Source organism: Panthera tigris, chromosome F2 (genome assembly GCF_018350195.1).
Source record: "Panthera tigris isolate Pti1 chromosome F2, P.tigris_Pti1_mat1.1, whole genome shotgun sequence".
NCBI classification, from domain to species: Eukaryota; Metazoa; Chordata; class Mammalia; order Carnivora; family Felidae; genus Panthera; species Panthera tigris.
In genome coordinates this window covers 41590581-41662669 of record NC_056676.1, presented here as the reverse complement: position 1 = coordinate 41662669, position 72089 = coordinate 41590581, and the positions used below count along the sequence as shown (strand labels likewise).

The window sequence follows — 72089 nt, the reverse complement described above, 5'->3', positions numbered from 1 at the left end:
GACAGTTTCCTCCACTCACCTCTACCATAGGGTCTGGCATTGTAGCCACAGAGCTCCCTTGCTCTGTCCTGTCAAAGCCATAATCTCCTCCACCTTGTCCCGATCACAGACACTCTTATCCTGAACTCCCTCCCACATCTACTTGCAATGACACATCTACATCACTCTCACTGTGACTTGGGAGGAAAAGAAAGGAGCAGAGAGACACCTGGGTTTTCTGCCACTGAAACTGGAAAACAGTCCTTTAGAAAAAGATGTCAAGGTCCAGTGGGACTTATTTTTCCATCAAAACACTGTAAAATGAGTAGAGGTTTCACATGACGCGCATGTCTTGGTATGTGTTTGTTGTTTTTAGAATAGCAGGCTGCATATCTGAAGCGATACATGCATATATGATGTAGGCGTTACCATGGCAAATGCCATGCATTTTTTTGGTTGAATACAAGGGTAAATAAGGGCACAAATACTGCATTTTCTGTTGCTATGGAGATGCAACAATTTGGGCCCTCGTCATTGTGGAAACTTTTTAAGTTTTTGGGTTCACTCCCTGCTGTGAATATTCCTATCAGAAAGTCTCCAGTCCCTGCTGCTGCTCTAATTATGCTTAACCCAACCAGCATTCTTGGCTTGTCTTTTCAGATGGGATACGGCTTGATCTGTGAGGGAGAAGATTCATTATCTGGTTTTCCTTTATTCCCAGATGTGAAATCTATATTTTTAATATTAGAAGTATTAATATTAAAAGCATATTTTAAAATCAAGATTCTGTAGTCTACCTGGCTACAAAAAACTCTTCAAAGTCTTAAAGAGTTTTTGATCTATTTTTTTGATCTAGACAAGGAATGGGTCTAATACCATTTGAACTCTTATTGAACAAAGTGTTTTAATTCCTAACCCTAATATGTCAGCATAGAAAATGAGTGTTTTTAACCTTTACATGGTCTTAACATCTCCATCACAGCCATTGATTTACAAGTTTCTACCATCTAAGCTTGATCTATGATGTAGTTTCTGCTAAATTTATGTCTTCAAGGAACAAAAACCTAGATTTAGAGACTTAGAGTATTTATTCGAAGATAAGCTGGTTTATTGCTTACCAACGAATCAATATATTTAACAATCATTACAACAGTTAATGAGCACTTACTATGTGCCAGCCATCATACAAAGCATTGGAAATTCAAAAGGGATTAAGATCCAGTCTCTGCCTCCAAGTTGGCCTCACTGATAAAACACCAATGTGTTTGTGTTAGGCTGAAGTTGAATTAAATTCTAAATTAAATTCCTCAAAACCTAAGATTATGAGCTTATTTGTTTCTATACTAAAGTTTAAGACAAATAGTAACATTAAAAATTTAGAGTTTGTTTTCTCAAATTATCTCAAATACATATAATCAAGTCTCAATTATAACAGCAGCATTCAAAATTAATTGGAAAAGTTTCTAAGCTCCTTTGCAGCCATAGTGTCAGTGGGCCCTTGTCAGCTCTGGGTTGTCACTTGGTCAACTGGCTGTTGACATGGTCATTCTGGTCATAAAGTAAGAACACATACACCTAATCTGTTCTTCTATGACCCTCGAAGATCCCATCCTAACACAAGCAAGGTTTTCCACTTCCTGCCTATCTACCAGAAACTTCCCTCATGCCAACTGCCTCCTTTCCCCAAGCTATAGCTTTTGGTAAAAGCTCTACGGTCTGAGTTGGCCACATGTGGATCTTGATATGGACTGAAACGCTTTTGAAATTTATAAAACCCTTTTGTCTCATTAAAAAAAAAACAAACCTGGTTTTGTCTTGCTTGGACTCAAATCTGATTTAAAACCCAAACCTAATCAATAACCACTTAATTTTAGGCTTTCCCTTAAGCAATGACATCATTAATTCAACAGGTAAGGAAGCTATGGAACATTTAGGATCCAGAATCATTGAGAAATTCTTTGCTTCATTACCTTAAGCCCATTCTCACTGATCAGTATTTCTGTTTCCCTCACCCTATCTCACCCCTGGACCCAATATAGACTGAGAAATTTAGGGCACTGTCCAACAGAGAGAATATAAAAAAGGTTTATATTTGATCCAACCAGAAAATTGAAAAATGGATTTAATTTCCAATTGTATGTGTTTTCAGAATTTTACAATTTGTTTTTAATCACAAATGGGTGGAATGGATCATCATCTTTTTGGTGTTAGGATATTTGAAGAATTAATTTGACCCTTTCCCATCTAAACCCTTGGCACATATTCAAATGTTCCATACTTTTACTTCTGCTTTTCTCTAAGAGGGTAGATAGTACTTATCAGGTATGCATCTGGGTAGACAATAAAGGGTCAGGATCCAGAACAAAACCATCTGCTGAGGGAGGCAGCCGGGGACAAACCCTGAAGAAAAGTCTAGGCCCACAGGAAGAACACAACACATACTCAAAGATAAAGAGAACAACAGGTAGTAGCCTAAGCAGGTGGTGACCATCACGGAGTGGGACAGGACAGTCTAAATAAAACAACTGAGGTGTCCCCACAGACTGAGGAAGTACAACACTGGAAAATCCAGGAACAGGTAAAAATAAATTAAGCAGGTAGGCTGACCAAAGAGTCCATCAAAAAGTAATCGAAATTCACCATTAAATTTGAAGCCTTGGCAATCATCAAAAAAACAAGAGGACAGCAAATGTTGGTGGAGGATATGGAGGAAAAAAGAACTCGTGTGTGCCATTGTTGAGAATGTAAATTGGTGCAGCCACTATGAAAAACAGTATGGAGGCTCCTCAAAAAGTTAAACTTTTTAGAACTACCAATAATCCAGCAATTCTATTTCTGAATATTTATCCAAAAGAAATGAAAACAAATCTCAAAGAAAAGAAAGATCTCCCATACTCACTGCAACATTATTCACAATAGCCAACATACAGAAAGAAAGTGTCCATCAATTGACATATACATATGAAATGGAATATTATTCAACCATAATTGCCACTTGTGACAACACAGATAGAGACTCAGGGCATTATGCTAAGTGAAATAAGACAGAGAAAGCAAAACATTGTAGGATATCACTTATATATGGCCTTTAAAATATCCAAACTCCTAGAAACAGAATAGAACAGTGGTTATCAGGGGCTGGAGTTGGGGAAAATGAAATGATGTTGGTCAAAACCTTCCAGATATAAGATGAATAAGCTCTGGAGATCTAATGTACAGCATGGTAATTATGGTTAATAATGCGGTATTATGTCCTTGAACGTTCACCTGTGTGGTTATCTTCCTACGATGCCACTTTCAATCTATAATTTCCCTGATCAAGCACCTTTAATGCCTCTAGCAGAGGCTGACAACTAGAAGCCTCTGCGCTAAATCCAGCCCCAGATGGCTTTTGTTCAGCTCACAGTGTTTTTTGAAAACTTTATCTTAAAATGTTGTATCTAAATCAAGATTCGCATGTATGTGTATATGTGTATGTGTGTGTGTGTGTGTGCGCGCGCGCGCGCACACACACACACACACACACACACACACACACACACACCCCTCTGGTTTCACTTAGAAATTCAGAATGTCTGGCAACTCTGCACCTGTGTTACCCCCTGGCAATAATCAGCTGATGCTGAGCAGTCCTGGATGCCTGTCCCTGGCATCTGCTCTCTACTATCCACAATGTCCCCACCAGCACCTTTGTTCCTCTCCTGGCCTTTCACCCACTGTGGTTCCCACTGGCACTGAGCAGTTTTTAGAATTTGTTAATCCTTGGCCTATAGGATGAATTCTAAACTCCTAGCATTCGAGATTCTCCTCAGTTTGGTCATGCCATAACACTACTGTCCAACGTCTGAACTCTCCTTTCAAAAACTTCGTATATCCCTTAAAATGATCTTCTTCCCCTTCTCCCTTCATTAAAAAACATTACTGACTGCTGTCACATGCTAAAGAGTAAGCAAGACCCACACAGAACCTGCCTTCAGGAAGCTGCTATTCCAGTGTCTGTTGTTTTGTAAACACAGGGGAAAAAATTCCCTTTAGGATAGTGGACATCAACACTGACTGCCCTCTGGAATCTGGAAGGCTTTAAGAAAAACTGATATTCAGCCCGTCTTATTGGAGGCTGATTCTGTCCAGTAGGGTAGACTGGCATTTTAACCACAGGATGCAATAGAGAGTGCCCACTACTAGGAGGCTGGCAGGAGAGAGAAAAGTAGCTCACTCCAAGGGAACTAACCCAGTCTAGAGGTTTTCTGAAGAGAGTCACATCTAATACAAGGTAGAACAAAGTGGGTGAGGAGGGAGTGCTCCAGACAAGAGCCACAGATATAGCAAGGCCAAGAGGTGAGCAAAAAACCCGAAAGGAGTTGGGCTTGGATACAATGGGCAGTGAGAATGGTCTCTGTGGACCAAGGAGTATGCAAGCTAGAGCTGGAGAAGGAAGTAGGCACGATCACACAGACTTTATCCCAACGGCACTTGGAAGCATTTGAAGAATTTTACAAAAGGGAGTGGCATGCTCAGTTCTGTGGTTTAGAAAGAGCATCATGACTGCTTAAGGAGAATAGATTGGAGGAGACAATGAGAGAAGATGGAAGACATGTTTAAAAGACTATTATGAGGCCAGACACAAAAGGTCACATATGTGTGATTCCATTGATATGAAATATGCGGACTAGGTGAATCCTTAGAGACAGAACACAGATTCCTGGTTGCCAGGGTTGGGGAATGAAGGGGAGGGTGTTGCTTAATGGGGACAGGGTTTCCTCTGGGGTGATGAAATGTTCTGGAACTAGACAGAGGTGATGATCGCACACACTATGGATCACACAATAGCAAATGAGCCATTTTATGTTTTATGAACATTTTAGAGTAATTTTGTGTCTATTCTAAAAAGAGGATTATGGACTCCAGGCAAGAAACGTTAGGAAGAAGAGATGTCATGACATGAACTCCAGCCTCGCCCATGCCATTCCCTTCACCCTCTGGATGCCCTTTCCTCTCCTTCCCACCTCCCTTGACTGACTGACTCATCCTCCAGCTCCATTTCACTGGCTACCACCTGAGACCTACCCAGCTGGAGTTCATCATTTTCTCCTCAGAACTGGAGGCCATGCCTCTCCTCACACACTCCCTACCGCCTCTTTATCATTTCTTCATGTCTGTGTTCCTCATTTCCTCAATGTAAGATAAGCTCATGAATAATAGCATCATTTACTGAATACAGGATGAGAAGGTCGATGCTGAGATCACTATGTGGCTTTTCAACAAGGACAAGATGCAGGCTTTCTGCCACCTGGATATGAGATTGCAATAGAAATTATATATATAATTATACAATCTACTCATATATAGAATTTCCATTATAATTCACAAATTCTGGGGACCTAGTAGAGAATATCATAAAAATATTTTTAATTTTTATTTATTTTTGAGAGAGAGACAGAGAACGAGTGGGGGAGGGGCACAGAGAGAGAGAGGGAGACACAGAATCCGAAGCAGGCACCAGGCTCCGAGCCATCAGCACAGAGCCTGACACGGCGTTTGATCTCACTGTTTGTGAACTGGGCCAAAGTCAGACACTTAACCGACTGAGCCACCCTGGCACCCCGAAATATTTCAAAGTGATACACAGTTTTCACATCCTGTTAAAGGACATAAGGGGCATCCACAGAAGCAGAATTACAGTTTTTCCAAATGATCTGTGAGTCTAAATTTCCCTGCTTCTCACTGAAGGAGGTTTACTCCATAATGAGCTGACTCCAGTATAACTACGCTGTATCATCTAGCTCCTCCATGGCTGCTCAGAAAGCTGGAGTCCATTCCCATGGAATGGCACATTATCCCAGTCCAAAAGTAGACACGCACCTAGTGTAGATAGGGCTGGGGTGCTGGGCATGAGGGAGAGTCCGCCTAGGCATGGAGCTCAGACTCCTGCCACTCAAGGTGCTGGGCAAAGTCTCTGGCAACACCTGCACAGAACAAAAAGCAGGCAGCACCTTCAGGAAGGAGGGGACAATGAGGAGGCAGCCAGCTTTGCAGCTGGTACAGTGACTCAGATCAAACAATGTGCTCCGAAGAGCTCTGCAATGTAACTGGCATCAATTTATTCATTCAGCATAAAGTCACTGAAAACATACCACGAACCAGGCACTGTGCTGGGAAAACAATGGGTATCAATAAAGACAGTCACTCCTGATGTTCTTAATAGGGGATACAGAGCAGTCAATGGGAAACTATACTCAAGACAGTACACAGGGAAAGAAAATAGCAGAGACTATAAGCTTGAGTTCATGAGTCTCGCTGCCCAAGTTCACATCCTAGCCCTGAGCAACTGTCTGAATTACTTAATCTAGTGATGGCCCCCAAAAAGATATGCCCACATTCTAAATCATGAAACCTGTGAATATGACCTTATTTTGATAAAGAGTCTTTACAGATGTAATTAAGTTAAGATACTGAGACAAGGTCATCCTGGGTTGTGTAAGTGAGCCCTAACTCCAATGACAAGTGCTTTTATTAGAGACAAAAGCCATAGACACAAAGGACAAAGAAGGAGCAAAGACTGGAATGATTTAGTCAAGAAACACCTGGAACCTCCAGCAGCTTCAAGAGGGCGGAAAGGCTCCTCTGGAACCTTCCCTCACCTTGATTTTGGACTTCTAGCCTCCAGAACTATAAGAGAATAAATTTCTGTTGTTCTAAGCCACTAAGCCTATTGTAATTTGTCATGGCATCCGAAGGAAACTAATACCCTAAGCCTCTCTAATCTTCAGTTTTCTCAACCCTAAAATATGGGGAAAAAATAGTACACATCTAACTGGGTGATTAAAATGAGATAAGGCACAGAAAGCCCTTGGCATAGCACTTGCTGTGTGGAAAGGTACTCAATAAGCATTAATAGGATTACCAGGGTGGTTCAGTTGTTAAGCATCTGACTTTAGCTCAGGTCATGATATCCTAGTTCCTGAGTTCCAGTCCCACGTTGGGTGAGCTCATGCCCTGTTTCTTCCTCCCCCTCTCTCTCCCTTCCCCCCCTCCCTCCCTGTCTCCCCTCTCCCCTCCCCCACCCTCTCCCCTCCCCCACCCTCTCCCCTCCCCCACCCTCTCCCCTCTCTCCCCTCCTCCCCTCTCTTTCTCCCCTCCCTTGTTCCCTCTCACACTGGCACCCTGCTGGCTCTGACTTGCTCATGCTCTCTCTTGCACTCTCTCACTCTCTAGCTCTTTCTTTCTCTCTCTCTCTCTCTCTCCCCCCCTTATGGGATTCTCTCTGCTCCTCACTCACTTACACTTTCTCTCAAAAAAAAAAAAATATATGATAAATAATAGGATTACCATTACTTGTAGTAACGTAGAAGTAGTATACATACAAGTCTAACCCAGGTTTGTGGGGAGCCTCCTGAGGAACTGGCATCTAACTGAGACATAATGGATGAGAAGAAGGGATTAGCTGAACAAGGAAAATGGGAGAGGATTTAGAGGGGGCGGGGGATGGAAACAGAGATGTGGGGGTGGAGTTTCAAAAGTTTCATGAACATCAAAAGTTCATGTTCTGAACAACATGTTCAGAGGCTAGGAGGTAAGAGGGACCAGGAAACATCTGAGAAATTGAAAGCAGTTCCTACAAATATTAAGTGGCATACAGAAAAAGCTTCATTTCTATGATGTGCCAGCATCATTTTAAGTTAGTGTGAGAATAGGGAGGCTTGGTGTTATTTTACATTTACTCCCAATCTGATGTCCTGTCAAATATTCACAAACAGATCTTCTCCATCTCTAACCTGGGTACAGGGACAAGGGTTTTCAGAAAGCACAATTAACCTATTTTCCTTTCACTCTTGTGCTATAAATCTCACACTCACAACTATCCTAACTCTTTTCCCCTAAACCCTTTTGTACTTAGGCACATATCCTTCTGGCACATAGCCAACAAATAAGTATTTGCATTTTGTTGGGGATATAGGGATTCTTCACATGCCAAGTCCATGGGGACTTCCAGATGATGTGCCTGTCACAGACCAATTTGCTCTCAATCCATTCCCAACCTTTCCCCTCCTCTGCTCTCTGCATTCCTTAGGCTTCCCTGTCCTCTGGCTTCCTGTCCGACCAATGGAAGGTGCCTCCTTAAGTCTAAATTTCCAAGAAATAATACAATGATCTTGCAGAGCTGCAGTAACTATTAAATGAAAAAAAACATATGTTAGGTGCCTATGGCAACAACTATTGCTTTTCACTCATTATACACTTTCTCTTTCCTTCAGTATAATAGCATTCATGGCTGGGCACATGATCATGCAGAGTAAAACCTAGATTTTCAACTTCCCTTGCAGCTAGATGTAGTCATGGCCTAAGTTCTGAAATGTGAAAAAGAAAAAAAAAAAAAAAAGTGTGTGATCTCTGGGCTTGCCCTCTTTTCCCACTTTCTCCTTTGCTCTGGCTGGCGTGTGATGTGATGGTGACCACCTTGGAATGTATGAGCAGGGACAACACCCAGGGGATAGCACAGCAACAAGATCAAAGAAACTTGGGACCTTGAATGACTGCAGAGCAGAGCCAAAAAGCCAGCCAGACTTCCACAACGACAGAAATAAACTTCTGTGCTCTTTAAGCCACTGTTACTTTGGAACCTGGTTGCACAACTTAACCTATGTCTCATCTAATTTAGCACCCAAGAAAAAGTGTCTGGTACACAGTAGGCACTTAAGGAGGAAGTTATTGGCATTGCAACAAGGTACCTGTGGAGACCAACTTCGCTTGTTTGAAAGCTGAAAAAATAACTCCCTTCTCAAAGTAACAGTTTCTGCCTTCTGGATGCAACCCAGAACTTGGCTTTGAAGTAGTCTATCCCTTTGTTCTCAGGGAAGTAACATGGTTGAGCCCTTTTAATTACACAGTAAGGAAGTTGTCTTAAAATTAGCTAGGGAATTTTTGAGAGAAATGAATTTCCTGCAATTAGGCGAATGGGTATTTGAGAAAATTAATTTGGGATATTAAAAGAAAGCATACTCTTATTAGTAGGACACAGACTAATAAGGCTGGAGATTTACTGGTTACACTAGTTACTACTGATCTTTCATCATGGCCAGCCCTGGACCGAGTAGATCAGCAAACATCTTAAGCAGTATTTGGATATAATGCCTCTAAAAATTTTCTTTTAATGGTCCTTTTATACAAAGTCCAAAACTCTTATACAAGCTTCTCTGCCTTCCCCCAAGTCAACCTCCCCAGAGTAGCAGTTCTATGCCAAGAAAGCTTCTTCCTGTCACTTCTTACCCTTCTTGCAATACACACAAAATATCCCCCACAAACAACTGTGTTGTCTGTTCTCACTGTTCCCTTTTTTCAAGAATCCACATTTACCCACACTCTCCAATTTTTTCTCCTTCATTTATATCCTAACCTCTTTCACCATTGATCTCCTCACACACACTAGTTTTTCTCCAATTGCTATCCATAATGGTCATTGTAGCTCAGTTACAATCTTTCAACAGTCACTATTTTATACTGACCCAGTACAGCCATTCAGTGGTGGCCCAGAGTTTGAGTCACTAAGCTTAACTAGAAATCTGATAACCCTGTTTCATTTTTTTATTCTCAAAGAAACTGGCCCCTACTGAGGATCTCCTCTAGGCCAGGAGTTGTACTAACAGCTTCATAGCATAGGATACGGCACCAGTTACTAGATGGTGTTTTCCGCCTGATCATTAATTGTAATTGTTAGAAGCAGCAGTATTAGAATGAAAAGAATAGCCATGTTTACCCCAAAATTCCCATTTGTGGGCGGGCTGGGGGGGGGAGGTTGGGAAAATTCATTTTGATCTTTCTTTCCTCCCCTCCCCCCTTCACTTCCTTCTCCTCCTCCTCCTCTTCCAGTTTGCCACAGCCATGCCCAACCCCACCACAGCCACCACCATTACTGCCCTGGTCATTATTTTCGGAGAATTAAGCCGAGCTCTGGAACCCCGGGCTCTGCACCTAGAGCTGTCTTGCAGGCACCAGTCTGCAGTGTGTGGGATTGGGAGCAGGGGAAGGACTCAAGGAGCCATGAAGCCCTTTATACCCACTCTGCCCATCAGCTCCCCCATTCCATGGAAATGCCTCTTCCCACCGTAGGCATGGAGGCTGCTCTTCTCTGGCTCCTTTTCCCTGCCAGCACTTTCTCTCCTGGTGCTGTCACCCAATTTTCTATTTGTAAGAAAACAAGGAGAAGCTATAAGGGCAAGAGGCTGCATGCAGAGCACTGTTCCAGCTGAACCCCCTAAGACAAATCCCTCTGGAAGAAAAGTGTGGGGCAGTATGTGTGGGGAATGGAAAATCTACAGGATCTATAGGCATTATAGCTATTTATTTGGGGAAAAGACAAGATTCTCAATTCTGCCCCCACCCCACCCTTGTCTTCTCCCATCAAGGTTCCCTCCCCAATGCATTAGAAAGGGATTATTTCAAGGAGGTTTCAAGGTTTTTGGCTGCTGCTTTCTTTAAGAGGAGGACTGTCCCCATTGCCACCTGTCTCTCCCTAAACAAGAGGCTCTGGCAAAGCAAGAGCAGACCCCCAGGAGGCTGACAGCTCCAGAGTTCCGGGACTTTGCTCTAAGCACTAATGCTTTCAAGGGCACATTCCACTCCAGTTTATTTGTATTTGGAAAATGTGGCTGCATCAGTTCACCACCCCTGCAAAAGAAAACACCTATAAAAGGAGAATCTGGCCTTCAAGAGGACAGTGAAGGTGAGATTCAACTTGCACAGGGCATTAACGGAAGAATCACAATCAGCAGGAAGCGGACCAGAAATAAAAATGGATTCCCACCTCCTACTCACCCAAGTTAAACTTGAAAGGAGATGGAAGTAGCCACAGCTGGGCTGGCACAGCTCTGCCCTGGCACTGCCCTTGGCACTGGCATCTACCCGGTTCGCTCTGAGTCTTGCTCAGGGTTTGGCTGGTCAGGAGGTGCCCCTGCAACCACCATAAAATAACACACGAAATTATGTTTTCAGTTCCCATAATGTGTACTTTGACCCTGACTCCTCTGCTGGGAAAGAAAGATAAAATTAGAGTACTGAATGGAACTTTAGAGATTATCAAGATGAGCAGTTTTTCCGTGCTTCCATTCCTGCATCTAGGATGGGAAGAAGAGGTGGGTGACTTTTCTGAGGTAGGGGACCAGCCTCCTTGATCCCATCAGTGCTCTTCAGCCTTCCATGAGGTTGCTTAGCATTGTGGCACTTTCCTTTCATGACTCTGTATGATAAATTTCCCCCCAAAAGGCCACAATATTTTGTACCTCCTCCCATCAATCCCACATCCAGAAGAACCCATTTCTCCACTCCCTGAACCTGAGGTTGGTCATGTCACTTGCCTTAGCCATTTGGGACATTAGCAAATATGATACAAGAAAAGGCTTGAAACATGCTCATGCTGTGACACTTGCTCTCTCTTGCTACACTCAGAACCTTGAGATTATGTGAACGTGTCCCAACTAGCCTGCTGGAGAACCACCAATGTACCCCAGCCATGAGGCCATCCTAGACCATTCAGCCCCAGGCAAGCTTCCTGCTGACCTGCGGGCGTGTGAGTGAGCCCAGGCAAGACCAGAAGAACTATCTGTCACTCAACAGAACAGTGAGCGAACAGTATCAGTTATTAATTCAAATTTTATTAAGTCCTTTCATCAAGATAAAAAGCTTCTACACAGCAAAGGAAACAATCAATACAACTAAAAGGCAGCCTATGGAATGGGAGAAGATATTTGCAAACAACACATCTGATAAAGGGTTAGTATCCAAAATCTAGAAACAACTTCTCAAACTCAACATCCAAAAAACAAGTAACCCAGTTAAGAAATGGGCAGAAGACATATACACTTTTCCAAAGAAGACATCCAGATGGCTAACAGACACATGAGAAGACACTGAACATTGCTCATCATCAGGGAAATACAAATCAAAACCACGATGAGATACCCCACCTCATACCTGTCAGAATGGCTAAAATCAACAACACAAGAAACAACAGGTGTTGGCAAAGATGCAGAGAGAGGGGAACCCTCTTGCCTTGTTGGTAGGAATGCAAACTGGTACAGCCACTCTGAAAAACAGTATGGAGAGTCCTCAAGAGACTAAAAATAGAACTACCCTATGATCCAGCAATTGAACTATTAGGTGTTTACCCAAAGGATACAAAAATACAGATTCAAACAGGTACATGGACCCCATTGTTTATAGCATTATTGACAATTGCCAAACTATGGAGAGAGCCCAAATGTTCATTGACTGATGAATGGATAAAGAAGTGTGTGTGTGTGTGTGTGTGTGTGTGTGTGTGTGTGTACACATGTGTGTGCGTACACACACGTTATGTTTTCAGTATACACACATACACACACACACACAATGGAATATTACACAGCCATCAAAAAGAATAAAATCTTGCCATTTGCAATGATGCAGCTGGAGCTAGAATGTATTATGCTAAATGAAGTAAGTCAACCAGAAAAAGACAAATACCATATGATTTCACATATATGTGGAATTTAAGAAACAGAACAGATGAACCTATGGAAAGGGGGATGGAGAGAAGAGGGAAACAAACCACAAGAGACTCAATGATAGGGAACAAACAGAGGTTTGATGGAGGAAGGGGGTGGGGGATGGGTTAGATGGGTGATGGGTATTAAGGAGGGCATTTGTGATGAGCACTGAGTGTTGTGTGTAAGTGACGAATGAATCACTGAAGTCTACTCCTGACACCAATATTTCACTGTATGTTAACTAAAATTTAAATAAATTTTTAAAAAGTGTTATTAAGTCCTTACTTTTGGGGTGGTTTGTTCAACAGCATAAGCTAACTGATACACTTGATTATGTCAGAAGCAGATTTGCTTTCCACCTAAAATACACACACACACACACACAATTTGCTCTGGAATGCTCACCATAGAGTTCTTTCCACTATAAGCCACTTACAATGTATCAATGTCTTAGGTTGAATTTGTTCACTGAACACTTGCACAATTGTTAGATTATCTTGGTTTATTAGGGTAAGCTAAATGCTGAATACCCAAAATGCAAAGCCTCAATCCCAAAAGAATTAATTTTTCATTCACAGAACAATCTAGAGTGGTTCCAGGCTGAAGGAAGGAGGTCTGTTCCATGTAGGTATTCATGGACCAAAGCTGACAGAAGCTCTGTCATCTTCACCATGTTTCCAAGGTCATCCTGGGCATTGCCATTCCAGTTGTGCAGAACAGAGAAAGAACAGAGGAACAAACATGGAAGGTTATGGCCAGCCCAAATGGGTCTATACCATATTCACACACATTCCACTGGCATGAATTCAGTTACATAAATACATATAACTGTTAGTGAGACTGGGGATAGAAGGAAAGAATGGACTCTTGGTGGACAGCAGCAGTCTCTACCATACTTGTGTGGCATGTAGAGTTTAGAAATTATGACCTCAGAGTTAGGAATCCAAGAAAGAACCAGGGATTCTGCATTGATGGAGTTCACAAGAAAGAAGAGACAGAAAACCAGGCAGATTCATTATGGACAGAAGAATCACAGTAACTCCTACTCTGTCTTTTCCCAGGTGGAGGCGGGGCCAGGTAGGAGTAGTAAGACTCTGTTCTAAACATTAAATAGCTCAAGAGGGAGGTTGGAAAGCAACCTCTGACGATCTGATTGGTTTTCAGAAAAGGCCACTAATGTCAAGGCTGACTGTCAACAGGGCTTCCATTCCAGCTGGGATCCTGTCTCTGAACAGAGGCAAGGAAGTACTCTGAGCACTTATAAAGTAGGTTTGAGCCAGACTTCATTCCTCTTTGCCCATTTACTCATGTTAAATATGTTTGGAAAGAGGAAACAGGCCCATAAAAGTGTCATAACCCAGATCTCTTCCAATAGAGAGGATATTTTCTAATATGGAGGGCCACTACTCACAGAAAAATAATCAGTGACATAAGTTATATAAGCCTTCCTCGTAATTAGGGGTGTTGCAAGAAAGACAGTCAAATGTTCTATTTGATTCTTAGATTAAGAGTAAAAAATACAAATGGTGTATAATATAATTAGAAAAGTATGTGCTGCAGTTTGATTTTAATGCTAAATAAGACAGACAACAAGTGTTTATAAAGATAGAAAATCAAAAGACAGACAAAAACAAGGGTAAGAGGAAACAGGGGGAGAGAAACAGAATAAGACTCTTAGTAATACACTCAGAGACATACCCGGAGCAGCCACAAACACACTCACATGTATGTAACAGTTTTCAAAACTGATGTCAACATTGTGTGACCTTTTAAGATACTGTCACCACAAACATTTAAAGCTCCATTGTATTTTCCCAACTATAGGCATAAATGAAATTGTCTTTTCATACCAGCCAGTTAAATTGATGGAATTAAATCATGGGATAGAAAATCCAACAATGAAGTTCTATTTTCTTTTTCTAGGTAGCAATAGTATTTACCACAAAGTGAAGGATTAATGTAGGAAGCACCAAGCATCCAGGAAAGGAAATAGAAAGGATATATAAACCGTGAAACTCAAAGAAGAAAATAAGCCATTTTTGGTTTCCCTAGAATACTCGTTACTGGCTCATTGAAGAGTACACCGTTTCCTTCCTACTCCTTGATAACACAGTAGCACTTCATTTAGGTTTTTTAAATATTTTTTTAAACAAACATTTCTTGAGTAACCTCTATAATGTAAACACTGTTAGGCACTAGAGCTACAGAATGACTGAAATATGACCCCTTTTACAAGGAACTCACATTTTAGGGGGATAGGCAGAGAAACAAATATTATACCATTGGTGCCAAGTAGAAGTATGCACAAGATATGGTGCTGCAATCCCTCAAATGTAAGTATCCACAACCCAACTAGAGTGTCATCATCTGCAGCTGTTTCCATAATTGTTCCTTCTAAATGGCCTGCCCAGGTGTCATGTGATTCAAAGGACACATGTCTCCAACCATGTTTGTTAACAATTACCTAGTGCTATGTAACTAATCATTCCCAAACTTGGTGACCTAAAATTTATTTGTTCGTAATTCTATAATTTGGGCTGGGCTCAGCTGGGTAGATTGTCTCTGTCTGCTCCATGAGTTCTCTGGGTTCATTCATGTATTTTCAGCCGGTTGGCAAACTGAGACTAGAGAATCCAAGATGGCTCTACTCACAGCTCTGGCACCTCACCTATGACAGCTCATAGTCATTTATCCACCAGGGAATCTTCCTCCCCAGCTCCTCTCATCCTTAAAAAGGCTAGCCTAAGTTTCTTTACATGATAACCACAAGAGTATTAAAGCTGACTCTGTCCCAGAACTTGTACAATGTTTCTTCCACCAAGTATTATTGGCCCAACAAGTCATTAGACCAGCCCAGGTTCAATTCAGGGAGGTGTGATTTACTGGAACCACTTTGTAACAATTTAATACAATGTTTTTGTGACCAAAAGTTTTCATTGCATCATAAGGAACAAAATATTCTAACCCCAACTTCTAAAGTGTCAAAGTATTCTCTTAAACAGGCAAATGTCCATCCCCTTTGATTTCTCGCTGTTAGGTTAAGCAAGATCTTGATAATGTAGTATTTTTAACAAATGCTCCAAAGCTCTACTGAATGGTCCTTCTGCATAAGAACATCAATGGTAGAAATCTAAAGTAGAAAATGGTTTATCACGAGTTTAAAGATTCCTGTTCAGAACCACTTATGGAGTCCCAAAGACCACAGTCTAAGTTCCACTTCCTGACAATCATTTGGGGACAGTGGAACGTGAAATACTCATCTCTCAGTGTCTCCTAAAGCTCTTTTTATCTCTGAGATGGTTGTTCACAAACCACAGAGGAAGACATGCCTCTGAAATGGTTGTCTTCCTGCAGAGACAGCAGGTGTCAGGACCTTTTAAATAACAGGAAAAGCTTAATTAGAAAAGCAGAATCCTGCCCCAGCCCCCTTCAGATGCACTATGTTTACAGTAAGGCTCAGGTATTTGAATAGTACACACACCACACTAGTTAACTCTGGTAAAAATGGTTTGCAGGCTGCCCTTTGAAAACGCTGCCTTACAGCAATGGGGTTTTCACACTGGCCTTTAAGAGGCAATTCTCCAGTTTACTCTGTCCCACAAAGGTGTTGCTCTTAGAATTTAGCAAAACACATACCCCAGCTTCTTTTTTCACATTCAGTAGAGAACATGAGTTGCACAACTAGAAAAATTCACAGAGCCAATTTGTGTGAATTACCAGCTCTTTCTCAACTCTTAGCTATTCACAATAGTATCAAACTGCCTCCTTGAGGCAGATATTAAAACTGAAGACATAATTTAACAGACTGAAACAGCTTTGTAAGCAAGGACTTTACTGGTCATAACCTTCCTCTTAAACATGCCCTCCATATACAAGATTCATCTGAAGAATCCAGGAATCTCCACAGTATGCACTATAAGCACAAGCACTCAAAAGCAATGCCCAGGCTGGAAGCAAACTTAACCCTAGAATTTGTTTCTATGGTGCCTGAAAGCCCAGTCACTCAAGGCAATGTCCCCATTAGAGAGATCCGGCATCCACTGGCCACTGAGGTAGACCACCATTCTCTAAGGTTCTGGGCTCTGCTCTATGGACAGCTGTAAATAATTCTTTGGGGGGAAAAAAAAGGGAATTCTCTCATCTGTTGGGAAAACATTCAAAGATGCAGTGTACTTCACTACACAAAATGTGGAAGTACAGTTAAGAAAATATAAATAAATACTTTTTTATTATAAATTAAAGGGATAGGTTTCTTTTCTCCACTTTCTTGAATAATATTAATGACTCACTGGTCACAAAACTGAGGTTGATGCTTTTCTTCTCTTCAGATTTTCAAGAGAAAAGTTAAAGAGGCAATAAAACCAACTTGGAAAGCATATGAATGAAGTGCCATGTAACCCCAGGGCAGGGTGACAAATCACACATGCTCTTTTCAGCTCTTTGATTCTAGGATTCTTCTGGATGTTCCAAAGAAACAGAAAGGACTGAAGTTTTAAGTCATATTCCTAGAAAAGAACTGCCAAAAGTTTCTTTTTATTCCCTATTCTGAAGAGAGCAAGGATGAAATGACCATTCATTCATCCACTCAATAAGCATTTCGGAGCACCACAGTCAAGATAGGATGATTAAGAGTCTAATTAAAAGCCTATCCATTTCTGAAGCATCCAGCTAGAATTATCAGTATCTTGAATCTATTTTGCTTTCTCTTAAGTGTTCTGGTTGTATATTGTCTAATAACAACCCAAAACTAGAGTGGCTTAAAACAAAAACAGTCATTTATCTTGCTCATAAATCTAGTTAGGGTAGAGCTCTCATGGAGTAGAGATGGTTCATCTCGGCTCCATGCAGCTTCAGCGGGGGAGGTTCATCTGGAGCTGGAAGACTGACTTCCAAGATGATACACTCACCTGTGTGCTAAGTTGATGCTGGCTATCATCTGGGAGCTCCACCCGGGCTGTCATCTGGGACTTTGGTTCTTCTTCACAGGGGCCTCTTCATGGGATACTTGGACTTCCTCATAACATAGCAGCTGTATCTCAAGACTGAATATTCAAAGACGTCTGGGTCTACATTCTTTTTGATTAGGCAACCCAGGAGTAACAGCCCAACTCAAGGGGTGAGCAATTAGATTCCATCTCTCAAAAGGAGTAGTAGCAAAGAATCCGACTCCCCTTTATTCTACCATAACAAGATTAAGTCTCACAAAGTCTTGCTCACAGTTTTTTCCTCAATAGTTTTAATGAAAGCTTCTTTTATATGTGCCTGTAGAAAGAATGAACCTCTTAAGATTCCCTCAGAGGAAAAGTATCCAGAAGGGTACTGTGTAATTGCCCTAGCAGCCTACTAGAAGTAATAGGAACTCTAACAAAGTAAAACACAAACTTACTTTGAGATTAACATTTTTCTCTTATGTTAGCACACACTCTTTCATTAGTAAATATGGTAGACACAACTGTTTCCCAAATTCATTTCACTTTCCTCTTCTGAGCAAGCCATTTTGTTCAAAATCACCTTCTCTAAACAGCCATGTTGCTTCAGAAAGATGTACATCCCCAGCACCAGGCAGTGGATTAGGTTTGGTTTAAGTCCATTATCTCGATTTCATTACCCTTTCCAATAAATGGTTAGGCCTGTGACATATTCCTAGCCAATGACAAGTGAGAGGGAATCTCTCAGAATGTTTCAGAGAGGGGTTTGTTTGTTTTTTACCAATAGAAGACACGGGAAAAAATAGTTTCTCTTTTGTTGTGTCTGAATAGGATGTTCAGAACTGCCACAGCCACTTTGCAGCCATGAGAAGGACGAGTCTAACGATGGACCTTTCGGTGTCTTTCCATGTTTCTGAGTATCTCCTATGCTTCATTTTAGATACAGAATGTATAGACATTTAGACTGATTTGTTTTTAACCCTCAGGACAATGACAGAATCTCAGTGTAAGAAGCTGTGTTAAATGGTTAGGATAATCAACTTCTATGGAACTATACAATTAGAGACATCCATGAAAATTGAAAAGGCTAATATATAACAGAGCCTCATTTTTCATGGATTCTATATGTATGAATTCGTCTACTCACTACAATTTGTAACCCCAATATCAATATTCATCCTGCTTTCCCACTCCTACATGCACAGAGTAGGGGGAGATTTTGAGCTGCCTGACACACACGTCCCCAGCTGAGGTCAAACAGTAGGACACCCTGCCTTCTTGTTTCAGACTTCAGACTATATAGAAGTATCCTTTTTCATGGTATATTTCATGTCACAATTTTTGTTTTGTACCTTTTTGATGATTTCAGTGTTAAAAATGGCGCCATAGTACTGAAGTTCTATCTACTCCTCCTAAGCACAAGAAAGCTATGCTATGATAAACACTACAGAGAAAGTACATCTTAGATAAGCTTCACTCCATCATGAGTTCTAGTGCTGTGGCCAAGGGTTCAGGGTTAACGAATCAACAATATAATAAAGTATATTTAAATAGAAGCGCACAAAAAACAAGGTTATATACTAACCACTGAAGAAAATGTGACCAGAGGCTCACAGTCTAAGCCTGTATTTCTTCTAGGAACAGTTCAGTATTTGTTAATTCAGTGTTTACAGAATCTTTTAGAACAACACTACCATGCATAATGTAAATTGACTAGGTTTCCTATTATTTGCTTCTTTCTTGCACAAAAAGTATAATGTTCAGGGGGCAGAAAGTCTGGAAAATGAGTACCATCAATCTCCGTGAATCCTTCTCTTACAAAATCCAATGACTTCACAGTTCTGAATCCAGCCTGCCTGGAGCCCTCCAGCGGCCTGGCATCATAACCAGATGACCTGAGGTAGTTCACCTCCACATTCCAACCGTTGTCAGCAAATCACAGCAGGCTACAATGAAAGGCTCACACTCTGTAGTCAGAGAGGGACATTAGAGGAAAGTTTTCCCAAAAGCAGATGTTCCCACAAAACATCTATTTTCAACTTGGACCTGATTATTCTGCCAGGTTTCCTCACTTGAGGTGATGGAACATTCATTTGTTAAAGTGGTACTTTGATCTGGGGTCTCCTCCAAATCTGTATCAGACAAGAAGAAAATGCTCTTTCCAACACAAGCATTTGAGCCCAGCCTGCCAGGGAAAGCCAGCTTCCTTCTGAGTCAGGCTCTAGCTCACTTTCCAGAAAGAGCCTGGCTGCATGTTTCCCAATCCCTCATGTGTCATCTTCCCTGGGTGGTAAGATATTTCTGTCACCCACTGGTGAAGTCAAGACCACTGAATCCTACAGAAACCTGGCCAACACAGGCCACTTTCATAACTGCAAAACTCAGCCAATGCAGGAGACCTCCAAGGTTAGTTCCTGCATCCAACTGAAGGCCATGACCAAGGGAGTTACAGCACTCTCCACTGCATGCAAAAGGGGATTTAGATACATCACGGCTAGTCCTTATTGACTACCCCACACTTGTCCCAGAGGTAGCCTGTACTCCTGGCTGACATCTTCTTCCCTGAAAAGCCAAACTCCTCAAATAATTTGTTCCCACCTAATGTCTCCCTCTTTCCCCACTCTCCAAGTTGTCTTCAATCTCTACTATGCCACCTAAAATTTACAAAAGTTTTCAATCACTTCCTATCAGTTGGGCTTTTTCAGTCTTAGCATTCAAGCAGTCTTAGCAGCATTTGACACTGCTGAAAGACACCCCCTTGCCCGCTCCTCAAAGTACTGTCTTTCCTTTGCTCCCAAACTTCTGTTTCTCTTATCCCACTCCATCCCAGGCACTGTGACTCACTCATCATCTTCAGTCTGCTCTTGGATTCCTTGAAAACCTGGAGTGAGGCCATCTTCCTTCCTTACTCTATACCCACTCCCAAAAGGTCCTCATCCCACATGCAGCTTCACTTACCATTTGTAAACAAGACCCAAATTTATAGAAGCAGCCCAGATTTCTTTGAGTTTCGGACTTCTTTATAATAGTAACAGTGACCAACATCAATATAGTACTATTTCTGTGCCAGGCACCAATCTAAGTTCTTCATACATGCTGGGGTGCATGGGTGGCTCAGTCGACTCTTGATCTTGGCTGAGGTCATGATCTCACAGTTTGTGAGTTCATACCTCGCATCGGGCTCTGCACTGATGGTGTGAGGCCTGCTTGGGATTCTGTCTCACCTTCTCTCTGCCCCTCCCCCTGCTTGCACACTCACATTCACACATATAAAATAAACAGGCTTAAAGAATAAGTTCTTTATGCATGCTAAACTCCTTTGGGCCTCAAAGGAACCTTATAAGGTAGATACTGTTATTATAATCCCCATTTTACAGATGAAGAAACCAGGGAGCACAGAAAGATTGAGAAACTTTTCCAAGGTCACACAGCTGGTAAGAGTCAATCAGGGTCCACAGACCATGCTTTTAACCACTACAACACCACCTTTCAATGTGCTTACTAAAAATCTCTATTTGAATATCTTATAGAAAATAGGAACCGAAGTCCTAATATTTATCTCCAAATTTGATCTTCCTCCAGTATTCCCTTAGAGAATGGTCGCCACCACCCCAACAGCCATTCTGCTGTTCCCTTACCTGCCTGTCCCAACAGCTCCCAAATCCTATCCAATCCACCTCAAACATATTTCTCATATCTAACTTCTCCCCAACAGTAGTATCTTGCCTGGGCTTTTGCAAGAGCTTCCTTCTGTATGCACCCAGGGCTGCCTCCAGAACTTTCTCCCATGACAGATAAGGCAACTTTTTAAAACTCAGACCTGCCTATGTCAGTCACATCCTACACAGTTTCCCATTGCCCATGGAGGAAAGTTCGGAATCTTTCCCAGGCCTACCAAGCCCTGTAGATGGAGCCTGCTTTCCTCTCTTGCGCCCTCTTGCCCCTTTCCTCCTTACTCCACAAAGTCCCCTTTCAGTTTCTCACACGTGCACCTTCTTCTTCCCAATGGTCTTATTCCCCCTGTGTGAGCACCCTCCCCTTCCCCACTCCCACCACCCGCAACCTCACTTGATCTAACTTTTGCTCATACTTCAGGATATCTTTCAGAGTTCAGCAAGCCTTTCCGGACATGTCACATTCCTGTAACACACTTTCCAAACATGGTGCTTCTCCTTTGTAGCACATCACACAACCGTCAATAAATAATTTTGTCATAAGCTATTTAACATGTCTCCCTCAGAATATCCATGATGACTGAGGCACTTCCTGTCCTTGTCACTATGTCCACAGAACCCATCAGTGTCCTGAGAAGGTTCTCAAATGTTTTTATTTCCCACCCCCATCTGCCACCCCCCAGGGATAGAGTCATATTAGAAGCAGCTTAAAAGCCAGGTTGAGAAATTGGCACTTTTTCATCAGACAATGAGAACTATGGCAGTGTTTTAGGCAGGGAAGTGGTAGGAATAAAGTGCCATACTAGGAAATTAACCTGACAGCACAGTAGAGAGTGAACTGCATTACACAGACGAGCAGTTGGTCCAGTCATGGTAGATCAGAGCCCGGGCTGGCAGAGTGGTATAGAAAATGGAAATAAACAAGGGGGCAGAGTCAAGAGATGCTGCAAAGTAAAAATCTGTAGGATGTGGTAACTCAAGTTATGGACTACTCGTAAACTGGTCAGTTTATTTCTGCTACCTAGCAGAATGAGGCTCTGTACTAGATGTCTATGATGTAGTCATGTGCTCATAGAAGACTAGAATGTAGGGAGTCAATAGGAAAGACTGTAGGAAGGGTGCCCAAATTCCCACCCTTGTACCCTGAGAAAATGCAGATAAATAAGACAATTACATTTGCAATAAGTAAATATGAATTAAGACAAGGGCAGATAACTAATACAATTACAACTCACTCCACCTTATCTAGTATCCAAAAGACTCATCTGTTGTTGCTTAAAGCAGGTCAACCTGGATGGTAGTAATAAAAAGCCTTTCTGCTTTGGCCATGCTCTGTTTTCATCACAAACAACCATTCTTTACATCTGAAACTGAAGTTTCATAACCTTGTTATCATATTTTAAAACATCGACTTCCTCTTATGAAACAAAACTTTGTAAAATAGGCCAAAAGCATTCCAAGTGTTCTCTGATAATAGACAGAGACCGGCATTATCAAATAATCTGGCTGCATTTACAAATGTATAAAAATATTTAAAGGCACTAATCTGAGTGCTTCTACCTTAAAGGCCATTATTTACTTCTAACATTAAAGAGCTTTCCATCATCCACACATAATAAAGAAATGGAAATTCTGAATAGCCCCACAAATGAGATGCCTCTCTATCTCTTAGGTTTTGAGGCTTTTGTCTCTCCCTAAAGATACCCAGAAAATTTAAACTAACTTTCAGGAATGGCTTGGCCCTAAGTGAGATATATGTAAGTATATAAAATGTCAGACTGCATTTCTCAATCCTGGCCTTTTGTACTGAACTTCTAGTTCATGGGAATAAAATGGCACTCAACACCACTACGCTCTGCATAAGTATTTTGGGTGCATCATATGACTTCTCAGCCAACAAAAAGCTTGTCTGAATCAAAATGCTTTGGAAATTTCTTAAAAATGTAACACTCTGCAAATCTATACATAAACTCACAGCTCCTCCCCATTTACCAGCAAGGCTGCAAATGGATTGAAAAAGGCAAATCAGAACCGTGGGCTAAAATGTGCCCCCATTAACCAGTTGTAGCGCACTGGCTTTTCCAAGCCTCCATGTGCTGACCAGCATTCCATGTTTGTGTTAGTGTCCCTCTTATCTTAAAAATCATGATTTATCTGGACAAACTTTTAATAAGGTCAGTGGTTATGTCAACAAAAGAATAGTATTTGGTCTTGAAATAGAATGAGAAGGACTCTAAGCAAAGTGCAATTAACGACAAAGCAATAATCCATTCAAACCAAGAGGAAATGGCTTGAATGAAAACAAATGACTTGAATTTTTAAAAAATAAACTATTTTTAAGTTATACAAATGCAATTTCCCATTTTTGTTTACTTTGGTTGTATTATTTTTCTATTTACATATAAGCCAACCAGAGCCTGATGGCTGATTTCATCACAGAAAAGAACAGCAGAGGGGTGCCAAATTTCTTGGTACCTGCCACAATAGAAATTGTTCCCATGCGTGCTCACTGGGCTCAGCCTATGCAACTACTGGAGATCACTGTGATACAGGACTTCTTTCCTTGATACAGCACTAATTTCATCTTTGCAACAAGCCTGTAAAATCAGTACTCCTGGGCCCACTTCACACATAAGCAAACTGGGACAGATTGGGCAGTCAGAAAGATTATCAGCTAGCACAAGGATGATAGGTCACATAAACTCTGGTCATTTGACTCTAGGTCCATTCCCCACATACACTGCTATTTGATAAACACAGATCAAAATTTCTGGAATCTCTGGTACATGCCCAGGGCCAACCCAAGATTCTTTAAACCCCATGTTAGTCCAACAACTGTACCCCTTTCAACCCAGTGGGTAGAATCAAGCCTGAAATAAACAGCTCCACCTATTAACCTTTAGAAAAAAGACTCAAGAGGAGCACCTAGATGCCTCAGTCAGTTAGGTGTCTGACTCTTGATTTCAGCTCAGATCATGATCTCAATTTGTGAGATCGAACCCCACATTAGACTCTGCGTTGACAGCATGGAGCCTACTTGGGATTCTCTCCCTCCCTCTCTCCCTCTCTCTCTGACCCTCCCCTGCTCGCACTCTCTCTCAAAATAAACATTTAAAAAAGACTCAGGGCACCTGGATGGCTCAGTCAGGTAAGTGCTCAACTCCAGCTCAGGTCATGAGCTCACAGTTCATGGGTTCAAGCACCACATCTGGCTCTGTGCTGACAGGGCAGAGCCTAGACCCTGCTTCGAGTTTTGTCTCCTTCTCTCCCTGTCCCTCCCCGGCTCACCCCTCTCAAACATTTTTTAAAAAAACATGTTTTTAAAGACTCAAGACAAAATATCTAGATTTCCTTCTATCAACTAACCACTGACCACATGCATTGAGTATTTCAATACCTGTAATTCACACTCACACACACACACACACACACACACACACACACACACACACACCCCACACATCATTTCCCCTCTTGACTTGTCTGTTGCGGGCAATCATGTTCAAAACTAGCTGTGGCCAGAACTAAAGGAGGCAGTAGAGTCAAGTGAACAATGCTGAGCTGCCTCATCTGGGTGACCATTCCCAGCACCCCATTATTTGCAGCACCAAGTTGAACCCATAAAAATCTTATGTCCAGACTTGTTCTGCCACACCAGTAAGCCTCTTCCTTCCATCAAAGGACTGAAACAAATACGATCTATTCATTTACTTCATTTAACAAATATTGAATATGGAAAATCAACTGTGCGTCAGGCATTCTGATACGTAAACACAGTCTTACTGCTCAAAACCGAAGTGTGGAGCTTAGAAAACAATGTTTTGAAGTGTGTTAAGAGGTACAGTAAAGAAGAATAGTGTCTATGGACAGTCTATAGACTTAGAGATCAGAGAAGGTTTCCTGAGGGAAGGCATGTATGAGCAAAACTATTATGGATAGAAGGGAGTTAGCTAAAGGAAAAGCCTACTATGTGCTGGGAATTTTCTGTCTTCTCTTTTAGTCTTTTAATAACTTTCTAAGGTTATCATCACCATATGACAGATGGGAAAACAAGTTCTCATGATTCTTATAAGGGCCACCTAGTCTCAGAATTCAAATGCAGTTCTGCAAACCCCAAAGCCCATGTGTCATTACTCTCACTACTCTGCAAATGAAACACCTTCCCACAGGTCCTGTAGGAGCCATGAATGGGCATCAGTGTCAGTCTAAGACCCCCTTCCTTTGTGTTATTAGTCTTCTGAAAGATGCACAGAAAAGGTTCTCATGCCAACTGCTGTTTGGGCTGCTATCTCAGGCACCACAACAGTGGTGCTGGGTCAGAACTAGGGATTGATTGGGGGGGGTGGGAGGGGCTCTGTTGGGAATGTGCCCTTCCTGAACCACAGCGGGGGGCCCTGGGTTCTGCAGCAGGCTGCATTCACAGCACCAGTGATTGATACACCCACAAACCTCTCCATGACTTCATCTGTCAAAGCTACACATTCATTTGTATCAAAATTACATCATTTTATAGAGCTTGGTCAGCTGTCTTCTTCCCCAAACTTGTTACCTATAGACACTGGGAGGTTTTCACCAAACTCACCCACTGGCAGAAGAGAATTTGAATCCACCAGGGATATTCAGAAGAAAGAACCACAGGCCCTGATAAGATTATGGGGATGGATTACCTAGATAAAACTGTAGTGTACATTCCTACATCAACTACTTTGACTTAGTGGGAAAACCCATCTGAGTGTGCAAGTTCTGGTGCGTTGGTTCAAAGAACAGTCTTATCACCTTTCTGCTGTACCTTCACTGGAAGATCTAACTTTGGTGAATGAGAATCTTGCAAGACTGCAGAGTTCTCATTCTCAAAGGAATTTCTCATTAGCAAGATGCAGGCATTGTAGGCAATTTGCTAGATCTAAAACTTAGTCCCTATAACAGCCCCTATAAATCCTAGATGCCAGCTTGCTCTCTCCTGCTGCTTTCTCTTAATTGCAGACTGTCTCAAACAGATCAGTTAATTGGGAATTCTGGTGAATTATGTTCCATGTGGTTGAAGTGTCTTTGAACCGAGGTTAATTTTATGTTCATTGAGACCTCCTAGGTGCTGGCACCATTTATGTGCAGCAGAGGACCTCCTCTTCAAGAGCAATTACTCACAGTCACAGACAAATATGGTCATTTCACTGACAAGTCTCGCTCTAGTCTAGGCATCAGTCATGGGAGGAAATCCTCCCTTGCAAGTCTGTCTTCACTATCAGAGCAATGGCACTGTTCTCGGTCTTCCTCTTCCTCCCTTTCCTACTCTCTCTCCTCATAGCTCCACGTGACCTCATGCTGCTTCTGGCTGCCCACAACCTCCTTCCCAAGGTACTCCTCCTGGGGAGAAAAGGTCTCCCCAAAGTGGTATCTTCCCAGGGGATTTCTGTGTCCTCCAAGCCAGTACCCCATCCCATTCCCTGTTCTATTTCCCTCAAAGAGATCACCTCAGGTAGACTGAAAGCAGTTTTAATCTTTTAAAAATGATTAATATAATAATTACTAAGATGAGTGAAATAAATGATACTGAAACATCAGTAGATTTAACTCCTCTGGAAGGGGTCTCCATTTTAAGACTTTATCAACCTATGCTAAATGGGGAGACACAAAGTTAAGTGGGGACAATCTGTCAACAGTCTTCCTCTGTGACAAAACTTCAGGAGAACCTTGATCAGCACTATACTCTGACACTTCCAGTCCACCATTGGTCTTTGCTTTAACAAACAGTAACCTCCAGAGGATGGAATTTTCTCCCATGCTCAGGCAAGAATTAGCTAGGTGTCATCCTGAAACACAGAGGAGTGATGAGAATTTTGTCTCTCTGCATCATCTGTTAAATCTTTACTGAAGGAGTCATTTATTAAATCTTTACTAAAGGAGTCATTTATTAAATCTTTACTAAATGTCTGTCATGCTGAGTATAAAGGCTTCAGAAGGTCTCCATCAAACTCATGATTTTATGTTCTGGATACAGACATATATACAAAAATATATACAAATAAGGAAAGCATGGCATGAAAGATGCTCCTCTTACTAGAGCCACACATGGGAGATTTACAGAAGACTAATATTCTCTCAGTTATATTGGGAGCAGGAAAAGGGGAGAGTATGAAGTTGTGGGAGGGCAAGGCCAGGAGTTCTGTCCAAGTGCAGAACACTCAGCCCTTACCCACAGCCAGGCTCCTAACTTTCCTACCATTTAAAAAGAGGTTCTAGGGACACAGCCAAATAGTCTACCCTGAAAAGATCAGTGAAGAATTAAAATCAATTGTCCAGACAACTCACAGGGCTGACAGACTGAATGAAGTAACATGGTGTAGTAAACGATGGGGGGGTGGGGGGGGGGGTGACTGGCATGGGTGTGCATATTGGTTTAATTACTAATTGCTAGGTGATTTGAGGCAATTAAATTCTCAGAATTTGGTTTCCTTGTCCGTAAAATGATAAAATATACATTTCATAAGGTTGTCTTAAATATGCAATTATAGAGGTAGTATATGTGAAGGACCCAGCACCCCAGAAAAAAAAAAAATCTTACAGCGCCCTTACTTCCCGATTTCCTCTCCAGGCCCATATACCTGTGTGAAGAAACTAATCCCAATCACAGCAGAATGAAACAACTTCCGGAACCCATGGGCAGGGGAATGACTCAGTCAGGTAAGCGTCAATCATAACAGAATTGAAACAACTCCCGGGACCCTTGTGGGGGCTCAGTTGGGTGAGCGTCAGACTTGATTTCAGCTCAGGTCATGATCTCATAGTTCGTGAGATGGAACCCTACGTCCAGTTCTGTGCTGACAACATCGAGCCTGCTGGGGATTCTCTCCCTCTCTTTCTCTCCCCCCCCCCCCACCACTCTTCCATTCACATGCCCTCACGTGCTTGCTCTCTCTCTAAATAAAATAAACAAACAAACAAAAAAAAAGAGGGGCGCCTGGGTGGTTCAGTCAGTTAAGCGTCCAACTTCAGCTCAGATCATGATCTCATGGTCTGTGAGTTTGAACCTCGTGTCGGGCTCTGTTCTGACGGCCCAGAACCTGGAGCCTGCTTCAGATTTGGTGTCTCCCTCTCTCTCTGCCCCTCCCCTGGCCATACTGTCTCTCTCAAAAATAAATAAAATCGTTAAAAAATAAAATTAAAATTAAAAAAATTTTAAAACAAACTCCCAGCATTCAGATCTGTGGTCTCAGAAAAGCAATGGAGAAGTACACATAAGGGTAGGTCTTATTAGACAGAAGAGGCCAAAGTGTGCCAGAAATATACCCAAAGGCCATAGGCACGCTATTTTGCAATGACCCTGAACATAGTCTTTAGCTCCCATATCCACCCTTTTTCTGATCTACCTTTTTTCCATTAGCACTGCCTTGAGCCCTTATTAGCTAAGATTCTGGTTCTCCAATAATACCTTGAGGGACAGTCAGCTTTTGGACAGGCAAAATCCAAGGATGTATCAGACAGCTGGGGAAAGCAATCAAGAGTTAAGGGATGGGAGCAGGAGGAGAGGGGTGGATACCAGGGGAGGAGGTGAATGGGCACAAGAAAGCATCACTCACTCCATATCCTTGTTGAGGATCAGCTCTGTTGTGCCAGGGTCTCCTAAGCATCAAGAATAATGTTGTTCTAGTTAAGTCCCAGAACTGGAAAAGGACTTTCAAAATCATCAGGTTCATCCTCTGCCCCCAAAACCCAAGACTACCTAAGAACTAGAGCAAATACAGAAACAAGTCTAATTATTAAAGAGACCTTCATTTCTTATGAGCCACCATGTGAATTTTGTTTTCTCTTTACTACCTCCCCAAACTCAGGAAACACATGCATATTGACCTCAACCAGCTCTGAGTGACAAGCAGAGAAAATAAAGCAGAAAAGAAGGTGGGGGGGAATGCGTCCAATTAAATCAGTAGGATTTAATTGCCCATATGGAGTTAAGCTGGACAAGGGTGATATCAGAGGACAGCTGGAGGTGGGAATGTCTGCATGCATTAGGGGCTGAGTCTGGAGGCTAGGAAGGCCATGAGACCATTTAACCCATTTTTCTTCTTAATGTTTATTTTGAGAGAAAGACAGCACAAATTGGGGAGGAGCAGAGAAAGACAGACAGACAGGCAGACAGACAGACAGAATCTGAAGCAGGCTCCAGGCTGCGAGATGTCAGCACAGAGCCTGATGCACACTCGAACTTACAAATCGAGAGATCATGACCTGAGCCAAAGTCAGACTCTTAACCAACTGAGCCACCCAGGTACCCCTAAGCCATTTGTTTAATCTTTGGGCTTTGCCAACATTAATACCAATTTACCCCCATGTTAAAATACCAGCTAGATTGCCCTCATAGGAGACTAGAAACAAAGCAGTGACTTCAATTCATTCACTGATTCATCGGGCACCTACTGTGTGTCAAGGGTGCATCCAGGCCTCCATCATGTTGAACTCCTCAGTAAGTTGGGTGGACATATGAGGGTTATTGACCTTGATAAGAGCAACCCTCATAACCTGAAACTGACACCCGTCCAGCTGACCCTCAGTGTTTGTTAAAGAACTCATGTACCCTGCTACCTCTTTTCACTGCTGCTGTCAAAACACAGAGCCGGGCACCCTGAAGGTGGCTTGATAAATTCTATTCAACCCATAATCGAGAAGACAAGTTCCCTGACCTCAGGGTAGCATTGAATCCACTAAAACAAAACGTTTTCAGAAAGGCTTATTTTATGGAGTAGATTCCAAAGGACTATGTGCTCAGAATAAGTAATCTGACATGATAAAGGCCACGTTCAGTGTCCCTAAAATGCGGGCACATGTGGTACAGGACACAAACAGACTCCAAGCTCGCAATTGCTTTGTTTTAACCTTGGCAGCCCTGCAGCTTGGCTCCCACATTCAAAGGGATGATGTATTTTCCCATATTTATTATTTGCACTGGACTACTGAGGAAAAAAAGCAGGGCAGCAGGCCGATGTGTCTCAGTGTTCCTGCCAGGAATAACAGAGAGGCCTTGCACCAGCGCCTCATTAGCTTATGGAAAACAGTTCCCTAAGGAAACTGCAGGGTGTAAATAAATTTAAAACATTTCAGCTTTTTGAGGCCTGCAGATGCCAAATTTGTAAAACAGTGGTGGCTCAAGAACGCTGTAACATTCTGTTGCACGTCTCATAAATTTAGCATAAGTTCTGTAGTTGTTAATAAGCAAAATAATGTGATATCATGGACATACTTTTTAAATAACAATATGCATTACTTTGTTATTTATAAGCAAAAATTTTGTTGGTAAATTCAGTCCAAAAGGACAGGACAGTTGTATAGATCCTCACGCATATATGTTCCTAACTCAGGGCCCTATTTAAGGAACTATCCTCTATGGACACTATACCATGCCCTAGTATATGGGCAGAACTTGCTACAGCTTCATAGATTATCCATGCTTCGCACACTGTGCTAAAAAGCATTATATACAAGAAAAATGGGTGAGGTTTAAACCTACATCTCGAACTGAATATTTCCGCTAATTGTTAACAAAATACACACAAAGAGTGGGCTTTTAAACTTATGTCACAGACAACATCTAATCTAATCCCCTCATTTTAAAAACAAAACACTGAGTGCCAGAGAATCAAAGCAATTTATCAGATTCCCACTACAAGTCAGCGGCAGAGCTGGGAGAACACAGATTTTTTTCTCTGTTCACTGTTCATAAGTCTAATAGGACCAGAGCTGCATAGCACATGGCACCCTGGCACATGGGGAGCATGAAACAAAAGTTGGCTGTGACTGTCTCTGTTGCTACTGTCATTATTTCTGCTACTCCGAGGTGCTAAGTAATACAGCTTATTTTCATCTTTGCCAACAGTAAGGACTTCTGAGAAGCTCACACTAAGACTAGGCTTCATATATGTTATCAAGTTATTTTAAAGCATTAGCCCAATTTCTTTCATTAGGTGAAATAATATTCCTCCCTCCCCAATATTAACTCCTGGGTCCAAGAAATCTCATACACTCTTCGTTTCATTTAACAACACATGATATACTGTTTCCCACTAAGTCGTGATTTATTCATTGAGTACCAACAGACTATAGACTTTCTAAGGGCAGGAACCACATCCACTTTTTCATCTGTAGCCACAAATCCTAATGCCTACTGACAGTAGGCTCCCAATAAATATTTGATGGCTATGGTACTCAATGATGAGGACTCAAAGGCAAGTAAGACATGATCTTTCTTACATTTCACAGTCTGATGAGGCCCATTCTTCTTGAACCTATTTCAGTTTTTAGTCCACTCCATCCATATAAATTGTTAAGTCCATATAACCCATATTCCTATTAATCCAGGAATAGTCTTCAAACAAGATTTCATCCAAGATTGGTCTTCAAATAGCCCTAACAATAACACACCTCAAATATACTACATAAAGGTGATCCTTAAGAGATAAATGGATACGTGGGCTATATAATAAAAGAAAGCTATACAGATTGGGCTAAATAAAAAGTCTACATAATTTTTTAAAAGACGAAATTAACCTAAATTAAATTCAAATAAGATAAAATAAATCTCAAGAATTCAGTTCTAAGAAGCCATTTGATCTATACCAAGGGCTTACAGCACATGAGCTATCAAAGACCTTTGGCACAAGGTTACTCAATCAGAATATGCAAACTAATGCAAGTAAGTAACACCTGGCCACAGGCTAAGGCTAGCCCTAAGAAGGGAGTAGCTAGGCAGCCCAGAGGTTCACAATCAAGGTCCTGATTTATGGAGGGTCTCTTCAGTGTTTCGCAAACATTAATGTGGATCAGAATCCCCTGGAGGGCTTGTTAAAACACAAATAGCTAGCTACCCTCAGAGTTTCTGGGGCAGAACCCAATAATTTGCATTTCTAACAGTTTTCCATGTCATGCTGATGGTACTGGTCCAAGAACCCCTAGTTTAGAGAAAGCACAATATACACGTCCCAAGACTTGTGGACAGTAAAATATCAATGCCAGTGACCTGTATGGTATGAACTAAGTTTGCCTTTAATTCCTTGAGCCAGTCAGCAATCGTGTGTGCCATACATCTGAGTGACTCAAGCCAAAGCAGAAAAGGAATTAAGAAGCCATTCCAGTTATGGGACAAAATGTAGAAGAGTAGCCTGAGATGGAAACCCAAAAAAGGAAAAAAAAGTTCCTCAGATAGAAAAGCATCAGAACCAGAGGCAAGGAGGTGGTGAGTAGAAGAACTTGACAGAGAGGGGGAAAGTGGATGAAGAGAAATTGCACCACTGGAGTAGTGCCAAGGAACTGGGGCTCCTCCAAGCTCTGACTGTAGGCTTTGTGAGTAACAGCCCCACTTTTTGTGCATTTACCATTATTTCAGGCTCTGTCCTAGGAGACATGCAGGTCTCTCTGAAACCTCGCAACATCCTCTGAGGTAGTTCTCTCTCTTTTACAGATCTGGAAACAAAGACTCTACAAGATTAAGTAATAACAGCTAATAAGTGGCAGATTCGGGATTCAGATTCCTATCTCTCAAGTTTGACTCTTTTCACCCACCCAGTCTGCCTTCCTATTCCTCTTCTCTGAAGATGAAGCCTAAAGGCAAAGGCACTGAGGGAAACCACAAATAGTGGCTAGAATAGGGCTAGAAAGAAGTAGAACATAAGAGAGGAAGAGGGAGTACGGTGCAAGGGCTCACACTCTAGCTTTGGGACTAGACAGATCTGCACTCAGACCTGTGTTTCTCTACTTAGGAGATATGTGGTCCAGGACAAATCACACAATCTGACCCCAATTTCCGTGTGTGCATAAGGATATTAACAGCTACCTTCCAGTGTTACTAAGAATATAGATATATTTTTATTTTAGAACTAGGGGGGTTTTTTTAGTACATTTGTTAGCAAATAGATATTCAACAATAAAGGTGATAGTGGGTGATGATGCGGTGGAGAAAATCCTGAGACCCTAGTAGTCAAGGAGCCAGAAAGAGAACATTTAACAGCTTTCAGTAGGTTTCAAGCCCCAGGTTTGAATCAAACCTACACCCAATACAAAAAGAATCTGCCACTGTCCGTTGCCAACCAGGAATGTGAAACTGGGGAGGTGTGTGAAAAGCAACTGAGCAACTTCTGATCCTATTTTCAAAAACACAATAATATATATATGTACTCCAGAAACCTAGACTTTCAAGCTTATGGTTGAACCTATATGTATACAACCTTTGGGCACCGCAACAGAGCATTCCTTTTTAATTCAGAGACAAAATAAACAAGGCTACCCCCCCTGAGGGTTATCCAACAAAAATCAACACATAATGCTGGAGTTGAGACCAGAGTATTCAAAGACACCTTGAAGAGACCAAGTGATGCAAAGGTTCCAGTAGATTTCACTGAAACTAATGAAAGGTATTTACAGCACTAAAGGAAAGACACAAACAGGAGGCTGACAGGAAATAAGACAAATGCGGGAAGGGATGAATGAATGTCAAATTGTCAGGAGCAGAGCAGACAGTAATTCTTTACTAAGAAGAGTATGCTCTAGTCCAAGTACCTGAACTAAAAGCTCCTTGAAGACAGGAACTATTCTTTCTCACCTTTGCATCTTCAGGAACTAACACAGTGCCTGGCACAAAGTAGCAACTTAATATGTCAAAGCCCCACTGTATGCTTTCTGGGAAGCCAGGACTATGATGACTGCCTTCACAAAGGATGTGCTGTTCCCTGTACTCTGCCTTACATGTCAATCAAAAATATTCCCTGGTTCTCTGTGACTCTTAGTCCAAAGCCCTAAGTCCTGTTAGTGTGGTATTTCAGCCCCATTCCATTTTCCCTTTCCAGGGTAGGTTCCCATTCCTTCTCCTAAGTCAATTCTCTCTTCCTGCCAAAATGATCTATCCAAGCCCAAAACCAAGCCACCTTACATTCTCTCAACACTTTTTCCCTAAATGATTTGCCTCAACCATAAATGCGCTCTTTGTTTTTCTGTACCTTTTAAGGTCCCGTCTCTAGAAATGTCCCCTGGACACCTCAGGAGAATTTTCACTCTCCCACTTTCAAACTCTTTGAGCTCTTGTTTCTCTACCACTCATTCAGCATTCACCATCTTGTGTTGACATTTGTGTTTTTTCAAATGACTGTCTTACCTCCCCTGATGAACTACAAACATCACGTCTTATTCATCACTGCATCCTGCCTTGGGCCTTGCACAGAGTTAGCACTTAATAAATGTTTGTTGCTGCTATTAATGATGAAAAACAAATGCTTTGGTAATTCTGAGGCATCTGACATGCCCAACCCACCCACACTCTATGTCATCATTTCTTCCACTGGAGGTAAACAATGTCTCTTCCACCAGCAGTTTCCACCCAGTCCCTCCCTGTGCCCTGGCTAACCGGGGACAAAAGGAAATACTTGTTTGTCTCAGCCTGGATGGGAATCTCCAGCCTGTAAGAGGCTCACAGACTCTCACATCCCTAGCAGCCACCTCTCTAGGCCTGCTTTTGGTTGTCAACCAGCTACAGGATCTTCTAAAAGGCATTAAACAGCCATGCGGCTCTGGCCCTAAATTTCATTGCCCTTTCACATAAGGTTGTCATTAAGATAAACGAGATCATAGATCTGAAAATGCTCTGAAAAAAATCAAAAGTTATACACAAAAGAAAAGTGTTTTAAGGAAACAACTTAGCCTTTTCTGCCCTTTAGGAGATCACTTGGTTTGGTACCCTGGCAACCCAACCACCTAGAACTGTCCCCTTTTCTTTTTTTAATGTTTATTTATTTGTGAGAGAGAGACACAGAGTGCAAGCAGGGGAGGGGCAGAGAGAGAGGAAGACACAGAATCTGAAGCAGGCTCCAGGCTCGGAGCTGTCAGCACAGAGCCCAACACGGTGCTCAAACTCATAAACCGGGAGATCATGGCCTAAGCTAAAGTCTGACGCCCAACCAACGGAGCCACTCAGGTGCCCCAAATTGTCCCCTTTTCTTAGAACCTAGTGTTTTGTTGTGTTTTGTTTTGGTTTGGTTTTGTTTTAATCAGAGAAAGACTGAAGTATTAGAGACAAAGTGGCTCAGAGGAATCCTCGGCCAGGAGGGTATTTTAAGAGTTCCCTGTGTTGTGTTTTCTTCTGTAGCCTAATTCTGAATTTAGACATGCTGAAAGGGTTTCTTTTCTCTCATATGCTTCAGAGGATAGCCCTGAATACAAAAAGATTGCTTAAACATGCAAGACAGCAGAGAACAGAAGGCCAGTCCCCCCAGATTTCTCCAGTTCCACAGGCCACGGTTAAATGGCCAATAGCCCTCAACTGGCTGGGAGGAGTCAAGAGAAAGCCACACTCCTTGAATCTCTGGTAGTTGTTTCTTCTTCTAAGAGGTTGCTTAGAGAACAGAATACCCCAAAGAAATGTTCTTTCTCCTCTACGGGATATTCTAAGGAGGCTGCTGATGGAACAGACACTGACACGCTCAACTAAGTCACCTTCCAACATCCACTGAGTGCTCACTGTGTGCCCAGCAGCACCATAAGTCTGGCCCAGCTCCAGATGATGGGAAGGACTTGATGCTTGGCATGCCACAGTTAAAAATTCTTTGCCCAAAACCCTAGTTCTCCTTTAATCTTCATCACTGTCCACCATTTCATGTTGCTGACTTTCACGAGAACAGATGCTGATAGGTAAAAGGATGTGCAAAGAAGCACATTTAAAATAAACAAGGCACAGAAAACACAGTAAGACCTTTCACTGACCCTTCAACACATAAAAACTGGGAAGCCTGTCTTAATCAGTTCATGCTGCTCTGACAAAATACCACAGACTAGGTGGCTTAAACAGAAATCTATTTTGTCACAGCTCTGGAGCCTGGAAGTCCAAACTCAAGGTGCCAGTATGATTGGTTTCTGGTGAGAGCTTGGTCCTGGATTGGAGAGAAAGAGAGCAAGCTTTCTGGTGTCTCTTCATAGAAACACACTAATCCCATCATGACGGCCCCACCCTCATGATCTCATCTAAGCCTTTCAAAGGCCCCATCTTTAAATACCATCACAAAGAGGATAGGGCTTCAACATATGAATTTGGGAAGACATTCAGTCCATAAAAGAGCCCCAGAGAATGTCCAGAATCCCTCCTCCATACCACTGGAAAAAAAAAAAAAAACACAAAGCCCCATGTCTGTTACTCCCTCAAAGATAATGGTCCTGGGACTCCCTAGCCTGTAAGTCCATTGGCTACCAAACCTTTAAATGACTCAGACTGGTGCACCCAAAATATGAGTCCTGAATCCCTGCCCTCAGCCTCATTCCTTGATTTATTTTACAGTCTTAGAGATTGAGAGTTTATCCAATATTCCATGCATACATAAGCATAATAATCCATACAGTTTTGTTTTTACACAAATACCTGAAAACTACATGAAAAAGAGAAGACTGAGGGTGCATAAAAGCCCAATGGGCCTCTCCCTTATCCTACTTTTGCCCCAGGGGCTCCTTAGCCTGAATCTCTCCCCAGACTGTACTCTCACATACAGACATGATACCTGAAATGCTTCTCAACCAACAAGACAGCACTTAGCCAAGGGGTGGGCAGGGCGCTAGAGGCCCCTGCTGTGCCCAGACCATTTACCAATCATTTACAGATATAGCCACACAGGTGTGTACTGCCTGAGACTTCACCCTGCCAGTGTACAATCTTCCCATTGAAAAGCAGCTGTTCCCCAGAACTCTGGCTCAGGTATAGAGGCTCGTCGGTGCTTAGCCCTGTCAAGGGCAGCCCACTGTATTCACTCCCTTTCTTTTTGGATGTGGTCTGCTCATTACACTAAATAGCCCTTTGGAGAACTCCACCTCACAGTTTCATCCACTGCCCACAGGTCTCAATCCACTTTGCACACAATGGGTTATTAAGCAACACTAAATAAAACCTGCACTGAGCCTTCAGAGTGAGCTGGACATCACCACTTGACAGACAGCCATTATGGACTGGATGTTTGTGCCTCCACCATTGCCTCCAGACCTAACCCTCAGTATGGCTGTATTTGGAGATGGGCCTCTAAGGAAGTAATTAAGGTTAAATGAGATCACAAAGATGGAGCCTTGACCCAATGAAATTAACGTCTTTATAAGAAGAGACACCATAGAGCTTCATCAATCCTGCACTCTCTCTCTGCCACACACAAGGAAGTCACATGAACACACAGCAAGATGTGGCCACCCATATGCCAAAAAAAGCAGCTTCATAATGAAGCCTACCTTGCCAATACCTTGATCTTGAATTTCCAAGGCTCCAGGGTGAGATTACATTTAAGTCCCCCAGTCTAAGGGTACTTTGTTATAGCAGCTCAAGATGACAACACAACATGACATTCTGATTTTCATTCTCATGACAACCCTGTGAGGTCAGTACTACTACCTGCATGTAAGAGATACAAAAGTCTAGGAAGAGAAAGGTCACCTAACCTGTCCTCTATCACAGAGGGCAGTAAACCCAGCATCAAGCTCAAGTCTACATTCAGTGGAGTGAAAAGCCCATGTTCTTAACCAGTAAGCTAGACTGCCACATGGATGCACTTTGCAATGGAAATAACCATCATTGCCACGATAGTAATAGCTAACAGATATGGAGCACTTACATGTTGCAGTATCATGTTAACCACTTCTCAAACATACTTCTTCCTTGCAACAACCCTTTGAGGCAGGTGCAATTATTACTGTCATTTTAATAGTACCTAATAAAGAAAACAAAGATGTCATGACTCCCTTCATTTCTAACTCCTGTCAGTATTCTGTTTTATCCCTTGTTCTTCCCTGAAACAACCTTCAACAAATATTCATGATGAGTCACGTGCCATCTGGTTGGGCCATGTGTGATTTTCCAAATGGACTTAAATTCTTTCTGGAACAGGGGAGGGTGCACCCTAACTTTTCTTTTAATCCACAAAACAGCAGGATGTCAGGGCCCCATTGGGCTCACAAGGACCATGCCTGGAAAAGAGCCAGGTAAGAAAGTACCAGCAGAAAGCGTCTTATTTTCTGTCAATTCAAACGCAGCCCGCACTCTGGTACTGAGGGAAGCAAATCATATCCAGGCACACGCCCAGGAACAGGTCCAACCCCACTCTGCTGGCAGAGCGGCAGCCCCCACCCTACCCTCCTCACAGTTTGTGAGCAGGCTGCCAGCACCACACTTCTCGGCTTCCACTGAATGGCAGAGGAGCCTTCACTGCAACAACAGATGTGGGCCAGTGTGCTGCCATCCATCTTCCCCAGCCATCTCCAGGATGGTAAGGAAAGTGGTGCAATGCTTTTCCATGACAGGCCAGAAACACAAGCTCTGCCTTCAAGCCTGGCCTCTCCCCCAAAAGTTCCTAGAATTGACCATATCTCCCCTAGACTCCAGGCTTCCTGGGGTGGCTTCACCCCTTTGCAAGGCTTTGCAGCAGAGTATGACATCATAGCATGCCCAGAGTGTGAGGTAATAAGTGAGTCATGCTCCAAGAAAACTTCTGTCTTCTTCACAGCCCCCAGGAGTGGCCTGAGGAAGGGCTATCTGAGGGAGGATCTGCAAAGCTTAGTGCCACATATCTGGTCACCTAACTGATTTCCACTAGGGAACCAAAGTAAGATGGCTCCTCAGGGGCAGCAGCCCCATGCCCAAGTGCCATGGCTGCCTGGAATGCGAGGAGAAAGGGCCATGGGTTTTGTGTTTTGGGGGGGGGGTTTTGTTTTTGTTTTTGTTTTAGAAGAGGGGACACTGTTTCAGTGGTTGTTTATCATACCAACTTTACCCATGGTGGTTTTCTTCATGTGTGTAAAACTAAAATAATGGTATTGCTATTCCCTTTTGATTAGTTACTTCTAAGGACTTGTGATTCCTCCACAGTCCCTGAAAGCATCTTTTTTTTTTAATGTTTATTTATTTTGAGAGAGTGCACACATGCAAATGGTAGAGGGGCAAAGAGAGGGAGAGAGAATTCCAAGCAGGCTCCCCGCTGTCAGCACAGAGCCCAACACAGGACTCAAATTCATGAACCATGAGATCGTAACTTAAGCTGAAATCAAGAGTCGGATGCTTAATCGACTGAGCCACCCAGGCACCTCTAAAGCATCTTCTGATACAGGAAGGTTTGCCTTGCCCATACCCAATACAGTCAGGACTCATCTGGTTTGACAGGAGGGGTACAGAAAGAACCAGAGGACGCAAATCTCTCCTCTACCAGCTTACAAATCCTCTTGTGGGAAACTCCCACCATTCAGTTGCTCCTCGAGGTAGGAAATCCAACCAGAATAAACTTAGAAGGCAGAATCCAACATTATAACCAAAAGGGGCCTCAATTATTTTTTCTAGTTGGTAACAGGTATCGAAGGACTGAAATCCACACACTACCACTCCAATGCGCAAAACTGTTCCTTCTTCTATTTTTCTAGATCTGAACTGAACCTGCCAAAAGCTCCCATTCCCAGACAGAGCACAGAAAATAATCTTGCCAGTTAAGCCTATTCAGTCTCTTTCCATTTAAAACGGTATCATTTGGGATATTCTCTCAAAGTTTGAACTCCTTTTCAGGGCTGTTTTTATTCCTCTAAGTGCCCCTCCTATATCCCAACATTGGGAGTATGTACAAGGTGTCATTGTTGCATTCTAAAGGCATTGAGAGAAGGGGAGTCCCTTTTACCCTTCTCTTTAGCACTGTTACGTTTCCTAATACCTGGGTGTTGGCCTCTGTCTAATGCAAACCCTTCTCAAGTATCAGCAGCTGGGGACCTATATGCCCTGTTCCGTTGGCCAGGACAGGGCCCAAGAACCCCCACTGGCTGAATAACACCCAGCTTGACTCTTTGCTGTCCCTCAGAGTGTCAGCCACACCCCTCCTCTGATCTATGGACTGTTCATCTCAAACCCCCTTGGGTATGCTCATTTTGCCACCCACCATATCAACCCCAGGGGGGCAAGTTCACTAGTTCTCACCTCTTGGTTACTGAATCCCCACTAAAGGCACTTGATCCAACTACTTCTCACCTCCCAAACTGCTGACTAGTCCAAGCCAAGTGGGTCTATTATCTGGATTACTAGAGTGGCTACTCAACTTCCCTCCCTGCCTCCACCTGAACACGGTCAGTTCTCAACACAGCAACCAGAGGGAGTGATCCTCTTAAAAGGAAACTCAGGTCCTAAACTCCTTGACTCAACACACTCCACTGGCTCCTCCTTCTCTCAGAGTGAAAGCCAAAGTGGGAGGCTGTACTGAGCAGACACCCATTCCCTTTCTGACCTCTCTCCTATCCTGGCAAGTGCTTAATCCACTGATCACTCTGGCCTCCTTACTGAGTCCAACTTAGGGCTGGAAGGAGAAAAGATAGAAAAGGAAACAGAATCAGGAAAGAAAAATGGTATAGAAGGAAAGGTCAGAAGGCAGGGGAAGATAGCACATGTGCATTTAGCCTCAGAGTGGGCTTTGGCAAACAACAGGAGTGAGAATACCAATAAGCTGGGCCCTACATTCCATCACTCTCCCACTGCATGCACTTGGCCAAATTCTGGTCTCCTTTATGCCCTTGGTCACCCCTCACCCTCTTCATGGGACATCTGATACTACAGTCTGCTTCCTACAACCTCTGGTACTCAGGAGTCCCCTTACCCTAGTCTACATTTCCATTTTTCCATAGCATTTATTACATAACATTCTCCATAAGCTACTTATTATGGCCCTTTATGTATCTATCTTCCCCCACTCTCTCACCCTGCCTCATTCCTCCAGAGCAAGGACCTTTGTTTTGTTCACCACTGCATCAATGTCATTTGACTACATTCTAAGCAACTCAATGTGAGCAAAAGTGATGTGTGCCACTCTGTCTTGTTCCTAAAAGAATTTAGGTGTCGGCATCCCTAGCCTTTCTTCCTTCCTACTAGCTGAGAGATGATGATATATGGAGTGGTCTGATGAGGACAACAGTGTTTCCACATTCACCCAGATCTTCTTACCTACAAACTCAGAGTTTGAGCTTCTAGCTAAGAGAAATGTGCTTCTAGATCATATAAGCCATTGTGTTTTGGTGTCCCTTTGTTACAGCAAATTATTTTATGAAAATCTATTTCATTTAGTCCTTTCCATATAAGACATCATTATTTTCATTTTCAAAGGTAAAAACTGGTTCAGAGGAGCTAAGTCACCTTGCATGAGATCAATTCAGTTAAAATATAAAGCGTTCCAGACACAGGCACAATGGAAAATATTAAGGCACAGCACCCATCTTAGGTAGACACAATCTGCTAAGGCCAGAGTTAATAGATGAAACAACCACCATCTAAACATCTGGTGTTAGATGTTCTCCTCTACACCAAGTTGTCCACATCCCTGCCTTTCCTGGAACCAGCCCTAGGAAGCAAACCTGACTATCACATGCACCTGGGTGGTTCTTCTGAAGAACAGTGTTCAGCTCAAGACAGGCTGGTTGTTCTCTCTTTGCACCATCCAGGTGGGAGTCCAGAGGAGATACAGGATGAGCAGTACCTTCATGCACATAGCAAGGGGAGACTGAGCCGGGAGGGAGGACCATCTGGCAGAGGTCTCTCTTACAAACCTCTCTAACTACAGTTGTGCCCAAAAGCTTCTAAAGACCATTGATCAGAAAGCCCACAAACAATAGTGAACAGTGTAATCCAAGGTAAATTATTGGCTCTCTGTACCAGAGAGATGTGCCTCATCTCTCAGAAGAAAAGGAAATGCTCAGAAGACAAGAGTGGATATGTGCTTCCATGCTGCCCACAGAAGGTTGGGAACAGGCCAAAAGATAGAGAGGTCATTCTCAGCAAGATTTACATTCACCCAGCAGGAGTGGAAAGGCTGCAAGAATTATGTGACTCACTGAAGTTCAGGGTTAACAGATACATCGAAAGAACATAAACCAGTGATTTCTGAAGGTGACCATTAAACACAGCACTCAATCTTTTAGGGTCTGGAAGCCATTCTTCAGAGTGTCCTGTTAAATGCCTTTTTATTATCAGCAACTGGTCTTCTTTAAAAGATACATGCAGCTAACAGCCTCCTATAGGCAAGACAGACTCCAGGAAATCTGATTTTTTTTCCCCTTACAAAAGTCATATTAATGTCACTTCTTTTAACAAAACAAAGAAAGAAGAAAAAAAACAAAAAACAAAAAACAAACATACAAAAAAACAAAGCCAGGTATAGGAAATTCTTATTTAAAAGCTGGGCCCCTGGTGCTTTAGCAATATACAATCACAAAACCAAGCTCCTTAAATCTGGGTTAGCCATGGACTCCTGCTCATTCAGTACCCTGCTGGGGTCCAGTCTGATCTGTACCCTGAAATATATGCTGTGTCTCCTCAGAATTAGGTGACATATACTCCACCAGGGAAAGAAAGAAAATGAGTTTTTCTGAAATTCACTGTGTAAGGACCAGGATACAAACAAATATCTCCCAATATCACCAGAGGCGATCCTATAAAGGAAGCAGATACTGGAAAAAGAGGAAAAGAAGCCCATTTTTATGAAAAATGCAGAGGAAATCTTTCATAGCCGCCTTTGTGCAAGCATCTCCTCTAAGGACCTACAGTGCCTGCAAACACCTGCACACACACAGCAGTGGCTATGCCATCACCATTCTCAGTCACCTCTTGCTCAATCCCACTACAGAGACTAAGAAAAACCAGATGTTCCCCAAGCCTCCCTTGCAGCTAGAGGAGTCCAATGACCTACTGTTGGTCAATGAGAAACATAGGAACATCTGTTGGGAGTCCTCTGCAAAAGACTTTTCCTCCCTAATAAGAAAAGAAGGACTCATTCTTTCAAGTCCAAGCCTTGATGACTAGAACGACATCATCATCTTCCAACCAGGAGGGACAGATCAAGAAAATTCCAGAGATGCTAAGCCAGCATCAGGGCATACTAGAGGTGTTCAACCAGTCTTGAAACCACCTGTCTCCAATGTGCTAAACAGATAATAAATCATACTTTGGTTTGATCACAGCTTGCTGGCTTCCCTGTCACTTGTAGCCAAAAGCATCCTCCAGAACACAACAAATATCCTCTATTCTTTCCTGAAGTTGGATTTGGCACTTCACCATAGCTCTTAAAAGCAAATCCCATTCTGCCAAGTATTAGCACTTAATGCAGATTTTTGCTGAAAATCTAATGGGAATATGAAGGAATAGGTTAGATCACACATTACCCAGTGAAATTTAATAAAAATCCAGACTAGATCAATGTTTCCTTCTAAAGACCCAGTCTGAATTATTCCTCTTGACATTTTTTCCATGCAGATTTTTGAGACTTACCATCTCAGTCTTCACTGCCTCCTGGAAATTCCTAATTCTCAGCCCCTTTTGTCACCCCCAGCAATTTAGCTCTCTCCTGGATTCCCTAATCATGAATCCTCACACTCGTGATTCTTTTGGTAAACAAGAGGCATTACCTAATAGAATCTGTCCTCTTTAGAAGACAGGGTCTATGAATAGTAAATAGCAAATGATCTTCTTTTGCAAATAATTTCTTACCACACTATACCCTCTTCCTGACCAAGGTTGATTGGCTAACTAGGAAGAATGGAAGAAATAGATGCAAAGGAAGAGAAAGGGGAAAGAGAAGGAAGTGAAATAAAGACATCCCATCAATGCTCACTTTCCACCATTAGCCCCCTATCACTCTCTTCTTAAGAAAGAGAACTGAAGGAAAAAACACAACACTTTCTTCTATTTCCCCCACACACACCTATCTTCTACCTTTTGGATCTCCTCCCATTAGCTAGAAATAATTTTGAAAGGGCAACCTATATTCCCTATCTCTCTTTTGTTGCTTCTCACTCACATCCTCACCTGATCTATGGCTTCACCCTGCTGGCACCACACTAGAACTGTTTAGGTAGAATCTAAAACCCTTTGGTGCTCAGATGACCCATCCAAATGAAATCAAAGTGCCATCATGACAGTATGGTACTATTTCATTTTGACGTAGGCTCCTACAAGACAAGCTACGACCCCATGTTAAGGTATCTTTGGGCCACAGATTAAAAGACTAAAAGTATTGTCTTTTAATCCCCCTTTGCTATCAAGGTGCACACACACTCCAGAGTCACTGCATTCCTGCATAAAGCTCTGCCCAATTGTGACAACACAAGCTTAGGCCCCAGAAGCCAGGCCACATGCACTGGAAAGGCTTGTAGGTGAAAGCCAGCACCAAAGTGATGAAAAGTGCAATCTATGATACAACAGGTGGCAAGCGATAATGGTTCTGAGCAAACATGCAAGTGGGCTTTGAAGTTTTCTGAGATGCTTGTTGCTTTTCACCCCATGGATAAGGCAAATATGCTATGTACAGACAACGTCTAGCACTTTTTCACAGACTACAGCTATGGATGCCAATGCTGTGATCTCCTATGCAGCACAGAAAAATAAACCCCAGGCTTTAAGAAGTTTTTGCCATTTCAACATTTTTCCCTAAAAGCATAAAACTTTGTTTTCAAGTTCAAGAGATTTCCTACCCATTGGGGTTAAAAGCTGAAAATGAGGAATGGCTCTATCCCTCAAACCTCACCACTGGCTGCCCATGGCGAGCAGAATGTGTGAGGTTGCTGAGCTTCCTTCCCTGGGCTTACCAAGGGTGCTTCAGGATGGGGGCCTGGAATTTGGAACATTCTTTTGTCTCACAATTGCAAATGGCATGAAACTGAATCATGTGGAAAGGAGGAGGAGGATAAAGAAATTGTGGTTTAGATACACAATGGAGTACTACGTGGCAATGAGAAAGAATGAAATATGGCCCTTTGTAGCAACGTGGATGGAACTGGAGAGTGTGATGCTAAGTGAAATATGCCATAAAGAGAAAGACAGATACCTTATGGTTTCACTCTTATGTGGATCCTGAGAAACTTAACAGAAACTCATGGGGGAGGGGAAGGAAAAAAAAAAAAAAAAAGAGGTTAGAGTGGGAGAGAGCCAAAGCATAAGAGACTCTTAAAAACTGAGAACAAACTGAGGGTTGATTGGGGGGGGGGGGGGGTTGGAGGGAGGGAAGGGTAGGTGATGGGCATTGAAGAGGGCATCTTTTGGGATGAGCACTGGGTGTTATATGGAAACCAATTTAACAATAAATTTCATATATTAAAAAAAAAAGAAAGGAGGAGGAGGAGCTGCCAGAGCTACAAGACTCTTGTCTTACTGCAGCAACCATGGCTGAGCTTAGAGCTAAATGCCTTTTCCATCCCCTGGGGTCTCGGCATGATCAGGTGACATATTGCTGGCCTCATCTTAGCCCAGCCGTCACTTTCGGCTCGATTTTTGTCAGGCATCATGAGGCCAAGAAAAAGGCTAGAGGGGTAAAGCAGGCATCTGTTTATTCAAGTGATTTTTGTTCAAGTTTTGTTTTGTTTTTTCATTGCACTGTGCTCCTTCCTAGCCCCACTTGTAGAAAGAGCACCTTTGCCAGAAAACCTGGTAGCACCAGCTGCTTCACAGGAGAGGTGTTGTAAAGAGAGCCCAGAGGAAGCCGATTACCTACCTGCTTGTCTGAGTAGGCTTTATTCGCCAGTATTTGCTAAATGCAAGCTGCCTTGGAGGGCACACAAGGGCTTGGTTGATTTGCTTCTGTATACTTGTACATATGACAGGAATTCCTCAGAAAACACATCTTCAGTCTAGTCACTGTGTGCATTACAAAGCTGTTTTTCCGCCCATGTATGGGAGGAAGGGGACACAGCCTTTCTTGCTAATTTAAAAGAAAAAAGAAGTGCTAGGGATCCATAGCACTTTATCCTAGAGCTAGAACACACGTCTCACTTGCCTTACTTTTATCACTGGCTACCCCTCTCACTCCTCCCCTGGCATAAACCAGGCCTCCGAAGTTTGCCCAAGTCCTTCCCCCAGTGTCAACACTGCCTCCTAGGAAGGTACTAGGAATTGGGGGGGAGGGAGGGAACTGGTTCCTATCTTTATACAGCAGAGTCAGTCCCATTGCCAACTCTATCTTACATGAATCCTATTTCAGTAAAACTATCAAAACACGTGGATCTTCCCCTCTAGATCACAAGCCACATGAGGGCAGAGACCACGTCTCATTCACCTTCCTTTGCCCAGCCTCGTTCTTGGCACACAAGAGTCACTCTACAAATGTTAGTTTAACTAAACTGGTCATTTTATAGAATTAAATGGGTTGAGTTCTCATTTTTCATATTCAGCAAGCAAAGTATCAGGTATCAGCTTTACTTGCATATTGAGGAATCTCCATCAAAGCAATCAGGTTTTCTTCAAAAATTTTGCTTAGGTCTCTCTAGGCCAGCTCTAGTTTACTACTGTTATTTTTATCATTTTTTTCTTTCACTCCATTAGTACCTCAGTTCAAACTGTAAATTACAGAGTGATCTGTGTTGGTCTGGCCCACTGAGAAGCAGATACCAAGATAGGATTACATGTGCAAGGCCTGTATTAGGAGAAGTACCTTTACAGAGATGAAATGGGGAGGAGCTGGATAAAGCTGGAGAGTGCTCAGATCACTGGGCATGTCTCAAGAGGGAGGAGAGGGTAGGTGCAAGCTTCCAAGGTGGCTGAGTAGCCTACAGAAGGTTTGGCAAGGCCATCAGTGAGCTCAAGAGCCAAGGTTGGCCTCCAGAGGATATATATGTCCCCCCACCCACCCCATAAATAGGCCTGCCTCAGTCTCCATAGGCTAGGAGCAGCCCTCAGGAAGTGACCTCAGCACAAATGTAGACATGGATTTCAAAGCTAATGGCCTCCTACCCAAATGAAGCCTCAAGGTTTGGGATGACAACCACCACAAACAAATCAGCTGTCCTCCAAGAGTTCAGGAGGACCCAGGTTAAACAATGGTTCACCTTCCCCCACCACAGTCAGGCCTGGGAAATGACCAGAAGAAACTAAGAGGTACAACAGGGCAGAAGCACCATCACATTTTGGCAAGCGGTTCTCTGTAAAGGAACTAGGCATGAACTGGCAGAGCCACTGTCCCAGAGGCAATGTCACACTGCAACCCACATGGCTGGTGTCTCCTTGGGTTGTATATGGCATTAAGCTACCTGGAGGGGCTATGCCCAAACCCGCATAACCTCTGTCAGACCCTCCAGAAAGTCACTCCCAATAAACACACGTTCCAAGTAAAAACCAAGGTCCTTACTCTGCCAAACATATACTGCTGTCCCCATGTGAAATCTGAAAGACTCACAGGGTATAGGACAATTCAACCCCTCTGCACTTGCCAAGCAAACAGCCTTGCTAAGGGTGAAGAGCCCCTCACACCAGAGTCTAACAAGGAATCATTCTGTTCCTGATTTGGTTGTGTCTTTAATTGCACTGAAAAAAGAATGGGGCTGGCGATGAGAAGGGCTGGCAGTCAGCACTCCCCGTGCCCCTGCCTTATTACAGACAGAAAAGAGACAATAGGCTATCCTACACAGACATTTCTTCCCCACCCCACCTTCTTTGCCCTGGCAGTCAACCTAATACCAGACCACACAACCTTCCCCTAGAAGAGAAGGCCTGAGAGAATTTGGTCATGAGCTCTAAATTCATCTTGGGGTCTAGGTAGAAAATTGCCCCAGCCCATCGAAATGTCCATTTGGGGGCACCTGAATGGCTCTGTCAGTTAAACATTCCATTCAATTTCAGCTCAGGTCATGATCTCACTGTCGTGGAATCGAGCCCTCCATCAGGCTCAGCTCACAGTGCAGAGCCTGCTTAGGATGCTCTCTCTCCTTCTCTGCCCCTCCCCCACTCATTATTCATTCACTAATTCTCTCTCCCTCCCTCCCTCCCTCCCTCCCCCCCACCCCCAGCTCAAAATGAATCTTTTCTTGAATCTTTTTAAAAGACATCCATTTTGTTCACCATGGAGTATACACATGGAGTGACAATTACCTCAGCTTTTCCTCTGGCTCTCAGCACACTCACTCACCTAGGTATCAGTGAAAGAAAGCGTTTCCTACCATGTCATCCCCAGAGGTATAGATTCTGTTTTTAAACTGTGTATTCTGTTCACACATTTTGGGCATTCTGACAAGTCATTCGTCTGTGTACCCTTCAAATAGCCTTGCACATAGGAGACGCCTGATACGTGTTTGCTGAAATAATTGCCCATCCCTGCTTCAACCCAGCTATACACAATATCCAATCTCCTCATGCTGCCCACTTGTACTGAACGGAAACAGGAGTGGGCCCCTCAAAAACCGTATTTGTACTATATGGTCATAGCTGATTAGCCAGATTGAACATCTGACCCAAATTTGGCAACTCAGATCATCTGTCCTGGGAATTTGGAATTAGGATTTAAAGACTGATAGGATTCATATGTGCAGCTAGGCGTGGTCAGAAGTCAGATTCCACTAAATGGAGAAAAAACTGGCCTGCAGAGACAGAATATAGGAGATAGAAGCCGATACTGTCAGTGCCCTGCTCAGATCCTTCATACCACTTCATGTGCACTAGCCAACCACAAATGGCCAGCTTTATCCGAAGCCTTCCTCAGCAGCCCTGAAAAAATGAAAAATTAGTGCGTAGATACTCCAACTCCCTCAACCTCTACATGGGATAACTCTGAGTGTGTGTGCTAGAACACTGGTTATCAACCAGGCAATTTTGTACCCGAGGAGGGCATTTGACAATGTCTGCAGAAATTTTTGGTTGTCAGAACTGGGGGGAAAGGAGTGCCATGACATCTATCAATGGAGACCAGGATGCTGTTAAATACCCTACAATTCTCAGGAAAGCCCCCTAACAAAGAATTACCCAGCCCGAAATGGCAATAGCATCAAGTGTAAGAAACTCTGCTCTAGTGGAAGAGATTGAAGACTAAGCTCCCCAGAGCAAGTAACCAGCTTACTAAGGTGTCTTTTACTGGCCACCTTCTCTTCCTTCTCTCTTTCCTTACCATTGCTTTCCTTCACCTCCCAGATAAACCACTTGTACTTAAATCCTTATTCAGGATCTGTCTCTGGGTCAACCCAAACTAAGGTGCTGAGCTTAACAGATGTTCAGTTCCTGGTTCCAATGCTTCTTATGATGCAAACAATTTAGTCCAAGAGCAAGAGCTTGCTAACTATACAGTATTAGAGGGGCACAGTCAACCCACAAGATTGCTCACTTCTGACACCAATTGCAGGTTCAAGGGGTTACCAAAACCACCCTCAGTTTTCATCCAAGGGATAAATCAGGCTAGACCTGCTCTCTTTATGCAGCTTTCTTCCATTCAAGGACCAATTGCATTCTCTAATTTTAATCTCTATTAGGATTAGAGTGATCAACCATCCTAGTTTTCCCTAAACTGGTTTCAGCAACGCAAGTCTCACTTCCCAGAAAACCCTTTAATCCTGGGCAACATGAACGGTTGGTCACCTTAATTAAGATTCAGTATTTGGAGGCTCTTAGGTTATTGAAAGCTTGCCTCATATCCAGTAGATACTTCGTCTCCATAGGAAATCAATGTTATATGCTTTACATTGGGGGGGGAGGGGCGGTGGGGGGCAGGGTGGGAATGCGTGGCTGGATCCAGGCACACTCCCCACCTCGTAACATTACTGAACACCAAATCTGCAGACTGGCTGGACTGAGAGACCTCCCCTGGGCCCACATGGAGCCCCATGGCAGTGAGGCATCACAGCTTGGTGGTGAGATCATGCCTAGAAAGGCTTCTGAAAATGTGAACTGCTGAGAGTCATCATTAATTATATATTAGAGGGCACTCAACCAGGAGAGTTGGCATGCACACCTAAGGAAAACCCCAGTGGTCAGCAGCTGGAATTAAGAGATTGCCTCATGCTGGGACTGACATCAGCCATCTCAAAAAAGGGGGTGTGGCCCAGAAGGCTGTCAGCCTCAGCGGCTGCAGGATCACAGCATAGCAATCTTGTGCTTGGATAACGTGGAGACTGCTTAAAGAGAAATTCAAGAGTTACCACATGAGCCATAAAAATAAAACCGACCATCCCTCAATATCAAATCCAAGAGAATAGAGTCTTGCCTTATGTTTCTTATGCTCAAAATCTTGCCACAGAGAGACAAAAAGAGCATAACATGCAACTACCACAATATGTGCAATACACCTGGAGTTCTCTACAAGTATGTGACATTCATTCGCTCTATAAGTGTTTATTGAGCATGTCAGGTACTGTACTAGACACTTGATACTCAGGAAGGGAAAAGTCAGGAATCCCTGTCCTCATAAAATACATATTCTAAAGAATATGAAACTTCTGATTACATAATTCTATAGTGAATAAGTATTTGGTAAAACACTGAGAAGAATGAAAGTAATACGATGTGAGCACTAATATTAAGTCAAAAAAAAAAATGAAAGGTCAGTGTTATACCTCACAGGTGGGACACCAGGGAGGATTATAGGGAAAGGAAGCCTTGACCAGACAGTCTCTAGAGGGCAAAGGGAGTCTGGCAGGAACTGACTCAACCAAAAAAGCTGACTCTGGAGAAGGCAGCAGGATGGCTCAGGCAACAAATGATGGAAAAAGGCTGGCAGCCACCAGGAAAGCATTCTGGGTGCAAGTCTGAGAGGGTGACTGACCCAAGATTGAGTGAAAGGAGTTAAGGTGTGACTGGCATGGTGTGGAAACCACCCGGTAACTATACCTGCTACATGCTGTTCTCACCTTCCTCCTTCATCCAATCATCCATTAAGTAGTTGAGTCTCCCCACCACATGCCAAGCACTGTGCTTCATGCTGGTTTCACACAGTGCTCAAAGAGATACAATGTCTTCCCCCAAAGAACTTTCTGTCTGGAGGGGTGCTAGACAAGTAAATAAGAAGTTATGATGGGTATGGTAATGCTACCATGGGGTATGTAGAGACTGTCAAGCATGCTCATCTCCCCCACTAATACTTTATTCAACTCCAGCCCTCCTCAGCCAATCAGGATTCCCTCACTTTACTTGAATGATGGAGGTCATTTCTTCTCATAGTGTTCTTTCCCACGCTGTTCTGGACTCTTGGAATTTCCTCCTGCTTCCCCACTTGATCAGGCTAAGTCATACTCACATTCCACAACCATCCCATTCATATATTCTGCCTTCTCCTTTGCTCAGCCATGGTACATACAACATTCCCCTCTAGAACACTTATCACACCTTATACCAGTTCTTGGCTTATTTATTTTTCTTCCCTACCAGACAGAAGAAAAGGGCTCAACCATGTATCATTTGTGTTGTTCCCAATTTATTCATTCATTCAGCACAGTAATGAAGATTTCTGAATGAACAAATGAATGAAGTGAAATGACAAAAAACTCTAGCTTCTAGGGGTTAAGAAAAAAAATCAAATTAGGCATGAGGTTGATAATTCTGAACAAAGAGACAAATATGACTGTGCCCTTTGGTAGAATTTTTTTTCCAGTAATTTTCCCCTTTATTCCAGCTTTTTAAACAAACAACAAAAAAAAAACTACACATTCAAAGTATACAATCTGAGGAGTCTGGACATATGCAAACACCTGTGATACCATAACAAGCAAGGTAACAGATATATCCAATACCTCCCAGAGAGAAGGCTTAGCCAGCTAGGCCACTTTGCATCATTCTTTCTCCAACCAGTGGGCCAGGAGGCCAGGAATATCCCTCTAGCTAGTGGAGTTTCCTTTACCAGATGTAAGAAGTCATGGGAAAAGTTCTTCCATCCCAAACACCTCCCCAAAATACTAGTCATAAAACCACTATTAGAGAAAACCCATCCTCTAAAAGGTGTTAACTCCAGACTTCTACAGGAATCTAAAGATTGTGATCTCTACTAAAACGCTTCCCAAAAAACCTTCCAATAAACTCTAATAGTTTGGTTTTCTTCTGAGACTTGAAGACAATTCTCACATCACCCTGATGATCTAGGTTCATTACTAATGGATGAGTGATCCACTAAGGCAAAAAGAAAGAGGGAGGAACAGGAGAGAGGGGGAGTGGAAGAGGCAAAGAGGGAACAGAAGGGGAGTGAAGAACTGTGGTTGGGGAAAAAGGAAAAAGAATGTCTAGAGTTGGTCTTTTGAGCCATTTAGACTTTTAGGTTCAATCACATTACACCAATCTGTGATATTTACAGTCCCCAGGTGCATTTCACCTGATCAAAAATACAAATATCCTTTTGCATGCATAGGTACGCATGACCTGCTGTTTAGCCTTTTAATCACAAGAAAAAAAAATACATTTATTCACTCAGAACTACAACATCTAAACTCCTGAAGCACTACATAGTTCAACATCTGGAATTCATCACCAAGGTTACACTATTCAAACAGCCAGCATAAGGGAGACAGGCTAAACCCTACAACTTAGGCACACACAGAAGTGGGCTGAGGAAGCATAGGTTACAAGTCCGTCTTCAACTTCATTTTGCTCCTACACAATTAGTTCACAGGTTGAATGGCATTTACATTAGTAAATGTAATTTACTAAGGTTGGCAAAGGTATTGAAAATATATTGAGTTAGAAGCAAAAAGCCAAGGGAGGTTGAAAATCTGAGAACAATCTAGTACCTCTCAATATATGGCCATTTTTAGACTTAAAGGTTTTGGTCCATTTTTGTCAAGTGGTTTCTCCTTCCCTATAACCAGAATCTTAGTACACTTTACTGTAAAATAATCAGGATAAGGTTCTCAGGGCAGCCTAGCTCCTCGTCTTATGCTGAATCCCTCAGGAAGTCTGCATCCTGAAGGAGCTTGTAAGTGATGGGTCATTTACCATGCATCAGACTGTCCTGGGCCAAGCACCCGTACTTAGTGAAGCATTTGTAGCCCAGTTGAGAACTTAAGTCACCTTGACAGCTACAGGACTGTAGCTACTATAGCTAAACCTACTTGTGACAGAAAGTCTCTCCACTATGGAAGAGCCATCTGGGGATGAATGGGGGGTGAGAAAGCCCACAAACAGAGCCAAGAGCCACTCAGAAGGAGAACCAAGAGCAAGGACCCTGGAGTCAGAGCCAATTTTGGATTCTGACCCTGTTTCTTGAGAGCTGAGTTGTCTTCTCTGAGCCTTAATTTCCTCATTTTTAATATGGTAATAGCAGATGCCTGGGTGGCTCAGTTGGTTGAGCATCCAACTTTGGCTCAGGTCATGATCTCACGGTTCATGGGTGGGCTCTCTGCTGTCAGCACAGAGCCCACTTCAGATCTTCTGTCCCCCTCTCTCTCTGTCCCTCCCATGTGCACTAACTCAAAAATGAAACATTAAAAATTTTTAATACAATGGTAATAACAGTATCTACCTAACTGAATTGAGATTTAAATATTCAATTACATAAAATGCCTAAAACAGAGCCAGGCACTTAGTAGAACTTAGTAAAGGAGTCTTCCTTATTGTGCATTTGACAGTGTGTTCCATTCAATAGTTGTCCAAATCCCTATAGTTGTCAGTTTTATTTACAGCCTCCTGAGGACAGGGAACATGGAAGCCCAAGATCTGGCCAGTATATAGCCTCCAAGATTTGAAGACATTGGGTACTGATCAGATTCCCAAATGTTATAACTAGAAGAAAACTAAAGAACTGTCTAGGCTGAATACTTTCCAAATTCTCTTTTACACACAGAAGCCATTCTTCAAACAAAAAGTTTCTACAGAAATCCAATACAAGGGGTGCCTGGATGGCTCAGTCAGTTGAGTGTCTGACTCTTGATTTGGGCTCAGGTCATTATCCAAGGGTTGTGGTATTGAGCCGCGCATCAGACTCTATGCTGACCATGGAGCCTGAAGATGCTCTCTCCCTCTCCTCCCACCCCCTGCTTGCTCACACATGCTCTCTTAAATAAAGAATTAAAGAAATTCAATATAAAGCAGAGAAGAGCTAATTTAAGTGGGGGTGGCAAGGCACAACAAACCACTTGCTATTCACAGCCATTCCTGCAGTGATGCCCTTGAAGCACATCCACCAGACCCCAAGTCTCCAGATAACATAGTTAGAAAACTACTGGTCTAACACACCCTGCTCTTTTAAAAGCGGAGAAACTGAAGCCCAGAAAGGTTAAGTCTCTGCCCCAATGGTATTCAAGGATCGAGTATAGAACCAGGTCTAGAACCCTAGACTCTTTGCCACAAGACAATGGTCAGCCCCAGTGGTATCACCCACAAGGGGAGAGAAGAAACGTGTCTTGAGTGCTCCTCCACCTTCCAGGCCATTCATTCAAACCTTTACCAAAGTTTTCCCATCATTCCTGTCTCCCCTGCCCAAAATATCCCACCCTCCAAACCTTCTCAGTCTCCTCTTCCTTCTCAAAACTTACCCGCCCTCTCTTGTTCCCTCAAGTCCCTGCTCACCACTGTTCAACATGCTGACAAACCAATCAGTAAAGAGAGATTCTTGGATGCTTATATATTACCTGAGTGATGTCTACAAGTATACTTTAACAAGAACCTTCTAGAAACCTTTAAAAAAAATCTCAAAAGAAGATTTATGTTGAGCACTAGAAGGTTTTGAATAGAGGTTCTTTTAAATCATACCAAGACTTACCTTCTAGTATGGGAATCACTTCACTTGTGTATGCCAGAGATGAAAGGCTAGAAGGGGAAAGTAGAAGTGGGGTTAAATACCCCAAAAGGAAACCTGACACCACAACTCCAACTGAACTTTCCACAAAAAAGACTCCCCGTCCCCTGTTCTCAGTCACCTGATATATACCTAAGCTGTGCAAAAATCATAAGCACTTCAATCAGAGTGCTACAAAAGTAACTGACAGTCAGAAAACCCAATTTCTAGCCCCTATTCTGCCATTAACTAGCTGTGTGGACTTGGAACATTCTCATTACCACTTAACATCCATGTCTCCTCAGCTGTAAAATGGAGAAAGGGGATATAATGGCTCTAAAGTCCTCTCAGATCCTATGTTGAACAACTCTGTCATTCTTCAAGCTGTACACTTCATGGGAGAGAGGACGGAGACAGCTGGTCTTCAAAAATGTGCTCTTTCTTCTATAGCTTCCCTTTCTCCACTCAGAAGCAGCAGCCTACCAGGAACTACTTGCAGCTAGTGGGGCCATGTGACTTGTTCTCCCCAACAGAACATGAGTGCAAATAATGCCTGTCACTTCCGGGCAAGGTGATTAAGATGCTGATGTCCCTTTTCCACTTACTCTTCCCCTATCTCTGGCTGGATGTAGAGGATTATAAGGCCTAGAAGAGGCAGAGCCACAAGAGAAAAGGAGCCTGGGTTCCTGAATCACTGTGTGAAGTGGCCACTGACCAGGAACATGCACAATGGACCATTACATGAATGAGAAGTCAACTTTTAGGTGAAGCCACTGAAATTTGGTGGTTTATTTGCCACAAGCAGCTAGCATGATGTTAACTACAAGTAGTACAGAGTTCTAAGAGATTTGGAGCTTCATTACAATTTGAAAAATCTTTATGCAAAGCAGAATGCTAAGAGTTGGAGAGATTGAACAATGAGAAAATATATCCCTTCCCTAGTACAGCATAAACATATTCAAGTTCCTATAAGGCAAAATGAGGTGAATTCCATAAGAAAGCAACAATCTGTAGGAGGGAGAATGAATAAAGGCCACCCAACTCACCTCACTGAAGACTTCTGGAAAACATCCAAGGGAACCATTATTAGTTCCCAGATGGACTTGAAATTATGTTCCAGTTCAGTTAGGCCTCCTGATACTCAGGATGACCCACACTGCCCTCTGATTAACACACTCTGGTTTGGGGGTAATGGCTGCTTCCCCAATACATCAAGACTCCCAGCATTCCCCAGACTCAGCCCAGGCACAAGGATGTGATTTGCCCAAAGCTGTAGTTCCATCCTTTCTTAACTCTAATTCTCCTAGATGAAGGAACAAGGTATGTCAGCCCCACTGACCACCCAGAGGGACTGGGAAGAAACACAATTACCAGCATCAGAAAGCATGCTAAAAGGACCAATCCCAAGGAACATTAAATTTGCTAACACCTCTGAAAAGAGAACAGTTGGATATCAGGTGGTCACTAGCCACTGAAAGTTACTCTAAACTTCTCAGAGGTTGAGAATATTGCCATTTATTACTTGGGGACTTGTCAAAGTATTATTTTCATTACACTAATAAATACTGTAAATGTCAAAATAAAAAATACTTTAAGTTCTGGAACTTGTCTTATCTAAATCTATATGATCTGGAAATATTTAGCAAGGGAGCCCTGTAATACAAAACAGATACAGAAAGGGTCCCAAGGAAAGCCCTTGGGAAATGCCAAACTATTAATTACATGTTAAACCTAAAGTCTATTTAACAGCAATTGCCTATACTGCAAAGAACAAAGCCAAATGTATTCCAGGGGATGGAGCAGAGAAGTCTAAATTCTTTGGCTTCTTTGAGTAAAGGCCTCTAAAGATGAAACAAAGTTGTAATGGGTATTTGAATTTTGTTTAGATTGTGAGGAGAAGGGAAGAAACTTGGAGATATTTGTTTCTCAAATAAAAAAAAAAAGAATTTTGATTTTTTTGCTTTACTATAATAAGCCTAAACTAAATCTAAATAAGAACTTGTACATCAAAAACTCTAAACTGGAAATTTTGCCAAGAAGACTCTCACTTACCTACAAACCTGTCTATAAGCCCTCTTCTCACATGGAATCCATGTCATTTATCAAAATATTTTCACTTTAAATTAAAAAAAAGTAACATGAACATTTAAAGGGGAGTTTCACATATATATGCATGGACAAGTGGGTCGTACTTTTTGAGGGTTTCTGCTTTGACATCATTTGTAACTACATGCAATGTGTTCTCTGAATTCTTCACAAAAGAGGTGTTACAGAATTATTAAACTGCAACACCGATAATGTAGATGTATTCAAATTCAGAATGAAGATGAATGTGACCAGCATTTGGACGGCAGGGCGTGACCCAGTTTGCAAGTGAATCATAAAAAGATTTCAACCTCCACATAAAAGTGCAGCAATTTACCTGCACCACCCCAGCGAAGACCAGCACAGTTCTACATTTTTCCAAGAGCCATAACCACCCACAATGACACATCCTTGGGCACTTGCAGAGGCCCCTAACAGCTAACACACTACACCAGGCCTATAAAGCATGTTTTTAAGTTTGTTTATCTTTGTTTATGTGAATTCCACCCCCTCCCTCCCCAACGTCTTCGATGAGGCCATTAAGTCCTTGTTTCTGAAGCTGGTGCAATCCTTGTTTTTCCTGTGGCTTTTGCTCTTCAAATCTGGGTCTCCGCCCACAAGTCCTTCTTAGCCAGCTGGCTCTTGGGTACTTGCTTGGCAGAAACCACATATCCTTTTATTCCGTGCTACCTGGCTTCTTCCTGCTGCAAGGAGGTTTTCCCCAAAGCGGATGGAAGGCATTTCACACAGGATGAGCAATTATTTGTGTTGTGTTTTGCCACCAAGTCTCTTTATTGCTCTCCCAGGCAGATCTGATAGAGTTCCTCTGAACAGCTGGAAAGGATGTGAACCTGGGGAAGTTTCTAGTCAGTCACTTCATTGGCTGTGATTATGGAATTGATAAATTTTAGTGGTTCATTTTTTTTAACCTATTCATTTCTCCAAAAGGTGTTTCTGCCACTTACAGACTTTTTTTTATCTATAATAAGATGTTAATGCTAAAACAAGAATTAACGTTTAAGATTGTTGAAAACAGTTTTCAGACCCATCCAATTCATTACATGTGGGTAGTGAGTAAACACCAAATGAATTAAGTAAACTTAATATGAATTGCTTTCATATTAAGATTAGTTTTAAAACTAATCTTACCTTGAACAGCCATATTTAAAATTATAGTAGATTCACAGTGCAAAGCATATAAAGCTTAGGAAGGCTTATTCTTCTATCAAAACACCAATACACACACATACACCACAAACTTCAGGAAAGAAAATGACAGGCTCACATAAGAGCAATTTATATCATGTATTTCAGAGAACTGGACATGGAGAAACTTCCTTGACATAAAATCTCTGCTTATGATCTGGTTTCATGCTTCACCCAATGCAGAAAAAATAAGCATTGAAAAATGTATCGAAAGCAAGTAATGCTATAAAAAGGGGGAAACTAGCTATAACATTGCTAATTTGTAGGATACATTTCAGGATACTCACTAATTTTAGAAAATAAGATAGTATTCTGCTGAAATGCTCAGCTGTTTCCCCATAAATTTCTAAGGAATAGCTATGAGGGAATCAATTTCACAACAGAATATTCTTCAGGACTTGTAAGTTTCAGATCAAACTTGAACCTTTTGGGGTTCAAGTTTGTTTGTTCCCAGTGATACATGGCTTCCTATTTATAAGAAAAAAAGAGGGTCACCTAGGGGGCTCAGTCGGTTGAGCATCCAACTTCGGCTCAGGTCATGATCTCGCGGTTTGTGAGGTCGAGCCCCGGGTCGGGTTCTGTGCTGACAGCTCAGAGACTGGAGCCTACTTCAGATTCTGTGTCCTCCGCTCTCTCTCCGCCCCACCCCTGCTTGTGCTCTGTCTCTCTCTTTCAAAAATGAATAAACATAAAAAAAAATTTAAAGAAAAAAAAGTCTTTAAAAAACCTTTAAAAAACTCAAAAAGGCTTCTTGGACCTTGAATCACTCTTGCAAAACATTTTGATGATTTTAGTGTAAATAAATCTGAAACATATGATTAAATGTCCATTAAAATGTACATGAGTTTAAAAATTATGAGGAAAAAAATTCTGACCAAGACAAGCTTTATGTTTTTGCTGACCTCCTAGCACTTGAAAAGTGGTTGGATACATCCAAATCACTGCCGTGTTTGCCATGAGTGTGTGAATATACCTTTCCAAGTTTCTAATGTAGTGCTCATCATTTTAGTGCACCATTAATCACCCCAGAGCTTTGTCACAGAAACAGGTGCCAATATGGTCTTCATCTGACCATATGGTATGCTTCCCTTAGCATGTACCCCAAAGTCTAGCCCCCTATCTCCTGAGGGAATGAATCCAGGCCAGGATGTGCTAATCCCAGAGCTACCCTAGGAGTTAGGAGCTATTCCCAACAGCTCATAAAATGCTGAAGTATATGTGGTGAGAGAGTGGGTGGGATGGGGACTCAGCCCTCCATACCCAGGAGAGATCTTAAGACCTCCTCTCCACCATGAAGAAAAGAACTAGGTTTTCAAAGCATGGAAGTGAAAGGACTTATTTTTTTGTCAGCTGTTCCTCTTTACTCTAGCCTGAATCCTCCCTTTGGTTTGCTCCAGCAAATACTGGCAGTACATCAAAGAACTGTTAAGACCATGGATCCCATTTTCAACATGCAGGTAAACAAGGAGAGCCAGGACATAAGGATCTGAAGCATGATAGTCATCCTCTTTCCTAAGGGACATGTTCCTTAGGACAACCCACACTGCCTACATTATGGAAAGAACCCTCAGGAGTTTCCAAAAGTCAATGTTAGTGTGTCCAGGTGCTCCATAAAATATAAGAATTATAGGGCTATGAGGGGCTTTACAGGACTGTCGTCTCTAATGAGCCCCCACTTTACAATAAGGAACTGGAGACCCAGGGAAGCTTAAGAGACTCACAGACATCACACAGTTAGGTGGTAATAAATCTTCTAAGCCTGAGTCCAGAGCTATCTTCACTGTACCAGGCTTGCAGTTTGCCCCTGGTTCTTTGGTGGCTTATCTGTTTAAGAGTCACAGATATCACCTCATACTTGTTAGCATGGCTATTATCAAGAAGAGCTAACAGGTGTTGGCAATGACAGAAAAAGGAACCTTTGTATATTGTTAGTGAGAATGTAAAGTGAATAGTCACTGTGGAAGACAGAATAGAGGTTTCTTAATAAAAAAATCGGGGGCACCCAGGTGGCTCAGTCAGTTAAATGACTGCATGTGGAGTCTGCTTAAGATTCTCTCTCTCACTCCCCTCTCTGCCACTCCCCTGATTGTGCACACATGCAGTCTCTCTCAAAAAAAAAAGAAAGAAAAAGAAAAGAAAAATTAAAAATAGAACTACCATATGATCCAATAATTGCAATACTGGATATTTACCCAAAGAATACAAAAACACTAATTTGAAGGGACATATGCACCCCTATGTTTACTGCAGCATTATTTATTTACAAAGCCAAACTATGGAAGCAGTCCAAGTATCCATCAACAGATGAATGGATAAAGAAGATGTGGTATGTATATATATGTACACATACAAATACACACAATGGAATATTATTCGGCCATAAAAATAAAAGAAAATCCTGCCATTTGCAACAATGTAGATGAATCTGAAGGGCATTCTGTTAAGTGTAATAAGCCAGAAAGAGAAAGAAAAATACTGTATGGTATCATCTATTTGTGGAAACTTAAAAAAAAAAAAAAAAAAAAAAAAGTTTAACTCCTAGAAGCAGAATAGAATGATGGTTGCCAGGAGCTGAGAGGTGGAAGAAATGGGGAGAAGTAGGTCAAAAGATACAAACTTTCACTTAAAATGAACAGGTTCCAAGGATCTAATACACAGCATGTGATTATACTTAATACTGTATTGTATACTTAAAATTTGCTGAGAGTATAGATCTTAAATGTTTTCAACACACACACACACAAAGGGGTGGTTATGTGAGGAGGTAGATGTGTTCATTAACTTGATTATGACAAATATTTCACAACGTACACATCAAATCATTACACTGTATACTTTATATACAGTTTTGTCAATTATACCTCAATAAAGGTCAGAGGTACTAAAAGAAAAAAGTGACCAGATAGGAATTTGCAGCTAAATGGAGAATCATCTGAGTTAAATGATGGTACAGGCAGCTTCAGACCACCTGCAATAAGGAAGAAGCAAAAGTCTGGAGGACTCATAGCAGGTGGCAATTCAAATAGAGATGCTATTTGTCCTGAGAAGACATGATGGGATTTGCCAGCCACAAGAGCAAATCTCTTTCAAAATTAAATACAATGTCAAGGCAGAGATAGGTATTTATCAATGAATGGGTGAAACACAAGCCCTGAATCATGCTGGGTGGCACTGAAGAATGAAATTGGCAGTACACACAAACACACACATGAGCACATGCATGCATTAGGAAGTGATAAGAGACAAGGTAGCTCCTCTTGCTCAAAGAGCTCTGTGTTGAACTCTCTACAGCCAACAACGGAGTCCAAGGTGATGATATGGCAAAACCTACAATGGCCAAGGTCTAAGATTTATGCTTTTCTACTTACAAGTCAGCACCCTTGATAAACTGCATTTACTTTTCCAGAGAACTATTTATGAAGTTGGCTCTAAGTTTAAGTAAAAATAGGTCCCTGCCTTTTTAAAGTCCCTAGAAAAACTCCTACATCAAAAATACCTCTTTCACCCTGATCTTATGCCTGGAAACTGGCTCATAAACTTGTTTGAGTTATCTATAGCTGTATAACAAACCAGCCCAAATATTAGCAACTTAAATAAACAATAATTGTTTTATTATCTGTCACATTCTTGGCCAAGCTAGCCAAAGCAGGCATGTTCTTCACATTGGCTGGGACTATAGTCATCTGGAGCCAAACTAGGCTGAACCATTGACATCACAAGGCTGGCAGCTGAGGCTAACTTTTGACCAGAGAGCCCACATATAGCCTCTCCATGTGGCTTGGGTTTTTATCTCACCACAACTGTGTTCTGAATGAGGATATGACAAGAATGAATATTCCAAGAGGGGGGATATGGAAGCTGCCCATCTCCTCTAGGGCTGGGCCCAGAAGAAGACAATGGGCCACTTCCACTGTGTTCTATTAAATAGCCACCGGTCCAGCCCAAGTTGAAAGGGATAGAGAAATTGTCACTCCCTGAGAGGAAGAGTCTAAGAATTAGTGGACATCTTTAACCCACCACAGAGCCTCATTCCTTTTCTTCTATATTTTTATCTTATAAAAGCAGCCATGGTGTTGGCAATGCATTATCTTTGCACAAAACAGTCACTGCAGCTCACTAGAAATATTACTTGAATCCTTTCCTGAGAAGTAGTTCTATGGGAGGAAGGGTATAATACATCAAAAGCATGGTCCTAACTCTTCACCTTTTTCTAGATCTGTGCTCTTTGCCATGTAATTTGGCAATGTCCACCAGTCTGACCCTAGGCTCATCCACATGGTTTGCTTTGGCCAATGAGATGTTAGCAATTCTGATACAAGAAGATTTGAAAAGTGCTTCACAGTTGAGCTTAACCTCTTTCTCACACCTTGCCAACACCATTAAGAACATGATTGGACTCAACTGCCAGAAGATGAAGACACCTAGCAAAGGTCAGTTGCCCCAGCTGAGGCCATCTTAGACCATTCAACAGCCCAATACCCCCCAGATGAGTAAGCAAGCCCTGCCAAGATCAGCAAGACCCTCTAGCTAATCCCCAGCTGACTCCAGAATGAGGAATAAATGCTAATTGTGTTGCTGAGGTTGCATAGTTGTTACTCAGCATTACTGTGGCAGTAAGTAATCAATACAGAAAGTGTAGGACTAGAAATGTTTGAGAATGGTCAAGGTAATCAAGAAAGAAAAAGTAAATCTATCAAACTTGACACTTTGTTTTTCCCTGTTGCCATGTAGAATTATTAAATATCTAATTGATTATCCTATAAGTATTTCACAGAAGTGATTCATTTGCAGCAGGGAATCATTTGGCACCAAGACAATGGGGCTTCTAAACAGCGTGATGACAACAGGAAAAGTGGAGGGAAAAAAAAAAAAAGAACTCCATTGGGTTTTGCTGGAATCCGTCATATCCATGGGCACTTGGGGTTGGATGCAGCTCAGCAGAGCCCAAAGCCAAGTGACAAATGAAGCCACTGGCTACATGTACACCAGAGGAAACCTTGGCCTTTGGCTATGGTTCATTAACGAGATTGAGCTTTCTCCTTGAAAATCTGGTCAGCAGCTTTGAGAATCCTTCGAGTAAGCCTAACAGGCAGATGTAAAGGTTCCTTTTGTCTGAGTTTGGGTGTTTTGCAAGATTTTAACCACTGAGCTTATTTATTTTCTTTGCTATAAATTACAAGTGTAATGTGTGCATGTAATATATGTATAGAAGTATATAACTATATATACATCTGTGTGTCTGAATATATATCTCAATCCATGGGAGTATACTGGAGCAAGTCCTATAGGAGCTATAATAAATAATGGGAAATGCATGGAGCCCTTAAAAAAAATGGTAATAATCCATGATTCACATTGTCTGTCACAGCCACACAGAAATTATAGCCTCCTTGCAGGTGCAGTTTTACAGATATTGTTATCTTTTCTTTCCAGAAAACAGCCTCTGTTATCATGATGATTGTAAATTGTCTTATTATGTAACACACTGGTCTGAGTTTACACAACCCAGTTTTAACAAGAGGTTCTCAACAGTAAATGGGTGTTTTCCATTGTACACATACCCCTAAAATGTGTAACAACCATAATGCATAAGCAAAAACATAAACATAAATTTAAGAAAATAAATTGAATTCTCATGGTAACGTTAAATTGTTGCATTTGAGCTCCCATTCAAAAATCTATAATTAAATATGTATGTAGTCACGCAGATGAAAAAATGATTATGCAACCAATTAGGAGATTCACATTCATTTTCCAACTTGACAGGTGTGTTTTATTTGATCCATGGTCTACAAGGTGACAAATACAAACACAAAAATAAATGTAAAGGATCTAAGAACAAGTTATTAACATACCTAGATGCTTACATATTTCTAAAAGTATCTAACATTTTATAAAACGTCCAGAGTTTATATTCAACTATATGATGGCTGTGTCTATGCATTTTAATTTAAGCTATTTTTTAAACTGGAAGACAGTAACCAAAACATTTTAAAAGAAATCATTTTTGTGGGTGGATTCCAAAAATAGACAAATTTAGTCAGGTACTCTCTCTCCCCGAGCTTTGAGTAAGCTGTGAGTTTGGGTTGGAGGAGGGAGAAAAGTTGGGTCACTTCCAAAGACCTAGTCAGCTTTACAAAAAGTTGAGTTACCCTTATGGAGGCCATGCTCTCTACACAGAAGCCTAGATCAGAGAGGAGGGAAGAAACTGATCAAACTGGATTGAGGATTTTCATAACACTCAAATTATTCATTTACAATAACCTTTCCTTTTGGTTTTGGAAAGGTACCATGTCCATGGAAAGATTTTTGCAGCCTCAAAATTCTTTGGAACAATAGTTCATACAAAAATATATATTATTAAAAAACTAGATCATTTCCAAAACAGAATACAAATTTAGAAGACTAACCACTTGTGCATCCATACTGATACTTATTTTTTTTAAGACTCAAAAGCTGTCTGCATCCAAAGGAAGAACTAATAGATCACATTCACCCCTCCATACAAGGGAACACTCATTTCCACATTTAGTTCTGAATTCAGTGCTGGGGCACCTGGGTGGCTCAGTCCATTAAGCGTCCAACTTTGGCTCAGGACACTATCTCACAGTCCCTGCGTTCAAGCCCCACATCAGTCTCTGTGCTGACAGCTCAGAGCCTGAAGCCTGTTTTGGATTCTGTGTCTCCCTCTCTCTATCTTCCCCTCCCTCACTCACACTGTCTCTCTCCCTCTCTGTCTCTCTCTCTCAAAAATAAATAAACATTAAAAAATAATAAATTCAGTGCTAAAATTTCTCTTCCACCTGGACGCAAGGAAAACCCTTCTTTCCCCCAGACCCTTCTCCATTCCTCAATCTTGATGCATTCTGTGTAGCAAGTCTCCCTTTTCCTTAGAAATCTCAGAACAAGTACATTAAGATTATGTCGAAGAATAACCTTAGAAGGTGCCACGAATTAGTGCTTCAATGAATTAAACAATCATCTCACCCAAACCTTTACAACACTACAGCCAAAGACTGTACTACCTCCTATTTAATGGATGGGAAATGGAGGCTTAGTGAGCCTCATGGATTACAGTAGTCATCCCTCTGTCTTAGATGGTAGTGCCTTAGATCATCAGCCAGCTAGGAAAAGACAGAGCTAGGATTAAATGTAGATTTTTCTGCCACCTGGCCATATACCACTCCTTTACACCCAGGTTGCTCCTAGAAGACTCGCAAAGGGTGGGAATGAGCCAGCACTGAGGGAGAAAAAGAATGCCAGCCTCCCTAGAAAGAGTGAAAGCCCATCTCCTCATACTCCAAACTCTCCTCCTCCCTTCCTGTCTCCTCTTGAAACCTTTATCCCACTACCTAGCATCACCAAAACCTGCTAGAGCTGCTTTCTACATTTCCATGTGAGTTCAGGCCCCACCCCACTATAGAAAGGGATTCTGTTTTCCTGTGTCACCTAAAGATGCCACATATGTACTCAGTGTCATCCTGCTTTTGTTAAAGTATTTCCAACTTTTCCCAAGCATTTAGGGTTTGGTTTGGACAAACCTAAAAGACATTTTGCCTGATGCTTTTTCCCATAATTTTAAACTTAAATGTATTTTATGAGAAATCTAATCCGTATGTTTCTGATTAATTTGTAAGAGCCATTTGATGTCCAAGGGCCTTTTAAGTTTTTATAAGCCTTTTTAAGACTTTCCCTTAAAGATGTTTTGCCAAAAGAAAATGAACTTAGATCCCCGTAGTTCAAGTTTAGTCCCAATCTCAACAATCACAGGATTCGTTGCTGAAACTATATTGCTTGCTGCTCTAAGCCAATCGTCCACAACTGCCCTGGGTGCAATTCATCATTTACACCTTTGCTCAAGGTTCCCCACTGAGATGTTGCTTTATCTTATAAATGGGATGATGATTAAGTTTCACTGACAAAAACATATCTCACAACTTAGCCTAGGTCTATATCCAGCTACCAAAGAGACTCTGGCAGCTGAATTGGATGAGTGACTCAGTAAGGCATTAAGGTTAGTCCCCATAGAAAAGGTAAAGATTTTTTCTTTGACATAAAGGATTATTTCTGGGTTGGAAATCTGGCTTGTACTCCCAGTTCTATAATTTCCTAGCTGTGAGCATGGACAAGTCACTATCTTGAGCCACAGTTCCCCTTAATAATAAAGTAGAAATTATCTCTTTAATCTTGAAAATGGCGATAAATTATAATGCCTGTCAAGTGCCTGTCACATAGACCAGTGATTCCTAAATTGGAGTCTGTATACAGATACATAGGTAAACATATATAGACAGATGCAAAGATTAAAATGAATGTGATGTATACAGAAATCATCTGAGGGACATGTTTGAGATGCAAATTCCTGAAACCCACTCCAGAGTCTGCTTCAGTAGATATTAACTGAGGCCCAAGAATCTTCATTTTGACATGATTCTTGGGTAATATAGGTGGCTTGAGGACCACACTTTGAAAAACAATGACTTACTATAATGCGAGGGAAGAAGAGAGAATAAAAAGAAATAAAGATTGTAATAAGATGAGAATACTAATAAGGAGAAGATGTTAGAAGGCCAGGAAACACTTAAGGAAAAATGAGGCACTGTAGTTTGTCGACACCTGCTTAATTATTTGCATTTCTCAGAGGAGAAACATAAGCATACACATAAAACTAAATTAATGGGTGTATTCTAGTTAACATTCAGAATGGGTTCCAAATTTAACAATCTTTGGTAAAAAAAATATTAGTTATAATGCAATCTAGAACCATAAACAAACTATTTCATTATGGATAGAGAATGTTGAATTTTAAATTATAAGCCAAATTTTCAAATTCAGCCTTAATTAAAGTTCAAATCAGAAGACACAGATTTCTACTAACAGGAAAGTTGAGAGATCAAGAAACCTTAAATTAGTGACTCAGGACTTTGAGAATATCAGCATACTCAAGGCAAGAGGGAAAAAAGAAACAACTTTATAAGATTCCCTAGACACTATTGATACGTGGAAATAAAGCAAGACCAACCAAATGAGAACAGGCGCAGGCTATTTATTCAGAGCTTGCTATATAGCAAGAGAGTCAGTCACCATACTACAGTTTTGTCAAAGACTCAAGGCAAGCAGAGGAATGGGGTATTTCATAATGGAGCAAAGGGAATGATTTAGGTATGCCCTGATCGGAGGTAGTGGGGTAACTAGAAGGGGGGCATGATATGTGACTGATTAGGGGGCACATTTGGCTTTCTCCAATTGCTCCTAAGTTGGAAGCAGGGGCAAAGATTAGGGAAGCTGTCAGTTATTAATCAAGTCCTGATTACTTTGGGGCCAAGTGTTACAGAGGTTATTGTTTGGCTGCCTGGATTATTACTAAAAATAGCTGTCTGACCTCCTCCAAATCTGATTTGATAACATTCTGGCTTCCTAGGCTGGCTATTAATTTAAAAAAGGAGGAAAAGAAAGAAAGAAAGAAAGAAAGAAAGAAAGAAAGAAAGAAAGAAAGAAAGAAAGAAAGAGAGAGAGAGAGAGAGAGAGAGAGAGAGAGAGAGAGAGAGAGAGAGAGAAAGAAAGAAAGAAAGAAAGAAAGAAAGAAAGAAAGAAAGAAAGAAAGAAAGAAAGAAAGAAAGAAAGAAATGAGTTTCCTAGGCAGGTTGCTGAAGGTTGTGGGTCAAAGTTCTATTTGTATATATAGTCTGACCATTGTCCATGTGTACATTCAGTCTCTCAAATACAAATTTTAGCTAGGGGATAAAGCTCTTATTTAAAATAAGAATTTGTTGGGGCGCCTGGGTGGCTCAGTTGGTTGAGCGTCCAACTTCAGCTCGGGTCATGATCTCACAGCTTGTGAGTTCAAGCCCCGCGTCGGGCTCTGGGCTGACAGCTTGGAGCCCTGGAGCCTGCTTTGGATTCTGCATCTCCCTCTCTCTCTCTCTGACCCTTCTCTGCTCACGCTCTGTCTCTCTCCCTCTCTCTCTCTCAAAAGTAAATAAACATTAAAAAAATTAAAATAAATAAAAAATAAAATAAGAATTTGTTTTATATCTTACTGTACTATGGAGTACTTATTAGAAGAGAGATGGAGACACAGAATCCAAAATGGGCTCCAGGCTGTCAGCACAGAGCCCGACGTGGGGCTCGAACTCATGGACAGTGAGATCATGACCTAAGCTGAAGTCGGAAGCTCAACTGACTGAGCCACCCAGGCACCCCCAAACTGAAACTTTTCACTTATCTATTTTCTCATTGGTTATAAGAAAATTTGTGTAGCACTGTTTAACCTACTTACTACTCTGACAAATTTTATAATTCAACCAAAATAAAAACTATTCCTATCCTCTTAAAGATGGGGGAAAAATCATCTTTTTTATCAATCATGGCATAGGTAGAAACATATGGTGACTTCAGTAGAAACATTTTAAAAACAATGGCATCCTTCAATTTCTTCACAATAGAGAACTACTTCAGGGGCAGTTTAAATCTTCTCTAACTGGAAACATATGAAAAGTAGACTTTTTGATATTTTTGCACAATTTGGTTTATAAGATTTACTATTTCTGCATGTGATCTAAAATGAGTACCTAGTAATATATACTGGTGGCTCACCCTAAACTCTTCTGGGTAAAGGGCGAGTGCCATGGAACTAACCCAATGGAGATCTGTGATCAAGCCAACGGTACATGGTGCCATGGATCATTCATGGCCATAGAGAACAGACCACAAGAATCATCTCAGCTTAAGACCAGAGTCAGGCTGGGAGAATGAATGGCTATTAAGGGAGGCAGTTGGGAAGTCCACTCATGGAGTTCAAAAGCTGTATCAAGTTCAAGATACCCCAAGCAACAGTATGCACTAGGCAGTCCAGTCAGACAAGTGGAGCCCAGTGGGGGAACTTAAGCAGCAATAAAAGCTAGAGCTCCCTCAGGCCAGCAGGTACCAATCAGAATATCTGTGCATGGCTACAGGACAGGTTTGAGTCAAGGCTCTAGTCCCAGAACAAGTCTCAAAAGTGGAAGGCAAGGTACAAGACCAGGATCTGTAGTCACAAGCCTGAGCATATGACCAATAGAACGTGAACAAAATTAGACAGTGGAAATTATATCTGACAGCATTCAACTGAAAAAAACCAAAGTCATTCTAGCTATCTTCAGGAAAAAGGAATTCAATACAATCAAGTCCTCATTGGAATATCATTAGAATGCTGGATAAATGGGCTCAAGGCTGACTCCAAGAAGGACTTGTGAAACAACAATGCCAAATTGCCTGCCAAGGGAGTCGCTTCCTCTGCCTTCATGAAGAAGGTGTAGAATCAAGAAGCTTCTACCATCTCCACAACAGCCTCTTGCCCCCATGACACTAGGGAGTAAACCCTGGAATGCTTCTGCAATCAATGAAATCAGTACAAACCGACTGCCATCATCACTACAGTCACCCCTCGACCCTCACCAAGGGGTCAAGTGGTAGAATCATTGCCACAAAAAAAGCCAGCATCTACTCTACCTTGCTTTTCACTAACAGATAGTTAAGCAGTGCTCCAAATACCACACAAGTGTGTCTAACTGGTGGAAATGGATTCTCATCCAGAACCCCAGGTTTCCCAGCTTCCACCATACAGAAAGACATAGTGGAATAAGTGAGTAAGTAAATGCTGAGTGCAAAACCTCCAGTCCCATTGGAATGGAGAAAGAAATTTCTATTCCTCTGAGTTGCAAGTATCTGGTGGTCATTCCTAGAGAATCCCAGGAATGTTTCACAATAGGGCAACTCAAGAAGCAACATGGAACACCGTAGTAGTCCTAATTACAAAGAAGCTACCATTTTCTGAGCAGTAAACCCAAATTGTACTTTAGGTACACTTCATAAACAGGTTCTGCAAATAAGTCATGTAAGGTATAGATTAATCTCCATTTCACAGGTAAGGAAAGGAGTTTTAATTTAAGCAACCTACCTACCTACAACTATAGTACAACTACAACTATACCTACAACTAGTAAATGACAGAGTAGAAACTTGAGGCTGGACTCTGAACACAAAGCTCAGAACCCTTCTACTGTACCACACTGTTTCCCAGTGTTAACTGAGCCACCAGTTCCCAAGTCTTAAAGGAAAATTTAATTCTAAGTCCTGCCAAGTGTTGGCATCACAGCTGTTGATAAGGCCTGTCCTGGATCAGGACCTGTGTCTAGAACTGGAATTGCCACAGCCTTCAGGTAAAGAGCCCACTGAGACAGGAAAAATAAGTCAAAATCTGGGTTTATACAAAGTTGGTTTCTGTGACTGACCAAAAGAACGGCTTATATGTTTCAAATGTGTTATTTAAAATTATTTAAAACATGCATATAAAATGAAGGGATCAAATGGACTTTGATCTAGGAAAAGGAGCTCACATTTACTGTAGTTTATTCCCACAAAACATTAGTTCCATGTTCTGCTATTGTCTGCCTTAACTCTAGTCTTTAAAACAAGGAGCCAGAGCCGTGTCTGCATGGCTCAGTCACTTAAGCATCTGACTCTTGATCTTGGCTCAGATCATGATGGTGCGGTTTGTGAGTTTGAGCCCCTCGCTGGGCCATGCACTGTCAGTGTGGAGCCTGCTTGAGATTCTCTCTCCTTCTCTGTCCTTCCCCTGCTCACACTCTTACTCTCTCAGAATAAACTTAAACAAAATTTTTAATAAAAAATAGAAATAAAACAAGAAGCCAGAGCCCCTCAATACTATATCAGGTCCCATAGCTCCATTTATGGCAATTGCTCAGCGGCCTCTTTTGCTCTCTGTGTACCCTATTTGGCCTCCCTTGTTCCTAAGACAACAATGCCATTTATCCTCTGGCTTACCTCTTACCAGTCACTTGGGACAATTATCCCTTCTAATTGGGTTCAGGTCCCTGCATTCTAGGCTCCCCTCAACTAGTAACAGTTGGTCCAAAGAGCTCAACTCAGCTCAACTGCCTCAATAATGACACTTTGCTAGGGGCAAAAGAGAACCTTAGCTTAACATTATCCCAACCTCGAGGACCCTGTAAGTCAACTTGTTTTATTTCAACTGCCCCAAAATATATGCTGGCAATCACACTCCAAACTTATGGCCCCCCACTATACATCTGAAGGGTCTCATGACTGAAGTTTTATTAAATGGTAATAAATGGCATTTCCCTAGCAACAGCTAGCCCCTCAAAGTCTTGGAAACCTTGCTTCCAAAATTCCTTAGAGACTTACTCTATCCCTGACCCCCTGGCAACCTAAGGGTATATAATGAGTTACACGTCAGGACCCCAGTGCAGTTCTTCCTGCACCTGTGTCCTGTCCCCGTGCTTTAATAAAATCACCTTTTTTGCACCAAAAAAAAAAAAAAAAAAAAGGAGGGCACTTGTTGGGAACATTGGGTGTTATATGGAAGTGATGAATCACTGGGTTCTACTCCTGAATCAGTACTACACTATATGTTAACTAACCTGAATTTAAATTAAAAAAAAAAAAAAAAAAAAAAAAAAAAAAACAATGAGCACAGCTACTGTTCAGATATAGATTTCTAAGTATCACTCTCCACACTCTTCAGTGATGCCTGCAGAGGTGGCAGCCATCTCCTACTCATCATCACTGCCACCCTCAGACCTCTGGTAAAGCCCAACATGGTTAAAAAGAGGACCAAGAAGTTCATCCGGCACCAGACTAATAGGTCGAAATTAAGTGCAACTGGCACAAATCCAGAGACATTGACAATAGGGTACACAGAAGACTCAAGGGCTACATCTTGATGCCCAGCATTGGTTCCAGGAGCAACAAGAAAACAAAGCACATGCTGCCTAATTGTTTCTGGAAATTCCAAGTCCACAATGTCAAGGAGCTTGACATACTGCTGATGTGCAACAAATCTTACTGTGCAGAGATTATTCGTAAGGTCTCTTACAAGAACGCCAAATCCATTTTAGAAAGAGCAGCCCAGCTGGCCAGAGTCACCAATCCCAACACCAAGCTGCACAGCAAAGAAATTGGATAGACAAGCTTATACACACATAGTATTTGTGTTAATAAAACCATAAAACTACAGGGGCACCTGGGTGGCTCAGTCGGTTGAGCGTCCGACTTCAGCTCAGGTCACGATCTCGCGGTCCGTGAGTTCAAGCCCCGCGTCAGGCTCTGGGCTGATGGCTCAGAGCCTGGAACCTGCTTCCGATTCTGTGTCTCCCTCTCTCTCTGCCCCTCCCCCGTTCATGCTCTGTCTCTCTCTGTCTCAAAAATAAATAAATG

At 42.0% G+C, this 72089-nt stretch overlaps 1 pseudogene; it reads left to right on the top strand.

Annotated features, from left to right (window-relative positions):
- Positions 1-42601: 42601 nt before the first annotated feature.
- Positions 42602-71838, top strand: LOC102970467 (annotated as a pseudogene).
- Positions 71839-72089: the final 251 nt, after the last annotated feature.